This window comes from Macadamia integrifolia, chromosome 3 (genome assembly GCF_013358625.1).
Source record: "Macadamia integrifolia cultivar HAES 741 chromosome 3, SCU_Mint_v3, whole genome shotgun sequence".
Lineage (NCBI taxonomy): Eukaryota > Viridiplantae > Streptophyta > Magnoliopsida > Proteales > Proteaceae > Macadamia > Macadamia integrifolia.
Window position 1 is genome coordinate 29,685,152 of NC_056559.1, and position 62,885 is coordinate 29,748,036.

Below are 62,885 nucleotides of genomic sequence, written 5' to 3' on the forward strand. Positions count from 1 at the left end.
TGCATCGGTTTTCATGCAATTTTCTTACGACACGACAGAAGAAGTCTCACTCAAATAAAAGGTTCCATGTTAAAGGGTTATACACGAGCTATATACTCCAAAGCATGGTTTCTAAAACTCGGATTTGATTAGTCAATATCAGTTGAATTGGAACGGTATTGGTTTTGACCATCCCTGATGTTGACCTTTTTTATCTTGGTACTCATTTATGGTCCGAAAGGTAGATCTGTTCGGTATGGTTCAATCTAGATTGATATCATAATAGGTGTTGGCCTAGACGGATCCCATGACTGTTCTCCAAAGTTTTAGAAACTTAATCCATAGTCCATGGACTTAAAGAAAGCTCCATCATTTCTACTCCCAATGTATCCCTGTCTCACAAGTCTTTTTTTTTTTTTTTTTTTTTTAAGGAAAACTAATTATATATTGAAGTGTGTCTTGTCCTATGCAAGGTATCCAAATCACAAATATCAAACAACCAAAAAAGAGTGGAAAGTGACCAAGATGTCTCACACACACATGACAAGGCCTTCCTAGCCAAGAGAGTCGGTCACATTGTTAATTTCTTTAGATATATGATGGAAAGAATATGATCTAAAGAAAGTGGTCAAGTGTTTAATATCATGGATAATGTTGAGCCCCTCAAGAAGGGGAAGGGGGAGGGGAAGCATTAGTTGAGAGAAGAGCTATCAATTCCTTGCAGTCAAAATCAATCTCCAGGTCTTCAATACCCTCCAAGATGTTGTAGAGGAGGGTAGTTCCGAGGGCTTGAGCTTCCCCTTGAAGAATTGAAGAGAAGGAAGTTCGTATAGAGACAACAACTATGGGACACCAATTACCGTCTCTGATCACACCTTCACCCCCTTTGTCTCCTTAAATAGATGCATCAATGTTTAATTTGAACCCTTGAGATTTCGGTGGCATCCAACAACTACATTGATAAAAGGCACAACTATGTAACTGTAGCCGATCAAAGGGCAATAGAATGCGCTACCTAGCTGGTGTAAGTATGTGCCAGCATGCAGGGCAATGCAGTCTTTTTGCACCCACAACGTTTAGGTATATATACACACACTAGCGGGAGTGTATGCGAAAGCATCAACATGGTGAGAGTTCTGCCTTACATAAGGGGTGGGTAGTCATTTCATCCCTTTTGTGTTTAGGCACAAGGGCCAAGTTGCTTTTCACTGCTATTTTTTCCTAAATTAATATTAATTCAGCCTTCCAAGACCATAAGAGTTTTGAGTTTGATTTGTTAGTGTTTAAAACGCTGTATCATTTTTTTTCCGTTTTAAATGCCATTTACGAAATGGTCCACAAAAAGTCTATAAAAACACAGGAACGGCAACATTCGAAGTTCTAACACGATTATTAAATAAAAAAAAAAAAAAAAACCTTAAAATCATGATTAGTTTCACTTCACCGGTTCACCCCTCTCGCTTCCTCTCTTCTTCTCTCCCAATTGCCAGCGGAATACACCGGATGACCGGAGTCCAACTCAAAATGGTTCCCTTTTTGTTTCTCTCGGCGGAGTTGAAGTGATCCCACGCCCAACACACTCCACACTCTCCGTAAGTACTTCGATGTAGTGAGTTTAGATTCTCATATTCAAAGGCCCCAATGGTTGCAGAGTTAAAAATTTTCTAAGTATCATCTTTTCCTATCTACTTCGATCTCGGAACTTATTTAGTTCGTCTCTCGTCTGCAAGTCAAATACGACTTTGAAGCTTGCCCTTCAAGCCACCGAACCAATGCCATAACCATGCCCCCCTTTTTAAGTAGAGGACAATGGTGTTAATCGGTTCGGTTTAAATGGTTCAACTCACATATATTTTTGCTAAAACCAAAATCTCACCATTTACTAAAAGGTTGCACTTTCTAAAACTGCAACCATTGAGTAAACGGTTTCAGTTTCTACGATTTTTAAATAGTTTTGGTTTCACGATTTTAAACGGTTTTGATTTTGGGTTATTTCATACGGTTTCCAAATGGTTAGCAATCGATTTGCTAGTTTATTCACATGTTTACTAAAATTTGCTTTTGGTGATAAATGATTCAATCTCATGAATGTGAAATGCAAACCATTATGTTTTGTTAAAACAACCAAACAACTAAGAAAAAGAAAATATTTTGATAGAAAATAGTCCCAAACGCATTTACAAGTCAGTAGGTAATGTTTATAGCTGGGATTTTCTTCTTCTCCCCCCTCCAAAATAATGTGTTATAATATTAGAAAATATATATTTAATATGCCATGGTGTACGCAAAAATTACATTTTTATTAGTATACATTCTACTTAGTGCATTGGATTAATTTAATCGGCATTCCAAACAATGAGCAAGCTACCTCTAAAATTACTTACAGGCTTGCAATACTCAATCTTTGAATCAAATGAGATACTAATGATATTTTACAACCACAAACCACCTTATTTAATCTTTAAACAGGTTAATCGGATCAATTTTGACGGTTTAAATTATTCGGTTTTTCTGGTTTCAATTCGATTTGAAACCAACGGATTAAACTGCTCGGTTCGGTTTCAACCCATTTAGCTAATTGGCCTGAAACTTGAAACCATAACCGAACCATTTACTAAAAGGTTTTCCAATTTTGCTATAAAAGGCTCAGTTCGGTTCTAGTAAACAGTTTCGGTTTCAAATTCACATCCTTAGATCAGAGATGGGCAATTTTTTGTCCTGTTTAGTGTTGTTTAATTGTTGTTTAAAGAGCTTTTTGATCACGAATATATGAGTTTTGAAGTGGGTTTTGAGTTTTGAGAGGTATTTGTGTTTGGGTCTCTTCCCCTTGTTTAGAGATTTCAATTTAGGCAACATTTTGTAAATGATTTTGGCTTATAGCTTTTAAGAATTTCTATTTGATCTTCCTGGGTTTTATTCTTTTTTATCCCCTGGGCGAGTTTACTTCTATCTTTTTATTTGCTGAGAACTTCAACTTTTGCCCAAGTTCAAGAACCTTTTGGAGATTCTGGTCTTTCCAGTCGTAAGAAAAGTGAAAAATTAAATAAAATAAGGAAAAATGGTTGCGGTACGTGCAGAAAAATAGGAATGCCAAACTTTCGGAGCCCGATGAATGTTCATCTAAGTGATATGATTGACACATGTTAAATATGTTAATCCTGCTAACAGAGTTGTGAATAGTTACAACTCTGTTTAATATTATTAATATTTAAATAAATAAAAAATAAAAATCCCAATATAAGTGGACTCCTCATTTGATTCCGCTTAGAAATCTCGAGCCTCTCTCTCTCTCTCCTTGCTTCTTCTTCAAAGCCGTTCCTTATTTATTCTTCCTTTTTCAGTGCTCTCCAGTCTAGTTGAAGTTGTGTTTATCGATCTCACTGAAGATTTACATCTATGGTAAATTCTCATAGGTTATTAATAATATATACCCAATAAGTAATAATAAAATCCTAGATATTCAAGAGTTTTGTTTACTTTATAAATTCAAATTTGTCCTCTGCCATACATGCAAGCTTTACTGTCCAAATCCCTTTCCTGATGATTAATATGTAAACATGGTATTTGGATATGTGTGGCCAAGTCTCTCATATGCTCAGTGCTTTAAAATAGTTATGTTGATTTTTTTCTTACCTCATCCTATTTTGAGAGCAAAGCGAGAGAGAGAGAGAGAGAGAGAGAGAGAGAGAGAGAGAGAGAGAGAGAGAGAGAGAGAGAGATGATGATAGTGGCTGTGGAAAAAAGGAACAACGTTGAAGAAGAAGCAAGAAGAGAGAGAGAGAATTGAGATTTCCGAGCAGAATTGAAAGAGGAGTCTGCTTATATTGGATTTTTATTTTATATTTATTTATTTATATATAAAGAAATATTAGACAAGTAAGTAACCATGTCCGTCACTCTCCACCCTAAAAACTATGAATTAGTTACGATATAAAAAACTAATAGATGGTTTAGATTAATCTAATATTAAATGGACAATTAATATTAAAAGAAAGTGAAAATAATATTGCAATACGTATGTCTTGCTACCACTCGCCCATAAAATAAATTATCAAGAATTCGCATATGTACTCTTTATGTAATTACATAATTATTTAACAATTTATGCCTATAGGCTATGTTTGGTAGCCAACAAAAGGGAAGAAAAGAAAGAAAAAAAAAAAAAGAATAAAAATAAAAGAAGTAGAGGAAAAAGTAGAAATAAATGAAATGGTAGAAAAAAAATATATATATATATATATATACACATTCAGTTACCATAAAAAGAAAAGAAAATAAAATAAACTTTTTATATTTTATCACGTTTTCTTGTGCTTTTGGCCAGATATTTTTTTTGAGAGCAAAATAAAAATTCATAATTCCCAATGTAAATTTTGAAATAAAAAAATTGAATCTCCTCTTAATTTAGAACCTGCTACATGGATGAGCAATACGTGGTAAAACAATGATTCAATGATTTTTGACACCTCGTTCTCTAGGCCTTTGTCAATGTCTTGTTTTTTACGCTTTTTTCAAACCGTTGGATCTTCGCTTCAGGTGTTGTTCATCATTTAAATTTAAATGTTTAAAATGTGAGCCACTTGTTTTCAGTTTTTTTTTACCGTTTTTATTTTATTTGAACGTATTTTTGATCATTTCATCGACGTTTTGATCTGTTTTGAACACATCCGTACCGAACACCGTGAAAGACCGAGTCACCGACTTTCCTAAAGTGCTACAGAGAAGCAGCGCTGTTCCATCCGATCCTGTGACTCACTTTGCAGTATTACAAGAACTCGAACTCTCTTTTAACTTTCCCGCGGTAGGTTGATGTTGCAGGAACGGAAATTCTCTCCAGAATCCATCAATAAGAGTCAAAAGTGGTGAAGAAGAGAACAAAAGAAGGGGATTACTCTTCTGGGATTCCTGTTCTCTCCTTCTGAATAACTCTAGAGCTCGCAAATGCAGACAACAATGGAAGGCGGAGGCCAAGAAGAGATGACTAACAACGTGATGTGCCTCTTAACTGATCCTGAAGGCACACCTCTCGGAGCTCCCATGTATCTCCCGCAGAACGCTGGGCCACTTCAACTCCAGCAGATTGTCAATAAGCTCCTTAATAACGTAATCTACATGGCTTGATACTTCCCTGTCTTTGTGGACTCTGTTTTTCTGCTTTAATCTTTGGTTCTTCATTTACAATGACCTCAGTTGTTGTGAACGACCTCAAGTTCCTTCATGTGTGTGAATTTAGAGCTGCAAGCCAATTGTTTTGCTTTTGTATAAAGACAATTACTTTTCCCTATTTGATTTTCTCAATAATATTATGAGACCCGTAATTAAAATAGAAAGGAAGGCGCTTGTATGCAATTGTGCAAGTTGGATACGGAGAGGGAGTTGTGGTTGTACCTTTATTTTTTTCGCTCTCCCCCTTTTGGTGGCTGTTTTACAGAATGTAAATTCTTTGAATTGCAGGTTCAAGCCTTCCTGTGTGTTTTCTGTTTGTTCAGGAGGAAAAATTGCCTTATGCTTTTTACATATCAGACCAGGAGCTTGTTGTGCAACTTGTATCTTATCTGGAGAAAAACAAAGGTTTGAAATTTTATGATGAATCTTATTTAGTTACTGCTAAAATTTGTTTTGGTGAAAATAATAAAAACTGATCTCTATTTTCGATTCGTCCACCCAGTGTCTGTGGAGAAGGTATTACGCATAGTGTACCAGCCTCAAGCAGTTTTCCGAATTCGTCCTGTTAATCGGTGTTCTGCAACTATTGCTGGTACGAGTCTTATTTTCTTGCTTGATTTCTCACTCGAATATGGTGGTGTTAATCCATTTGATTTCTATTCTTGAAGGTCTATCTAATTGTATTTTACACATGGGGAACAAGGTCCTTTCCTAGTTATGTGAAAACTAATGTCACTCCTGGTTGTAGTTTTTTTTTGGGTTGTGGCCTTGTGGGTAACACACCATTATAGCGTGCAGGTTTAAGATTCTGTTAATTACAGTACTGCCACTGCTTGCTTATAATTTGATTGTAACTTGTTTAGGTGGGCCTATAGTGATCCCAAACGTGGTTTTGAACCCATGATTGCACCAATATAGTACAAGAATAGTAAGTCTTAGCTACCAAGCAGCTTACAATATGATTTCACCCGATGAGAAGGCCACAAGAACATGACGGAACCTATGGCTGTTATACCCAAGTAGCTTGTATCCTGCGCTGTAGAATAATGCCGGTACCCCACACCCCTTAAGCGTAATGAAACTCTTAATGAACGAAGTTCAGTTTACGGATTGTAACATGGGCATCCAAGCATGCTAAATCGGTTGACCTTATCATTTTAATGGTTACAAGGGGTTAACTCCTGCTCCAGAATTAGGGCGGCCATTAGGCACCCAAAGCCCCAGTATTAGATGTTAGTGTCTTAGCTAGGTGCATAATATTCCGATAAACCTTCACGATCTTATCATCTCCTATGACAATATCATCGCCTAGAAGAGCGTAACTACGAAAAATCTGACTGGGGTATACCTGTTCGTCACTATACCGTGTTTTCCATATGGTGGATGGTTGATTTGGTTTGGTAGTCAGATCTCTCTGCTCCCCTTTTCCAATTTGAGTTAATGAAAGAGCAACTCCCTAGAAGATCTAGTTGCTAATGAACCCAATTAAATGTATTACAAAAATAGACACTAACTACTTAATCCTGTATGGGACCTAAATCCCTAATACTGGGCTTATAGAATTGTCCTGTTACGATAGAAAACTCAAAATACTGAGCCCATGGCCATATAACCAATTGGGTACTCAAACTGAGCCTAACTTAAGCCAAACTTGATGCATAGGTTCACCTGGGCCCAATAAATTATACCAAATCCAAAACAAGAAGCCTATCTTCTCTTTTTCCTGAATTAATTCTGCATAATCTTTTTTTAAATTCCTTTTGACCTCTAGAAATTAACCTGCTTTAATAGTGTTGTCCAGTGGGTTTACTCTTTCATAAGGAGTGGTTCTCTTGAATCACCTACATTAGAGATCATCTTTATTCTTTTTGCTGGTCATATACGTTAACCTTTTATTCCAAACCATTGCTTACTTCTGCCTCTCTTATTATTGCATGTGTTATCAGGTGTTAGTATTCGGTTCTCCCCTTGAGCTCCTTTCTCTGAGGACTTACTTGTCCCTGTATCTCTGAAGTGTATGGATTTGTGTGCTGTCTTCATGTGCATCATATAGACCATACAAAGCTTGGTTTCTGTAAATATTAGAAGAAGAAAAAGAGGAGGAGAAAGAGAGAACCGATGGGTGTGTAACCTGTTGGGAGTTACAACTAATAAGTTATAACTCCCACTTCAGTAATACATATAATGACCTAAAGTCAAACAGGGACATAACTGGAATAAACGAGAAAATAAAAGGGAGAAACAAAACTGCCCCTACCCATCTACCAAGATCTATTGATGTGCATCATTTACAGTTCCAAAGCTGTCCAACTTGTTCTATCTATGTCATTAGTCATAACTATAATTTGTGTTGTATTCTCCAAATCAAAAGGGGTAGACGTGTTATCACACATGCTTAGTCAAAAGTTTCCATGTACATGACTGAACACTTTTTTTGAGTCTGATGACTCTGATAGTCTGATCCTTTCTTCTCCAACACGAAGATTTCTTTCCAAGGGATGCATAAGGGTGAAGTTATGTTCTCTTATTTTTCATATATTGTTCACGTTGGTGGTTACAATCATGTGGTTTTAGGGAGGTGAAACATTATTAGTGTCTTTGAGATGGAGGTAGCCTACCATCTCTCATGCGCCCTAATGTGCTATCTATGGTTTAATGCTATCTTCTCAGTCCTGGTTTGATATATTAAGTACAGCCTTAACTTCACTTGGCCTCTACCCAAGTAAAGTAGACCATTCAGTTTTTGTTGAACATAGTGAGCAAGGATCATCACATTGGTAGTTTATATGTTGATGATATTACAGATCTGTAGGTGCTTTTGAATTACTGCATTCCTTGTTTTACTGTATATTATCGCTGTAACATCTTCCGTCAGAGTATATTGTTAGCTTTTTACATGTCAAGTAATAAATAGGTGTTATCCATGGATGGTTGATTTTTATCAATGGTTTTGTCAAATTAGCCATTTGGATGTATATTGTTACTTCCTTCTAATACTAGTTGTGATTTGAACTCTTGATATTGCAGGTCATACAGAAGCTGTACTATCTGTTGCCTTTAGTCCTGATGGGCGACAATTGGCCAGTGGTTCTGGTGACACTACTGTCCGCTTATGGGACCTTAATACTCAGACTCCATTATACACATGCACAGGTTAAATATGGAGATTCACTCCTCTACCCCCATCTGTAATATTTTATAAGCACTGATTCACATGTTTTCAATTCATCTCACGATGTGTGTGTTCAATTTGATTAGATTTTTTGTTCTGTGCTTTCATTTTCATCGATTTGTACTTATATCTTACTTATTCAGTTCCATTATGTCAATTTTTCCAATGATGTGGGTGGAGACTACTTCCTCGCTTAGGTTCAGAAGGGGAAGTATCTTGCTTCTTGTTCCTTTTCAGTTTTTTTATAATTTTAGTTTTCCCTGTGGACATATACTGTTATTTCCTTCTAACTTAATAAATTAGCAGCAAACACATGTCCTGCAGAAAAAAAAGCGTGCAAAGCCTTTTATCGGTATTCCTTTTAGTAGTTCCTGGGGTTTTGCAATTTCTTGAAAGATTCACGTATCGGCATTTATTTCTTGTGTTTCACTTATAAATGAGCATCTAATATTGGGGTCTTACTCTTCTTCTCTTTGGTAGAGATTTTTCTTATAAGGGGGAAAGAAAGGGCATCTGAGATTTGTAATTTCTTTAGAGGAGACATTTTTTCAAATTTGTTTAATAAATTGTAAATATTTAAAAATTTCAAGTTATTTAATAACTTGCAACTCTTTAATCATATTAAGGGGTGCGCTTGGTCCGACGGTAAGGTATGAATGTTGCATCCTGGTGGTCAAGCGGTCGAAACAGCCTCTCGACATTCTCGGGGCCAGGCTGCGTAGTTCTCCACACCCCCCGGAACCTCGCACATGCAAGAGCCTTGTGCACCGGGTACGCCCAACTCTTTAATTATATTGCCTTTGCTTTCAAATTCTTCTTGGAAGATTAACTCTATGGGTATTGTAATAGGGGTATTAGGTAGATTTTTGTCATTGGGGGCATTATTGTACTTGTACTTTTTTCTCATCTGTTACAAATAAAGATGGATAGTGTCAATCTGACACATCAGTTTTCTCAAATCACGACGTGGTATCAAAGCGGTGATCCATCTAGGATCTTTGCCCTATTGCCCTAGCGTCTCCCTTCTCTCGCCTCTCTCTTTCTTCTCTCTCTCTCTCAGCCCCTTTTGGACTGAGATCTTTCCACCCTCAGTGTTGCTCTCTTCCACCAAGGGCTTTTTGCCATTAGGTCCTCTATGAACTAGATTAGATCTGATATGTGATTTTAGTTTCAGATCTGGTGTTCGTTTGGTTGTTGTTTGCTGCAGTTGATGTAGCATGTGTTCGTGATATTTTCTGAGATTGGTTTGTAGATTCTTTGTGATCAGCAGTCATGGTAGAGTTAGATGATAATCATGATACTGCTGCACCAACTGTTTTGGACGGAGTAAGTTGTGGAACTCATGGTGACTTCCCTTCGTTCCCTATTAGTTCCATCAAATTTGATGAGAGCAATTATTTGATGTGGTCAAGATTATGCTTTATGGAAATCGGTTCTTGTGGTTGTACTGGGTATCTCATAGGTGAAGCTAAAAATCCTACAATTGTTGGTTCATCTCAGGAAAAATGGAGTTCTTACAACTCTCTTGTTATGTATATTCCTGCTGAATTTGATGAACGTTAACTTGCACGGGGTTATTTTTTTATGAATATGGTTGCCAAGATCTAGAAGGGCGGTTAAGGATACTTATTCTTAGGTGGGGAATCATGCACATGTTTATGGATTGAGGAAGAAGATTTATGAAACGAAGCTGAAGGAGATGATACTTTCTCAATATTGTTCTGAGTTACGAGGCATGTGGCAGGAGCTGGATTTTTGTGAGGATTTTCGTTCAATTTGTTCTATTGATGCTACAACTTTTAAGAAGCAAAAGACAAACTTAAGGGTGTATGACTTCCTGGCTGGTCTGAACATTGAATTTGATCAGATTCGGACATTCTTTATCATGACCCCTTCCCATCATTATAACAAGCCTATACTATGGTTCAATTTGACGATAGTTGCCGTACTGCCATGCTTCAACTTGTAACACAGGAATGATCAGCCTTAGATTTTGGTACTGGAACTCAGTCTCATGGTGATTATACATAGTCAAGTGTCGGTCTACTGCAGAAAAGGACTTGTGATGTATGATTATTGTGGTAAGGAGCGTCATACTAGAGAATATTGTTGGAAACTCCATGGGCGGCCTAACAATTCTCGTGGATGTGGTTGATCAAATCAGTCCCATGCGCACCATACTGAGACTTCTGATGCTGCCGCGCCCATTGGTGCTTCTTTAACACAGGACGAATTATTGATTTACGTCGTCTAATGTCCAAGTTAGAGCCCTCATTGTCTTCTGCCAGTGCTGCCTCTATGCTGGTTACATCTGAGTCCCATTCTACTAATTCCGGTATTTTTGTTGGTAGTCATTGTGCCTCTGTTGTATCCATTCTTTGGATAATCGACTCAGGTGCAAGTGTAACTGATCAGTAGACGACTGGTTTCTTCCTGCCATTTTCTCCCCTAGTATTCTTAGTCTTCAGGTAAAGATAAGAGTTTTGGTAATTGATGGTTCCCTCTCCTCTATTTTAGGAATGGGTACTATTTAGTGTTCTTCTTTGTTGTCCTTGTCATCAATGTTACATGTTCCCAATTTCTCTACCGATCTTTTATCAATTAGTACTATTACTAGGGATTTGAATTGTGAAGTCTTTCCTTTCCATTGTGTTTTTTAGGAATTGGTGACAAGGGTAACGATTGGCAGTGGTAAAGTGCGTGGTGTCTCTACTTGCTTGACCGTTATTCCTCTATTGCTTCTACTCATGTGTATCACACTAATTCTTCTTCTGCATTGTCCAAGTTATATTAGTGGCATCAATGTTTCGGACATCCTCCACTCACTTTAGCTAGAGTTTTTCCTTATTGATGTAAATGATATAATCTAAACAATTTTTTATGTGATGCTTGTGTTTTTGTCAAGCAAACTAGAGGTGTTTATTCCAATTCAGATTCTAGCAGTTCAGTTCCTTTTTCGTTAATAAAATATGATGTCTAGGGAGTTCCTTTTTCGTTGATAAAATATGATGTTTGGGGCCTTGCACATTTTGTTTCTGTTTGGATATTGTTGGTTTGTTACATTTTTTTATTATCATACTTGGCTTACTTGGATCTATCTGCTATGATAGAAGAATGAGGGTTTTCACTATTTTCTATTGTTTCATCGTTTGGTTTAGACTCTGTATGATGCTTGGATCTGCATATGGTGTTCATCGACCTAGAAAAGGCCTATTATAAAGTCCCCCGAGAGATAATCTAGAATGAATTAGAGAAGAAAGGAGTGTCTAGAATGTACGTGGACATAATTAAAGACATGTATGGGGGGTGTTTTTTAGTGTGAGATCTGTGGGAGGTCACAGTAGTGAGTTCCGAATTACCATTGGGTTGCATCAAGGATCCACTCTAAGTCCCTATCTGTTTATGCTTATCATGGATGATTTAACCAAGAACATCAAAGGAGAAGTGGCTTTTGCTGATGATATCGTTTTAGAGGATGAGACAGTGGTAGGGTTAATGATAAGTTGGAGTTATGGAGATCTACCTTAGAGCTAAGAGGTTTTAAGATTAGTAGAACAAAGATAGAGTATATGGGGTGTAACTTTAATGGGTGCAGGATTGATTTTGAAGTGGTGAAACTTGAAGAGAGAGATATTTCACAAAACAAATTTTTTTTTAAAAAATATTTGGGGTCAATTATTAATATGGATGGTGAGATAGATGACGATGTCTCTCACAGAATTAAAACTGGACGGATGAAGTGGAGAAGTGCTTTTGGAGTGTTGTGCGATTGACAGATTCGTCTCAATCTTAGAGGAAAATTCTACAGGGCTGTCATAAGACCGACTATGTTATATGGGGCAGAATGTTGGGCAGTCAAGAAGCGTAACATAGATAAGTTGAGTGTAGTAGAGATGCGGATATTGAGATGGATGTGCAGCAAAACTAGGAGAGATAGAATGAGGAAAGACAAGGTTAGAGCTGAGTTGGGAGTGGCCCCGATTTAGGACAACCTGCGAGAATAGCGCTTAAGGTGGTATGGACATGTCCAGAGGAGGCCTTGGGATGCTCCAGTACGGAGGAGTGATCAGATCCAGTGGGAAGGACAAAAAAGAGCTAGGGGGAGACCTAAAATGACCATTGATGAGTTGGTAACGAATGACATGCAAAAGCTAAGTCTTGATAGTAGTATGACATCAAACAGAGCTGTTTGGTGGGCAGAGATCCATGTTGCCGAATGCATTTAGATGGGATGGCCTGGCGGTGTTACATTGTCTCTTCTTTCTTGTCCCCGTTTTTTGACAGATCCATGTGGGCAACCCCCATTCAATTGGGAAAAGGCTGAGTTGTTGTAATGATAATGATTATGTGGATGGTGCTTTCTAATCTTACCTTGCTGATCACGACATTATTCATCAAACCAGTTTTTTTAATTCTCCGCCATAGAATGATGTGGCCGAATGAAAGAAAGAATAGGCATTTGCTGGAAGCAGACCGGTCTCTTGTGTTTGAGATGAATGTACCAACCCAATATTGGATTGAGGCAATTCTTAGAGCAACATATCTCATCAATAGGATTCTGTGTTGTATTTAGAGTCTTGCTACCCTATTGAGGTACTCATTGTGTCCTTTTTTGTGGTTCCCCCCAAAGTATTTGGTTGTGTTTGTTTTGCTTGCAACCATCAACTTCAAGGGAAGCTTGACCCACATGGTCTTCGATGTCTTTTTATTGGATATTCAGTACGTAAAAAGACTACAAGGGATACCATCCACCCTCTCATCATGTGTTGGTAACGATGGATGTGTTTCATGAGATGAAAGCCTATTATCTTGTGTTGGCACCTCTCCAGGGGGAGTTTGCTACTCTAAGAAAAGATGTGCTTTTGGTGTTTTCTCTTGATAGCAGTCCGGTGTTTTAGGAGGAGAGTTTGGTTGGAACTGAGCCTACTGAGCCTTCTGTTCAGGGGGAAGCCGAAACCATTATAGGTGTATTTTTGGCAGCGACAACAAGTCGACCACCAAGTTGGCCCCATCACTACCGCTGCGCTTGACTAATCATCTACCTCTGATCTTAAGTTCAATACTCTGTCAGGTAATTTCCTCCTAGTGTCAATAATTCATCTCTTGATTTATCAGTTGCTGTTCGTAAGGGAAGTAGGATTTGTGCACAACATCCTATCTCCCATGTCGTGTCATACAATTCCCTACCTCCCTCCTATTAGTTCATTGTGACTTCCTTGTCCTCTGTTTCTATTCCTCCAAATTGGCAACAGGCTTTTGTAGATTCATGATGCAAAAATACCATGAATGGGAGATGAGGGCACTTGGGAGAATGTTACGTGGGATTTGGTACCTCTTCGAGCACATAAGAAACCTGTGGGGTGCGTTTACTATTAAACAGAAGGTTGGTGGAATAGTGGATAGGTGCAAAGCTAGATTGGATGCCAGAGGATTTGCTGAAACTTATGGTATAGATTATCAGGAGACTTTTTCCTTGGTTGTCAAGATGAATATTTCCTATATTGTTAATTTAGGATGGGAGTTGCAACAACTTGATGTCAAGAATGCCTTCCTCCATGGTGAGCTTGAGGAGAAAGTGTACATGGATATCCGTTTTATTTTTTCTTGCAAGACTCAAGGGAAAGTGTGTAACCTGAAGCGTGCATTTAATGGGCTGAAACAATCTCCCAGGGTTTTGTTTGGTCATTTTCATAGGGCTATGGTGTCAGTGGGATATAAACAATGTAATGCTGATCATACTTTATTTATCAAGCGAGTTTGTGATCACATTACTATCCTCATTATATTTGTTGACAACATTGTTGTCACTGGGAGTGATCCTATTGAAATATATAAATTGAAGGCCTACTTGGGCAAGGAGTTTGAGATTGAATATCTGGGCAAGTTGTGGTATTTCCTAGGCACTGAAGTGGCTCGATCTATTAGCGGTATATTTCTCTCTCAAAGGAAGTATACTCTGGATCTTCTTTCAGAGACTGGGACGCTAGGGCGCAAGCCTGTTGACACCCCTTTTGAGGCCAATGCTCATATCAAGAGTAAAGATAGTAAGCCGGTTGATATCAACGGTTTGTTAGACGACTTATTTATCTATCCCATACTCGACTAGACATATCGTATGCGGTTAGTTTGGTGAGCTAGTGCATGCATGATCCCTATTCTTCTCACATAGAGGTAGTGTTCCATATTCTTTGGTACTTGAAGTTAGCTCAAGGGAAAGATATTCTTTTTTCAACTCATGATCACATGTGTGGATGCATTTATAGATGTAGTCTGGGTTGGTTCACCAGATAATCGAAGGTCTACATTAGGTTACTGTACTTTTGTTGGTGGCAATCTCGTCTCCTAGCTTAGCAAGAAACGGGCTGTGGTTGCAAGGTCTAGCGCAGAATGTTGATTTTTCTCCATGGTCTAGGGGGTGTCTATTCAGGTTGCCAATGAAGCTATACTGTGATGGTAAAACGACTATTAGTATTGCTCATAATATGGTTCAGCATGATCGCACACAACATGTGGAAATTGATCAGCATTTTTTCAAGGAGAAGCTGGAGCAAGGTCTTATTTGTATTCTTTTCTTGAAGTCTGTTAATCAATTAGCATATATCTTTACAAAAGGTCTTAGTAGTAGGGTTTTTCATCCTATTCTGTGCAAGTTGGGCATGTGTGATATCCATGCACCAACTTGAGGGGAGTATTGTAATATGGATATAAGAGTAGATTTGTCCTTAGGGTTATTGTTGTACTTGTACTCTTTTCTGGTCTATTATAAATAAAGATGGCTAGTGTCAATTTGACACAAGTAAGTTTTCCCCAAATCACAACAATGGGCATCTCAATTCCTCATATCACGACAATGGGCATCTCAATCAAACAAGTATACAAAACTTACAGAGGGGAGTCACCCCTTTTCCAATATATACCTTTTCTCCATGTAATAGGCGTCAGTATCCTCGGTCAGTTTTCCCCAAATCACAACAATGAGTATCTCAATCAAACAACAAGTATAAGAAAATTACAGAGGGGAGTCGCTCCTTTTCCCTATTTAATAGGCATCAGTCTCCTTTCGTTTCCTAATGGGTCTCACGTCAGCATTGGAGAAAAATTTAGAAGTTTACTCACCCCCCAAAGGAAGAAAGTACTTAATTTCTTATTACTTGCTAAGCCATTTCAGATGCTTCTTCAGCCACCTTCATTGTTGGGGTTGTCATGTCATTTCCACCCTATCATCTCAGCTCTCTTAACAAGTCATAGCCCCTTTGTGGGTAGAAAGCACCTGAAAATTACATGTTGACGTCTCCGCTGATATTTGGTTACTGGTTTACATCTATTAGTAGCTGGAACCATATGATATGTGGAGAATAATACCTCTTGATGAAACACTGACCCACCTCTCAAGAGTTGTGGAGTTATCACCACAAAGAAAGATGTGAGGGACTCTTCCCTGGATAGTCTAGGGAATCACTAGCAAGGAGCCTCCTTGCAAGTGCTTTCCAGCTCTAATGGTTTCATTCCCAGATAGGTAATCAATTAAGAGCTTCTCTACTTGTATAATGCTGGGACATAAATGATGAAAGGTCATTTTTATCAGGGGTTGAATCTTTTCAAGCTTAATTTTTTGAGGAGTGTGGTTGCGGGCAGTGTTTTAAATTCATGCTAACAATTTTCCTTTCAATACCCAGATCTTTTACTATTTTGGTTTATTCACTGTCCTGATTCTCTCTGTCTGCATAGACCCTCTAGTCTGAGGCAGGAAAGCTATTAATTTACTGGGCCAAAATTGCCCCACGCAGGCCCATTTTCTTTATGCTTTTAGACTTCTTTAAATTCATTCATTTGGTCACAATTGAATTATTTGAAAGGTTGGATTCTTTGTGCATCATATTCTTTACTGAGTTGACATTCTTGTATTTTCTTGAAGTTAATAGTGGATAATTGTTAGGTTGCCGATGGAGTGCATAGCTAGGTGAAATACAACATTTTGGGAACTGTACCAACAATTTGACTTGCTTGAACATATGCAGGGCATAAAAATTGGGTTCTGTGTATGGCTTGGTCACCTGATTGTAAGCATCTTGTAAGTGGAGCAAGGCTGGAGAACTTCAATGCTGGGGTCCGCTGACCGGGAAGCCATCAGGTAATCAACTCATTGTAAAGTCCGCATATTTAATAAGTTTATCTTTAATGCTGTGTTCTTTGCTAGAATGGTAGTTTTCTTTAGAAAGCAACAATTATTCATGTGTTTTTGGACAGCTTTATTGATGTTGACAGATTGAATGTTAAAGGCTTGCTTGGCTTACCCTTATATCCTCTATATGCCAGCATAAATTAGTATTACGTTTTAACATATGGAAGCGAATGAAGACAGTGATAGGGAGGCTGTTGAGAAGAATTAGCTGTGGGAAGTGATCTTTTGGTGGCCTTTTTGCTGGGTATGACCCCAAATTGAGTTGCAGGAAAAAAAAAAACCAAAATCTTAACCCTCTTGAGTGCACCTAACAATTGATTTAATAATCAACTAACAACACAAAATTCATGAAACACATAGGGTGGTGAGAACAGTTTCAGCAATGCTTTCCAATTTGGTTCTCGCAAGTCACAACAGGGAAGGTTTTAGGTACAAGACTCTAGGGCTTTGATTTCCTAGGGAAGGGCAACTGATGGTCAGGTTTTGAGGCTGAAAAGGGAAGGGATGAAAGCATGGTTTTAAATTTCGGTCGAAACTCGAGACAACTTGGTTTCGAAATGGTCTGAGATTAAACCAAGGGTCAAAACTGGTTCGACGCTGCTCCTTGGGATTTTGCCAAAAACTTGCAATTTTTGGCCAAATCCCTTGATTTCTTCCCACTTTTTTGCATTCTTCTACTCATTCAACTGCTCTACAACTTGGATTTGCGTGATTGGAGGTTGAAGGTAATGATTTCCCTCCAATAGGGCTAGTGTGCAACAACATTCCACGTACAATACACTAGCAAACTTGGGTCCAAACCACAAGTTCCATTTGGGTGTTTTTATTTATTTATTTATTTTTGTGAAACTGATTCATGGAATAGGTGTAAAATGTAAAAAATAGGCAAGCATAAAAGAAGGGTCAAAATACCATTTTCTGGGCCTTGAAACCTAGGTTCGATTAGCACAGAAAAATCCCAGGTTTCGGTTTTGGTCGAAACCTGGTCGAAACCCGTATCCTGGAACCTTGGATGAAAGAGATCAAACTCAACCTATGGGAGGCAGTGGTTGTGTTAGAACAAAACAGGAAAGAAGAAAAAAAACAGGAAGAACAGCGAGAAGAACAGAAGAAAGAAGGAGAAGAAGTAACACGTAATGTAATGGGAATAAGAGAGAATCAGAGAAGAATAAGGAAGTCGGACTTGAGAAGAGAGTCAACTAGACGGTTGCACAGAGAAGGGAATCAATCATGCGCAGCACACCACCAACTAATTATCATCATTCAATTCATCCCCTTCACAGATGGTAGTAAACTAACAAAACCAAACAATTCCTACACATATCTAAAGCATAGTTGGAAAGTATATTGGAATCAATCTCCTACTCTACCAATGTTACCTAAGCTCCCATATAAAATGCAAAGTACCAAAATAACCCCAAGCAAATAACAAATTCCCTACTAACCCCTATTGGACCAGAATCCTGGTTTGGGCTGGGTTTCTAGAGCAGGTCATGCTGGTCCAGCCATGATAATGCTACTGCATCATCCCATTCTAGTCTAAGTTTTAGAAAATCCCTTTATTCCAAATTTATTTATTGTTCAGTCCCTGATTCTATCTGCTTTACCCAAAAGGGTCCTGAACTGTCCAGAAAATTATTAAATCGCTGCTGCACCTTTTAATTGGATTTTTATCTCTCGTAGTGACCCATAGCGACCTAACTAGGGTTTTGGACCTAGGGTTACATTACTGAACCTAAAGGTTGAGTCCATCAGTTGCTCATTTGCACCGACACATAATCCTCCAAGAAAAATTATCTAACATAAAATAATCACTCTATGTGAAATTAGATAACTGTCATGTTCATTTGATAGGGTAACTGTTTAGACTTCAAACATTTATTATGATAACCACCAATGTATTATTTATATACTGCATTGTTGATGTATTCCTTTCCTTTTACGTTTGCCCCTCCCAGACCTGTAGTAGCGGGAGCCTCGTGCACTCATACACTCAAAAAATTCTTGTTTTTTCTTTGCACGGATTCATGTACCCAATCCATTTCGTTGGGACAAGGCTGATTTGGAGTTGTTGTTGGTGGTAATGTAAAATGCGACTGTAGTGATTTGATCATTCGCACTTGGACTTTTGCATCTTGAGAACTGAAAACAGTATCATAGCTCCATTGCAACATCAAGGACCTGATGTTAAAATCTCTACACATCGGTGTGTCAAAATAAATGAAAATCCCTTTGTTTACTTGACTCCCTGAGTCTACTTGACAGGAGGGTCCCGAGGCAAGTAAAAAGTCCATGTCAGAAAGCTATATCCTTTACAGAATTGAAGACAAGGTTATCTAAATGGCCCTAAATATTTTCTCCTTGTGGCAGCTTAGTTGGAGTCCAAAGTTGTGTGTTTATGTTGTTAATGTCATCCTTGACTCATGTTGCAAGTTCCAGTCCGAAAGCATTACAAATGTGGCACAGTTGACAGGTAAATTCGTTTTTTAAGGGAAAAATTCACTACATGGTGGGAAGTTTGATTGAGTTTGGACTGAAATTGTGATAGATGGAAATATATATCGTCTCCTAGTTATTCATGATTAAAATGTACACATCAATGCTCCTCTGATTTGATGGCTGAAAATACATTGCAGAAAAATCATTAGATGGTGGCCATATGGTTGAGATGTGTATGAAAATGTGTAGGCAAACCAAGGAGTGCTGTATCTATTGTCCACCCAAAAGTCAGTTCAACTGGGTCAGCCCTCCATGTGGCTTATGTAATGAGCACACATGCGCATGTGTGTGTGTGTGTGTTAAAATATTTCTGGGTGTTTCAGCCTTCTGGAGCCTTATCAAATTTGGCAATCCTGTATTGTGTTCTCAAAATCTACACCATACTTTGGAAACCAAGGTTGGGCTTGTGTAATTAAGATGAGTTCTCCATCTTCTTTGTTATTTAATATATACTCAATCATGTGATGATTGTACTTCCATTGAAAAAAAATAAGAAAATAGTTCAGTATAGCTGAACCTCTTGTCATTGTCTGTATTCTTGTTTCATGCGGTACTCAGTTGTGGCATTTTGCTTATTGTACTTGTTCAGGAATCATGATAGACATAAATTACTTTCAGTTTTGATGTGAGAGAGATGTTCTGAAGAATTTTCAGGGATTAATGTCAGTGTTTACTCTTGACTACATCTCAGGGCCACAAGAAGTGGATTACTGGTATTTCTTGGGAGCCAATACATTTAAGAGCTCCATGCCGTCGCTTTGTAAGTTCTAGTAAAGATGGGGATGCACGCATATGGGATGTCTCATTAAGGAAATGCGTTATATGCCTAACCGGCCACACACTTGCAGTAACTTGTGTGAAGTGGGGTGGAGATGGAATGATATACACGGGGTAAGCATATGCTTTTCTATTTCAAAAGTTGTTTGTGGTAGGAAATTTTGAATTGCCAGATTTTTGTAGCATCCTGATGGACCTGATCTAACCATGTCTTGTTGCACAAAGGCTCTGTTTAATTTACTGTACATCAGATTTTCTGCTGTTTGTTTTATACTTCGTAAAATTTTCTTAAGAAGGGAAATTTTTTCCAAAATCTCTCCATTTACTGGAAAATTGCTTGAAAATTTTTATGCCAAAAATGGATTGTAAAATGGTTTTGAACATTCCAAAATGAGAAGAATAAAAAAAACGAGTCGAGACCGCTGAGCCTCTCTCCCATCATCTTCCCCAATAGTGTGTCACAGAGAATGAACAAGAGTGCAGAGATGCCAATGGCGAAAGAGAAAACAATGGTGAGGCCATCTTAGTTCTGGGAATTGTAGCCGGTGAGGACGAAGATTCTGGCGCCGATTCCAAACCGGTGGAGGTCCCATTCGGTGGGGCTTTTCTTCAAGGAGTCGCGGTTTTGAGATCAAATCTTAGGAAGTTGGGAAGGTCGCGGGATGGTGGGATGGAGGGAGCTGTGTTTACGGGGCAAGTTGTGTATTGCATATTGTGATCTCTTCCCTCCTTCTCGAATTGGATCACTCCTATCAGTTCGGATCCCTCCGTTCTCTTCTCTTCTTTCACCTCCTTTTTCTTTTCTATTTTTCTCTATTTTTTCTTTCCTGCTTGTTTCTGACGTTTCTATCAGCCCTGACCCAACTTGGATTTGGTCATTTCTTTCCTCTCCCCACTCTTATTGAAGAACGCTAGCTTTATCACTATGAAAAATGTATTAAGGTACTATGTAACCGCTGAATAAAAGCCAGGTTAGCTCTGAAGCACAAATAATGGGAAAAAAATCAATATAAATTCTGCAACTCCCAATTTTAACACGCTCATAGAAATGGAGCCATCAAACTAGGAAGGGGGGGGGAGAGAAAAATCAGCTAAAGAGTTGGCCATCCTTGCATGGTTTTTTAATTGAAGGTGCCAGGCTAAAACCATTGTCTTGAACGTACTTTCCCATTTCTCAAGAACAGGGTTGAGATCCTTTTTAAAACTCCAAAACCAGATGATGGGAAGGTTTTTTTTTGAAAAGTTAGTTAATTTCTGTTACGATTCCAGAATCCTACAACCAAACCAAGGAAAGAAAGAAAAGAGAAGAAGAAAGAAAGAAAGAAGACTAAAGAGAGAAGAGAGAAGAGAGGTGAGATGTGAGATGCGAGATCACAAATCACTCCCAAAAGAGGGAACTAACCTGCGATCAGACCAGAGTAGTCTACCGCAAGTTAGATCTTTGATATATATATATATATATGAGTTTAGAAATAAGACAGATACAAAACTACCCCTGTAACCTGCGCTAGTCAGCCCTAATACACAATAGAAACCGATAGGACCAAAGTAACCCCTACGCCTAAAGCTTAACACTACCCCTCAAGCTGGAGCATATACATCTCCCATGCTCAGCTTGGTACAACCATTGTGAAAACTAGGAGCAAATAGAGACTTAGTAAATATGTCTGCCAACTAATATGAGGAAGGAACAAAATGAGTCTCGACTAACTTTTTCAAAACAACATCATGAACAAAGTGGTAGTCCACTTCAATGTGTTTGGTCCTCTCGTGGAAAATTGGGTTATTAGGAATGTACACAATACATCTTGTTAAGTTTGTCTCGAATTCTTGACCCATTTTGAAGATTGACCCGATTCGACATATTTTGGTGGCAACCCGAGTGGGAATTTTTCTGAGATCTGTGATGGAAGCAGAGGGGTTGGGCCGATAGTTATGGCTTGTTTTGGATACTCCAGGTGTCAATATGACTGTTGTGTTTATTTCAGAAAGCTCTGTGATGGGTCATTCATATATTTGTTGCTTTATGTTGATGATATGTTGATTGCAGCAAAAGATAGGAATGAGGTCAATAGGTTGAAGGAACAATTAAGTTCTGAATTTGAGATGAAAGATTTGGGGGCAGCAAGGAAGATCCTTGGTATGGAGATCAAGAGGGATAGAAAAGCAGGGAAGTTGTGGCTATCTCAAAAAAAGTACACTGAGAAGGTATTGAATCGTTTTGGCATGAAAGATGCCAAACCTGTAACTACTCCTCTTGCATCTCATTTTAGACTTTCAACTGCTCTATCACCTAAGACAGATGAAGAGGTGGAGTACATGTCACGTATTCCATACTCTAGTGCAGTTGGCTCCGTTATGTATGCTATGGTTTGCACTCGTCCTGACATTTCACAAGCTGTCAGTGTGGTGAGCAGATATTTGTCATGTCCAGGTAAAGCTCATTGGGAAGCAGTGAAGTGGATACTTAGGTACTTGAAAGGGACCTCTGGTGTTTATTTGGAGTTTGGGAGGAATGGTGATTGTTTATCTGGTTATGTTGATTCAGATTATGCAGGTGATCTTGACAAGAGAAGGTCACTCACAGGCTATATATTTACTCTTGGAGGAAGTACGGTTAGTTGGAAAGCTACTTTACAAGCTACAGTTGCATTATCTACCACTGAAGCAGAGTATATGGCAATGACTGAAGCAATTAAAGAAGCTATTTGGCTTAGAGGTTTGTTGGGAGAACTCAGCATGGATCATGGGGTGACTGTTGTCCATTATGATAGCCAGAGTGCTAGTCACTTGACTAAAGATTCAATGTATCTGAAAGGACAAAGCACATTGATGTTCGGTATCATTTCATAAAAGAGATAATTGCTCAAGGTAATATTCAAGTGTTGAAGATTGGTACTGAAGACAATCCAGCTGATATGTTGACTAAGCCTTTATGTGTTGGTAAGTTCGAGCATTGCTTGAACTTACTTGGTGTTTGTTGTGTTTGAGTTCAGCCCTTTGGAGGGCTATTGGAGAAGATGAAGATATTAGCTATTTGTTTATCTATTGGAGGAGAATTCAAGGCAAGGTGGAGATTTGTTAAGTTTGTCTCGAATTCTTTACCCATTTTGAAGATTCACCCGATCCGACATATTTTGGTGGTGACCCGAATGAGAATTTTTCTGAGATCTGTGATGGAAGCAGAGGGGTTGGGCCGATAGGCCCAAGCCCGGAGCCCATCGGCCCAACCCCTCTGCTTCCATCACAGATCTCGTATGGGGGTACGCGGTATGGTTCGACAGCGACCTGATGGGTCAACCGTTACCCGATGGGTCAACCCACGATTTTGGAGTATATATAATGTACTGTTGCTTGTTGAGAAAGTCATTGTATTCTAAGGTTTTCACGCAGCTAGGGTTTCAGGGCGAGTTTTTCCTCGCCGCTGCTAGGGTGTAAATCTCTCTTGTGCATAGTGAATCTTCTTCTTCGTCCGAGGACATAGCACACCACCCTGGTGTGTGAACCTCGTTAAATCTCTGTGTCGTACGGATCTATTGTCTCTTTATTATTCGTGTTTCTTGGTGTTTGATCTAACACATCTTCATAGGTTTAGTTATCGGAAACCCCAACTCCAAAAGTAACGATCGTAACCACATCAACTTAGCAGTGGTGTGAGCCATAGTTTTGTATTCTGCTTCAGCACTAGACTTGGCAATGGTAGTCTGCTTCTTACTTCACCATGTAACCAGATTGCCTGCAACAAAAGTACAATAACCTGTGGTGGACCTTGATGCGGATCCGGGTTCCAAGAACAAGAATCGGATCGCTTAGGGCCCAAAATAAAGTAGTAAATTCAAAATATAAAGAGTAATGGCAGTTCTGTAATTAATTGAAACTCAAGGGAGGTGGCAGTTTAGTAATTACAAGAAATCTAGAAAGGAGTGGCAGACTTGTAAACAAAAGGGATCTTAAAAGGATGAAAAGAGGTTAAAGTAACTGATGGGATATGAAGGGGATTAGAATTATTATGGAGGGATAAATTAGGAAGCAAAAGTAAGGCAAAGGTTAGAGGGTAAAAAAGAAGAAAAGTAGGGGTATTTTGAAAACACAAAGGACAAAAGAATAATAGATAAGAGAAATCACCTTTTTGAATAAAGAAACCCATGATTGTGATATTAGGGGTTGTCTTCAACCTCTAGACAGCCAAAGCAGGAGGCGGTGGAACGCCCGAGAGGAAATCAGCTTCAGCCACAGGAATCTCCTTCAACAGCTCAGAAATTCCAGATTTACTGTCGCCTAGACTTGCTGGATCAACCCTAACCAGTATAATTCACAAATTCAAGCAATACATGGAGTATTGAGTCTGAAACTTGGAACAACGATAGTTGCAGCTATGATCTGCAACTCGTTGACCTGATTACTATGGAAGAGGGCTTTGAAGGAAAGAGCTCAAGGGTTTGGTTCGCATATGGCACCCAAACCTTCGATCCAAATCCCAGATGCACTTGATGGGATTTATTGATTCAGCAACACTTCTCGTAAGCCTGAGATGATCGCCCAGAACAGGGGAAGGGAAAGAAACCTGAATAATAAAAAGGAAGAAGAGAATGAAAAGAGAAAGAAGAGAAGAAACTGGAAAATTTTAAAGGGAGAAGAAGGGGGAATCAGCAGCCATGGTTTCAAATCCAACAACTCTTAATCAAACTTCTATTCGTCAAAATCTAAAACTGAACTTCTCCATCGTTTATATGTCCAATATAAAGGAAAAAAAATCAAACAATTAATGGAAACTACTTGAAAGGAAACTATTCTAAAATTAGAAGCTAGCTAATTTAAAAAGAAGTTATTTCTAAAACAAAAGAAAATCAAATCAAAAGATATATATTTTTTTTAAGTCCATCATGCATCTACATCAGACCTACGATCACTAGCAGAGCCATCCCAATCAGCATCGGAGTAGCCAATCAGATCCATATGCCGATTAGGGCGATAGATCATCCCTTTACCAAGAGCACCCTTTAGATATCGAAGAACACGAATAACTGCATCCCATTGTGCTTTCTGATGAGACTGCATGAACTGATGAAGGACTCCCACAACATAAGAAATGTTAGGTCATGTGACTGTGAGATATATCAACTTGCCAATTAAACTCCGATACTGATGCACATCCTGGAGAGGTTCACCATCACTAACACCAAATTTCTGGTTAGGGTCTATAGCGATATCCATAGGTCTGGATGCAAGCATACTAGTATCCGATAAAAGATCCAACACATACTCCCTTTGAGATAAACTGATCCCCTTCTTGCATCTGACCACTTCAATGTCGAGAAAATAGTGAAGTTGGCCTAAGTCTTTGGTCTGAAAGTGTTGCTGCAATTACTTCTTAACTTTAGAAATTCCTGCCTCATCATTACCAGTGAGGATAATATCATCCACATAAACCACTAAGACAATCAATTTATTACCTTTGCGACGAACAAAGACAGAGTGATCATAATAACATTGGGAAAACCCATAAGTTACCACAGTATTACTAAATTTGTCAGACCATACCTGAGGGGACTGTTTGAGTCCATAGAGGTTTCCTTCAAATCATCCTACACCCCTTTTGCAGTAGTGTGGAACATGACATTGGTCATAGTTGTCACGGCATCAAATCGATCCAAGGCAGTGGAGGGGTGGCTAATCGATTTGGCGATGAATCGCCTGTTATGGCTTTGCCATGGCAGTCAAATCGCCCATGTGCCATTTTTTATTTTTCCTATTTTGTAAAGTTATTTAGTATGCTACTTTTTTATTTTCCCTATTTTCTAAAGTTATTTAGCATGCTACAAGCCTACAATATATATCCTATAGCATATAAAACCAACATTAAGCAACATCAAATCATCAAAAATCAACATAGCCCTATTAAAATCACCCTGTATTTTGCAAAAAATCGACCGCCTAGTGAATCAGGTGTGACTTGGCTTCAATAGCGGAGCCATGACGATGCCTATCAGCCAATGGCGACTGTTATTTGTGAGTCACGTAAATCGTAGCATTGCCATGAACTTCTTTTTCCGCCAGGAAGCCAAATCGCCGCCTTGGCGACGCCTAGGTGACGCCATGACAACTATGACATTGGTAGCGACATTTGGTTCCATACTATTCCACAACTTGATCAAAATTAATGCATTATCTTTCATCCAGTCATTATATCCCTTATCAGACGACTAAGGATGATCGGAGGTAGTATATTGAAGTTTGTCTTTAGCCATGAGATAAACCTTCATAGATTGAGCCGAAAGGAGGTAGCTCGAACTCCTTTTGAGCTTGATATAGGTAATCTGGACATTCACATTGTCCGAAGAAGATGTAATAGCCGTGGTAGTTTTGGTCTCAACCATGAGGAACCAAAAAAGTAGAAAAAAGGATTGCAAATCTAATAGCCGGATGTAGAGACAAACAAACAATCACCTGTATGCAGATCTATATAGTACCATAGAATGGGGATCCTATAACAGAGCAGTATTATCCATACCTGATCCCACCATAGTCATCACTAAAACAGTTACCAGAGCCATGGGTAAAAAATCGATGGGTATAAAAAACCATACTAAAAATCGATTAGACCAAAACCCTGCTAAAAAAAATCGATTAGGGCAGTATTACTATATCACGATCCAAGTACAATCACTCCATGTGATTTAATCCATAGTAAACGCAGCAATAGGTGGCTGCACACCAGAGAGGTTCAGTGGAAGAAGAAAGTCAGCAGAGAGGAATGTATAAACCCTAGATTTGATCACAGAGGCTCTGATACCATGTTATGATTCCAGAATCTTGCGACTAAACCAAGGAAAGAAAGAAAAGAGAAGAAGAAAAAAAGAAAGAAGACTGACGAGAGAAGAGAGGTGAGAGGCGAGATCACAGATCACTCCCAAAAGAGGGGAACTAACCTGCGATCAGACCAGAATAGTCTACCGCAGGTTAGATCTCTGATATATATTCCAGAAATAAGACAGTTACAAAACTACCCCTGTAACCTGTGCTAGTCAGCCCTAATACACAATAGAAACCGATAGGACCAAAGTTAACCCTTACGCCTAAAACTTAACAATTTCATTAACTGCTCTGATGTGCGAGTTGAAGGCGCTGATTGATGGTTTCAATTTTCCTGGCATTGCCTTTTTCTGCTGACAAAGGAGGTTGTTTATTGGAAAGTTAGAAGTGGTTTATTTAGCGATCCTGTCCCTGGCAAGAGAAGGGACTCAGCATGTAGAAGTGAAGGGGGGGGGGAAATAAAAAAGAAAAGGAAGAGTTTGTCAGAAGTATTGCAATTCTTGCTAGATTGTATAGTATATTATTGGTTAACTTTTGCAACCGTGGAGTGAGATTCTTAGCAAAGATGCATCTCTAGCCTAAATTTGGTTGATATAGCTGAAGAGCTGAAAGAGCTTGAATGTTGTTAAGACAGGTAACATTCTGATCCTAAAATGATGTGTAGAGAAAGAAGTGAACTCCAAATTTTGGAATTAATTGAACTTCCTGTCTATTCTGGTTATTAAGAGAACATATATCTTTGACATAAATTTACATGTAAACTTGGTGTCCTTTTTCTGAGTTTTTAACATTTTGCTTTATACTAGTGTCATAACTAGGTTCTTTGGCTGAATTTTTTTGCAGCTCTCAAGATTGCACAATCAAAGTATGGGAAACTTCACAGGGGAAGCTGATCCGTGAATTGAAGGTAGATGCTTTTCTTTCTTGTTATTCATGAAGATCTCATGTTCAGTACTTGTATTCACTTAACTTGTATCCTATACTAGGCTCATTGGTTCAGTTTCCGATTAGGTCTTTTTCCCTTTTTATCTTGGGTATAAATAAGGTTTTATACATAAAAAGTAACGTGTGGATTGGTTCTTTCAGTTCTGTGCAACTGTAACTACTAAAACAACACTACTAGGTTTATAAATTGCATTCACCTTTAGTATTGGTTTTGATTTCAGGGTCATGGGCATTGGGTGAACTCTCTTGCATTGAGCACTGAGTATGTTCTTCGTACTGGGGCATTCGATAATACTGGAAAACAGTATTTATCTCCGTAGGAAATGAAAGAGGTAATCATATTTCTTGCTTATAGAAGTTAAGACAAATCTGATACTCTCCTTGGAGCATTATACTATGAATTTTCTTTGAGTAGCAGAAGGTACACAAATAAAAGCATTAGAATAAGAATGGCTATATGGGAAGCACAACTCTCCCATGTACTCCCTGACACCCCCCCCCCCTAAAAAAAAAAAAAGAAACATTTTCCATTGAGAAATTTAGTGCTTTTGTACCTATACTTGCCTCCATTCAAATGAGATATTGATCCTCGAACCTGAGATCATAATTCTTGATGGATAAGTTTGAAGCCGAATATTCATGGTATCTACCTTTTCTTGTTGATTTTTTGTTGGAGTTTTTTTTAACTAAACGTAATTTTTTGCTGTTGATCGTATTATGTGGTTGCTAGCATGGGTATCAAGTATCATTACGTATTGAATTATGGGTCTTGCTCAAGTGACTGTTTGATTTTCTGGTCAAACAAAGGTTGCAAACTGATTTGATGCTGTTTCTCTTTCTTCCTTTCTCTCTCTCTCTGGCTAACTATTTTTTTATTTATTTCTCGGTTGGTTATGTTTAACCTGTAGTGTTAGTATCAAAACTTTCAAATGTTGCATCATTGCAGCATATCAGTCTTGCTTATTAGGGAAATGCCAAGGAGTTTGAATGCATCTTTGTCAAGTCAAGTAACTAGAGATTGGGTTAATTTACTTGCCTCTAGCATACTCCTTGTGTTTTTATATCTTTTGTGAAAACTTTCTTAAAGACTCCCCTCTTCTAACCCAAAAGGAAGGAAAGCAAAACTACCATTGCATTATGGTCTACCTGGCGCCACCAACTCCATCCTGCTTCTTTTCTTCTTCTTTTTAACACCAATGAATGTCCTCCGCTTCCATGTTTTATAGGTAGCTCAACAACGGTATGACAAACATAAAGGATTTGGATTTTTGGGGAAGGAGATTGGCGATCATTCTATCCTTTGAAAGGATTGACAGGTACACTACAGTAGCATGCCAACAGAAAGGATGCCTCCTTCCATGATAGGTTTGATGTGAAGCGAGTGCGGGACTGAAATTGTCGATTTACCACTAAGCACTAATGTCAGAAAGTTCAGATGATAGGCTTCAATTTGTGAAGAATGGAAATTACTGGTAACTTATGGTCCAATGTCTGAGACTCTTACCAAAAAAGAAAAAAAATGTCCCTCTGTTTTGTAGAATTTTGAATGTTTAAAATGATATATTATTTTTTTATTCTTTCAATGATGTTGGAGATATGCTCCAATATAATTTAAAACATTGTTGACTTATTCTTGTCGATACCATTTAATTGGGATAAGGTTGAGTTGTTGTAAACTACATGGAGATTCCAAACAAGGACGAACACAAGAATCCAAGTAAAATGTGACTGATTATGGCTGATTATAATAAAATGTTGTTTGTCTACCTGATGCACTATTATAAATCACAAGGAGATTTATTAAAATTGACTATAATCTATTTGACTATCAATATAGATCGACTGAGACAAAGCATTTTACATGCATTAAGTCCACCATCAAGACAATGCATCACCCAATCTATTTCCATTTCTATTAAAGGAGGAATGAACAAATGAATTTATGACGGCTCCACAAAGCACAAAAGTAACGATCTGAATACACAAAGCATTGAAAACAAAACTATGTAAAAAACACAACTCTTAGAGCACATACACAATGCACATGCAACACTAATCTTAGAGCCCGATATTGTTATTTGTTATCACTACCTCTTCTGCACCCTGTGTCAAGATTAGGTATAACAACTGATTCATCTATGTTATCCTTATGGGATCGATGTGATACAGATGCTGCACTCATCTAATAGTCATATTTGAACTTGAATAAAATGAGTTAATTGGAATGACATTTCTATAATTTTGTTGGGAGATTCGTTTCTTACGCACTTCCCAATTCCCATACTTCTTTGGAGATGAAATTTTCTGTCGTTCATATTGAATTTTTTCTTTTGTCGTGAACCAAATCCTGTCTTCGCCTTTGTGCTTTTGAGACGAAAATTTTCCTTCACCCATGAGTTATGATCTTTGATGGGACTCTTGCAATAATGATGCAGTGTGATCTATCATTAGCTCCCCAATGTCAAAGATCGAAATACGAGTCTCATGACTCTCATCCAATCAAATGAACCTCTTTCTATCCTAGATTTAAAATAAAAATAAAAACCGGTCAAAAAGAATATATCCCATTTTTGAGTTTTGTCCCACATGGTCGTACAAGTGAGCATTTAACATCTGTCACATTTTTTGCCATTACACGGTTAGAGGGGTATATTAGGAAGAAAAATGGACAGGTGTTAGATGCTACGAATAGGTGATCGTATGAGCAGTGAATCCAACTTCATCTGTTCACGACCCCTGAGCCCAAACATAAAAGGGAGGGGGGGAAATGAGGCTCTATCTTTGTCAAATACAAAAGACCCACCCCCTGTACGGCCCCACCCTTGTGAAATACAAAAGACCCATCCTTTGTGATGCCCTTGTGCATGTCCTCATTGGCTATATGTTAGTGCAAGGGCCACACGATTAGATAATGTTGTTTTTTTTTTCCCTTGGAAAGACGAGTATGAGGACTATTTTCTATGATAAAAAAACATGACCATTTTCTTGGAAAGACGTGTATGACTGAAAATCGGACCACATCGGACTGGATGATTGACACCCTTATGCTAGTGAGAGTGTCATCTCACATCCTCTATTTTTTTTGCAACATGAGTTCTTGTATAACTATGTCATTAATGTGTGTGACATCTTGGCCACAATCCACTCCATGGCTAGTCGATATTTGTAATTCGGACTCCGTGAGCTTTACAGTTGACAAAGCAATAAAATTCTACTTACCCAAAAAAAAAAAAGTCCCTGTATGCAAAAGCTAATCCTTCGTATCTCTAGATTCTTTCAGCATTTAATGTTCATTACATCTCATCACTCGCCAAAGAGATCCGCTCGGGACTCTCCCCATGTATATATGGGATTTTACCCAAAAAATAAAATAAAAATTAGGTCCCTAGTGGCCATATTTTTCTTTTACCGAAAAAAAAAAAAAAATTGGAGTGAGATCCCATCCCACACCGCAACGATCCATTGCCCTATTTTGTACCTCTTGAGTTGGTTATGGTTCTAGTTGTAGTGGCTTGCACTCTGTACTAGCGGGTCTGTCAGCAACGCTCATCGTCTCGTCTCTCCGGTTGGTTTCAATTTCTAAGCAGCAAAGCTCGAGACTACTCGGATTGGCACGGTTAGAATACCCTAAAAACCTCCCCGGTGTGTACTCTCTTCTATCTCATCTTCTCCAACAGTTCCTTATGATGCTCTTTGTATCTGTGCTTTAAACTGTTCTGTATATTCTATTTGCATTCTTTCATTCTTGCTTGTTATTATTGAGAAGCTTCTCTTTCCTTTGTATATCAGCATGAGTTTGAGCTGGGGTCGTTACAGAAAGCGTTGAACCGTGTCCTCCAAAACCCATGTTTGAAATCCATTCATCACTCATCGTCTTTAGTGAATAGCTCACCCAGTTCTTTTTTGGTATGATATATGGATCATCGTACCGAAACCCATGTTTGAAATCCATTCATCACTCATCTTCTTTAGTGAATAGCTCACCGAGTTCTTTTTTAGTTTGAGATATGGATTATGATCACTACTGCCACTGCAATTTGGTTCTGCGACACCAATCATGTCCTACGTTTCCATTATGTTTAGGGTTTATATCTCCCGGGTAAAAAACGAAAAAGTGCATAATCATATTTTTATCACTGGACAAAATCCACCTCAGTTTTTTATTTGTACTGTTGTTATTGATCCATCTACCTTGATTAGAGCACTTCTCAATTTTCAAACTAATGTCAGGCTGTCTTTGGAAGGAGAATATCAGGACTGATCAGATTTCTATTGGTGCTTTTCACAGGAGAATATGCATGCCTTTGCTTCACTTTTTTTTTCCTTTTGGGAATTAGAATTATTTCCTATGTTTACCTTTAAAAATATTATTTGATATGCAATTATGCATGTTATTTCAAGCAGCTAGTGAAAACAATTGTAATGAGAATGATCCCTTGTGCTACAATGGGTTTTTTTTTTCTCCCAGCTTTTATACTGCTAAGATTAAGGCTTCTCTTAGAGATGATTGGATTTGGAGTATTATTGTGACTTGGATTTGTCTTTTTGTAGGTGATTATTGGTTTTTAAGGGATTACTTTTCAAAAAGATGGTTGAGCTTCTTTTCGAAGATATTTTTACTGTGACTCGGTTGGATCCAGATGGTAAAAAGTTTGACAAAGGTACCAGCCTTCCTTTATTGAATTTTGGTATTGGTTTACTTTTTTTTCTAATCCAACCAATCCCATTGGGTTATGGGTCCCAAATGATATCTACAGGGCACTAGGTATTAATTAAGAATTCGTCTAATACTTGTAAATATCAATTAGGGCATCATATGGTGCATCAATAGGGGAATGAAAAGAGGTATTAAGTAGAAGATAGAAGTACAAGGGAGAAAGTTAATGAATTGAGATTAATGGTCACAACTTATAAATAAAAAAATATTTAACCAAATGGATTTGGATTTCAAGGTATATAAGCATGAATACAAGAGCAGGTTGGGAGAAATCAAATGTGTTTGAATATAGCAAGGGAGATTTAAATGGTACAGTTTTCCAGAGAAGAAACTAAATTATTGATACTAGATCCAGTTGCCTGCTTGGAAACCATAAAGTCATTAGTTGATGGGACTTGATAAAGATTGATAAATTTGACTAATAAAGAACCATAATAGATTGTATAAGTAGTGGAAGAAACCAGATGGAATTGTGAAAACTCATGACTGGGAACCAAGGTAATAGCAATAAGATAGCAGTAGACAACCTAGTCAACAGCTAATAGTTACATGTAATTAGCAGCATCTTAGAAGAATAGGTGTGCCACTGTAATCCCAATCCAGAACATCATCTGACCAAAATCTGTCTTTACAAACCCCTTTTATGTATCTTAAATCATACTCCTACTGGGACATCAATGCAAATCATTTACTTCTGCCAAAGATAATTAAGTATTTTGAATTTCTTAACTGTAATAGGATTGAAACAAAGTAAAAACACAACTCTTTTAACTAATCCTAATTCCTAATTCAAAAAATAAACTAATAAGATGTGGAGCAATTCCTCATTCTTAAAACCACTAGGTCTTCATCCTAGAGACCATTTGTTTCTCAATGTAAACTACTTCTGACCACACATGATCAGACAATTAGGTAAAAAGGGGAGGGGAGATTACTGTTCAACCCGTAAATAACCCACTAACTCATAATAATGATTCTGGACAACAGAATTTACAAAGCTAACTCCCTTGAACTAAACAGCATTTCTGGGCAGTCATGTTTCTTATGTGCGGTATGATAGCCCATGGTACCTGTGAATTAGCTGCAAATGTGGCCATGAGTGGACTCGAATAAATGAAAGGAATTCATGTATAGTTGTCACGACGTTGAGGCAACCCAAGGCTGATGGGAATTTACTCTAACAGCACCACAGAGATCAGAATCCCGTTAACAGATCGGAGGGCTCACGAACCAGCAAGTAAACACCACTAGTAACTCCTAACCAAGGACTCCGATTAACTCCTAAATATTTTCACATGTAGGCAACTAGTAGTACTTCAATGTCCCAAAACAATTTAACAATCCAGTGGTTGGATCTCAGTTATCAGCAAAGGACTGAAAATAAAAACTTGTTCCAGATTTAGAAACACTGCTATAAATCATCATCAGGCCATCAAAACAATATGAAAATCTAGCCTCTAGCTACTTAAACAAAATTAGGAACTAAATAAAGGAGCACCAACTAATCAGGAAGTACAAAATAGAAAGTAGGAAGATTGTCCCCCAAGCAAGTTAATATTCTAGAGTCTAAAATATCTCCACACAAGCAGTATCTTGGCCTCCTAATATGTCTCCATGCGAGGTGGCTATGGAGCCCACTAAAGCTATCAAGTATCTCTTCAAACTCTTCTCCATGCAGGGATTATTTTAAAGACCAAATAATGGGCTAAAGGCTGGCCCATTAAGTGGACCAAAGGCTGGTGGGTTGGGCTGGTTCTTCTCCATCAATCTACATCAAAGGCGTTGGAGGGGCCTTGGATGCGAGGTGGCACCAACAATGCGTCCAAGGCGCCCGCCAAGTCGACCAAGGCGTCTGGACGTCTAGGCCCAAATTGATGGGAATAAATTTGATGATTTGAGTTGGGTTTGTGGGCTCCAGGTGCATATGAGCTCCTAACTCTCTTGTAAGGCGGCATATAGTGGGCTTTTAGAGGACTCCCCTGCGTTGGAAAGCTTATGATAAAAAGTGGCTTTTGAGTCCTCAAGCATGCTATGATTCTCACTTACTCTATTTTGCCGGTGCTTGGATGATCTGTAGTTGTCATATGAGGTCCAGGGTTGAACCATTCCCTATTGTGGTCTGATTTTTTATGTTTCAGAGACTGTGCCCAGGCGTATTATAATTCTTAATGCTAAATCTTTAGTATATATCTGTCAAGGCAGAAGCTGCGAGTGGGATCTAATTCCCAGTGGGGATCTTTATTTCTTTTTATTTTATTTTTTATTTCACATTTCTTATTGAATAAATACAGGAATTTCAGTGAGGAATGATATGGGTAGCCGCTGTCTGCCCTTTGAAAAAGAAAAGAGAGGACTGAGTGGGATTTTGGCTTGCTATTTTCTGTAGTTTCTCGCATTGAAGCACGGAGTGAGCAGTTCAATATGTACATGCAGTTCGTTATGTACATGCATGCTGTATTTTTGTTCCGGAATTTTATAGCAATTGTATTAAACACATCTGTATCATTGCCATACATGTTCTATTACGTCAGATATTTTAAAAGTATTACTGCCGTTGAACTATCTGTTTCTGAACTTACTAACTATGCTAATGACTGCTATTTTTGCTCAAGTTCAACCTTCTTTACATTCAAGAAACCAGTTTTGCACTAATGCACCACTGAATGATATTTGTTTGATAATGTTATAAATTGATCATCTCTTTCATGTACTCTCCTGGTTGTCAATCTTGTTAATTAATCATTGGGTTGGCTTGGGGATTCATTATATTTTGTTTGCCTTCTCTTCTTCCTCAGGTGATCACTGATCAGATTTGGGAAGGTGAGGACTGGTGCAAGTTCTTGTCAAAGAGCGAATCAAATTGATGGAGCCCTAATTGTTTCATTCATTATTTACAAAAGAAACGATGCCACTCCTAAAGCCACCGCTCCCAAGGCTCCTCCTCAACAATGTCTCCTGCATGCGAAACGCCCAGATGGTCCTTAAAAACATAAACGTCTCCGTCCACGATGGCACGGCCTTAGTTCTAACAGGCGCAAATGGCGCTGGCAAATCCACATTCCTTCGCATGCTTGCAGGTTTCTCAAAACCTTCAGCAGGTGAGATCCTCTGGAACGGCCATGACATCACTGACTCAGGTGTGTTCCAACAGTACAAGCTCCAGCTCAATTGGGTTTCCCTCAAGGATGCCATCAAAGAAAGGCTCACTGTCCTTGAAAATGTCCAGTGGTTTGAAGTCCTCGAAGGGAAGTCTGGCAAGGCCTTGCCTTCTCTTGAGTTCATGGGTCTTGGGAGGCTTGCTAATGAGAAATCAAGGATGCTTTCAATGGGGCAGCGTAAGCGGCTTCAGCTTGCGAGGTTGCTTGCAATTGATCGACCCATTTGGTTGCTGGATGAGCCCTCAGTCGCTTTGGATGTTGAAGGGGTGAAGCTTCTTGAATACATTATAGCTGAGCATCGAAAGAAGGGAGGTATTGTGTTTGTGGCTACTCATTTGCCGATCGAGATTGAGGATGCGATGATTTTGAGGTTGCCGCAGAGATTCCCACGACGGAAAACCATGGTTGATCTGCTCGATTGAGGGGAGATATCTGTTCGACACTTCGACATTGATGCTAGGTTAGGAAGTCGAGAAAATAAACCCTGAAAAATAGTAGTAGAAGAAGAAGAATAGGATCGGGCTCAACCTTAGCCCGACCGCTCTAACTCAGAGCCTGAGATATTTCAGCCTATGTTCTATTTGGGCTCAAGGTAGGCTAGAGTGAGCTTGGGCTGATAGGGCCAAATTTGCACCCTTACTATAGATTTAGTAAGGCTTTCTTGGCTCTTCACATTTTTCTGGTGTTTGGTAGTCTTGGTACCCGACTAAAGATAGACTTTTAAAATTTTGAACTTTGCATTGGTTTTCATGCAATTTTCTTAGGACACAACATAAGAAGTCTCACTCAAAACAGAAGGTTCCATGTTAAAGGGTTGTACACGAGCTATATACTCCATAGCATGGTTTCTAAAACTCAGATTGGATTAGTCGATATCAGTTGAATTGGAACGGTATTGATTTTGACCATCCCTGATCTTGACCTTTTCAATTCCGATACGTATTTATGGTCCAAAGGGTAGATCTGTCCGGTATGGTTCAATCTGGATTGATATCATAATGGATGTTGGTCGGGATGGATCCCATGACTGTTCTCAAGTTTAAGAAACTTGATCCATAGTCCATAGACTTAAAAAAGCTCCATCATCTCTACTCCCAATGTATGCCTATGTCTCACAAGTCCTTTTTTTTTTTGTAGGAAAACTAATTATATATTGAAGCGTGCCCTGTCCTGTGCAAGGTATCTGAATTACAAATATCAAACAACCAAAAAAGAGCGGAAAGTGACCAAGATGTCTCAGACACATATGACAAGGCTTTCCTAGCCAAAAGAGTAGGTCACGTTGTTAATTTCTTTAGATATATGTTGGAAAGAATACGTTCTAAAGAAAGTGGTCAAATGTTTAATATCATGGATAATGTTGAGTCCCTAAAGAAGGGGAGGGGGGAGGGGGGAGGGGGGAGGGGAGGCACTAGTTGAGAGAATAGCTATCAATTCCTTGTAGTCATAATCAATCTGCAGGTCTTCAATACCCTTCAAGATGTTGTAGAGGAGGGTAGCTCAGAGGGCTTGAGCTTCCCCTTGAAGAATTGAAGAGAAGGAAGTTCGTATTGAGACAACAACTATGGGACACCATTACCGTCTCCGATCGCACCTTCACCCCCTTTGTCTCCTTAAATAGATGCATCAATGTTTAATTTGAACCCTTGAGATTTCGGTGGCATCCAACAACTACATTGAGAAAAGTTACAACTATGTAACTGTAGCTGATCAAAGGGCAATAGATCGCGCTACCTAGCTGGTGTAGGTACATGCCAGCATGCAGGACAATGCAGTCTTTTGCTCCCACAATGTTTAGGCGTAGACACACACTAGCGGGAGTGTATGCGAAAGCGTCAACATGGTGAGAGTTCTACCTTACATAAGGGGTGGGTAGTCATTTCATCCCTTTTGTGTTTAGGCACAAGGGCCAAGTTGCCTTTTCGCACTTATTTTTTCCTAAATTAATATTAATTCAGCCTTCCAAGACCAGAAGAGTTTGAGTTTGATTTGTTAGTGTTTAAAACGTTGTATCGTTTGTTTCCCCTTTTAAAAGCCCTGCCATTTACGGAATGGTCCACAGAAAGTCTATAAAAACTCAGGAACTACAACATTTGAAGTTCTAAACGCGATTAAAAAAAAAAAAAAAAAAAAAAAAAAACCACTATTAGTTTCACTTCAACTGGTTCACCGCTCTCGCTTCCTCTCTTCTCTCCCAACTGCTAGCGGAATACACAGGTGACCGGAGTCCAACTCAAAATGGTTTCCTTTTTGTCTCACTCAGCGGAGTTGAAGTGATCCCACGCCCAACACACTCCACACTCTCCGTAAGTACTCCGATGTAGTGAGTTTAGATACTCAGATTCGAAGGCCCCAATGGTTGCAGAGTTGAAAGATTTCTAAGTATCATCTTTTCCTTTCTACTTCGATCCTCTAAACTTGTTTAGTTCTTCTCTCGTCCTCTGCAAGTCAAATACAATTTTGAAGCTTGCCCTTCAAGCCACCGAACCAATGCCATAACCATGCCACCCTCTCTAAATAGAGGATTAGAGTAAGGGTGTTAATCAATTCGGTTTCGGTTTAAACGGTTCGATTTACATATATTTTGGCTGAAACCAAAATTGTACCATTTACTAAAAGGTTGCACTTTTTAAAACCGCAACCATTTAGTAAATGGTTTCGGTTTCACGATTTTAAATGGTTTTGGTTTTGGGTTATGTCATACGGTTTCTAAACAATTAGCAATCGGTTTGCTAGTTTATTCGCATGTTTACTAAAATTTGCGTTTGATGATAAACGATTCAATCTTGTGAATGTGAAATGCAAGCCATTATGTTTTGTTAAAACAACCAAACAACTAAGCAAAATAAAATATTTTGATAGAAAATAGTATTATAGCCGGGATTTTCTTCTTATCCCCCCTCCAAAATAACGTGTTATAATGTTGGAAAATATATATATATTTAATATGCCATGGTATGAGCAAAAATTACATTTTTATCAGTATACATTTTATTTAGTGCGTTGGATTAATTTAATCGGCATTCCAAACAATAAACAAGCTACCTCTATAATTACTTACAGGCTTGCAACATTCCATTTTTTAATCAAATGAGATACTAATGATATTTTATAACCCACCTTATTTAATCTTTAAACGAGATAATCGGATCGGTTTTGACGGTTTAAATGGTTTGATTTTCACGGTTTCAATTCGGGTTGAAACCAACGGGTTAAACGGCTTGGTTTGGTTTCAACCCATTTAGCTACTCGACCTAAAACTTGAAACCATAACATAACCATTTACTAAAAGGTTTTGCAGTTTCACTGTGAACGGCTCAATTCGATTTTGGTAAATGGTTTCAATTTCAAATTCACATCCTTAGATCAGAGATGGGCAATTTTTCGTCCTGTTTAGTATTGTTTAATTGTTGTTTAGTGAGCCTAAGTTCTGAAGTGGCTTTTGAGTTTTGGGAGGTATTTGTGTTTGGGTCTCTTCCCCTTGTTTAGAGGTTTCAGTTCAGACAACATTTTGTAAATGATTTTGGCTTATATATTTTAAGAATTTCTATTGGATCTTCATGGGTTTATTCCTTTTTGATCCCCTAAGCGAGTTTACTTCTATCTTTTTATCTGTTGTGAACTTCAACTTTTGCTCGGGTTCAAGAACCTTTCGGGGATTCTGGTCTTTTCAGTCGTAAGAAAAGCAAAAAATTAAATAAAATAAATTATCAAGAATTCTCATATGTACTCTTCATGTAATTACATAATTATTTAACAATTTATGCATATAGGATATGTTTGGTAGCTAAGGAAAGAAAAGTTAAAAAAATCTAGAAAAAATTAGAAAAGAGAAGAGAAAAGAGAAATGATATGGTGAGAAAATAAAAAAAAGTATGTATGCTTGGTTACCATTATGGCCATGTTTTGTAGTCATCAGAAGAAAAGAAAAGAAAAGAATAAAAATCTAGAAAAGAAAGAAAAATAAAAAGTAAAAAGAAATGAAATGGTGAATATATATATATTTGGTTAGCATCAGAAGAGAAGAAAAGAAAATAAGATTTTTTTTATATTTTCTCATGTTTTCTTGTGATTTTGGCAAGTTATTTTCTCTAGGAGTAAAATAAAAATTTATAATTCCTAATGTGAACTTTGAAATTAAAAAATTGAATCTTCTCTTGATTTAGAACTTGCTATATGGATGAGCATTATGTGGCGAAACAATGATCCAATGATTTTTGACATCTCGTTCTCTGAGCCTTTGTCAACTTCTTATTTTTTATGTTTTTCTCAAAGGTGTTGTTCATCATTTAAATTTAAATGTTTAAAATATGTACCAATTGTTTTCAGATTTTTTTTTTTTTTACCGTTTTTATTATATTTGAACGTATTTTTGATCATTTCATTCACGTTTTGATCTGTTTTGAACACATCCGTACCGAACACCGTCAAAGACCGAATCACCGACTTTCCTAAAGTGGTACAGAGAAGCAGTGCTGTTCCATCCGATCCTGTGACTCATATAAACCCTAAACTAAACCTTCCTGGATCCGGACTCACTTTGCAGTATTACTAGAACTCGAACTCGAACTCGAACTCGAACTCTCTTTTAACTTTCCCGCGGTAGGTTGATGTTGCAGGAAGGGAAATTCTCTCCAGAATCCATCAATAAGAGTCAAAAGTGGTGAAGAAGAGAACCAAAGAAGGGGATTACTCTTCTGGGATTCCTGTTCTCTGCTTCTGAATAACTCTAGAGCTCGTAAATGCAGACAACAATGGAAGGCGGAGGCCAAGAAGAGATTACTAACAACGTGATGTGCCTCTTAACTGATCCTGAAGGCACACCTCTCGGAGCTCCCATGTATCTCCCGCAGAACGCTGGGCCACTTCAACTCCAGCAGATCGTCAATAAGCTCCTCAATAACGTAATCTCCATGGCTTGATACTTCCCTGTCTTTGTGGACTCTGTTTTTCTGCTTTAATCTTTGGTTCTTCATTTACAATGACCTCAGTTGTTGTGAACGACCTCAAGTTCCTTCATGTGTGTGAATTTAGAGCTGCAAGCCAATTGTTTTGCTTTTGTATAAAGACAATTACTTTTCCCTATTTGATTTTTCTCAATAATATTATGAGACCCGAAATAAAAATAGAAAAGAAGGCGCTTGTATGAAATTGTGCAAGTTGGATACGGAGAGGGAGTTGTGGTTGTACCTTTATTTTTTTCACTCCCCCCCTTTTGGTGGCTGTTTTACAGAATGTAAATTCTTTGAATTGCAGGTTCAAACCTTACTGTGTGTTTTCTGTTTGTCCAGGAGGAAAAATTGCCTTATGCTTTTTACATATCAGACCAGGAGCTTGTTGTGCAACTTGGATCTTATCTGGAGAAAAACAAAGGTTTGAAATTTTACGATGAATCTTATTTAGTTACTGCTAAAATTTGTCTTGGTGAAAATAATAAAAGCTGATCTCTATTTTCGATTTGTCCGCCCAGTTTCTGTGGAGAAGGTATTACGCATAGTTTACCAGCCTCAAGCAGTTTTCCGAATTCGTCCTGTTAATCGGTGTTCTGCAACTATTGCTGGTACGAGTCTTATTTTCTTGCTTGATTTCTCACTCGAATATGGTGGTGTTAATCCATTTGATTTCTATTCTTGAAGGTCTATCTAATTGTATTTTACACATGGGGAACAAGGTCCTTTCCTAGTTATGTGAAAACTATATGTCACTCCTGGTTGTAGTTTTTTTTTGGGTTGTGGGTAACACACCATTATAGCATGCAGGTTTAAGATTCTGTTTAATTACAGTACTGCCACTGCTTGCTTATAATTTGATTGTAACTTGTTTAGGTGGGCCTATAGTGATCCCAAACATGGTTTTGAACCCGTGATCGCACCAATATAGTACAAGAATAGTAAGTCTTAGCTACCAAGCAGCTTACAATATGATTTCACCCGATGAGAAGGCCACAAGAACATGACGGAACCTATGGCGGTTATACCCAAGTAGCTTGTATCCTGCGCTGTAGAATAATGCCGGTACCCCACACCCCTTAAGCGTAATGAAACTCTTAATGAACGAAGTTCAGTTTACGGATTGTAACATAGGCATCCAAGCATGCTAAATCGGTTGACCTTATCATTTTAACAGATACAAGGGGTTAAGTCCTACTCCAGAATTAGGGCGGCCATTAGGCTGCCAAAGCCCCAGTATTAGATGTTAGCGTCTTGGCTAGGTCCATAATATTCCTATAAACCTTCGCAACCTTATCATCTCCTATGACAATATCACCGCCTAGAAGAGTAATTACGAAAAATCTGACCGGGGTATACCTGTTCGTCACTATACCATGTTTTCCATCTGGTGGATGGTTGATTTGGTTTGGTAGTCAGATCTCTCTGCTCCCCTTTTCCAATTTGAGTTAATGAAAGAGCAACTCCCTAGAAGATCTAGTTGCTAATGAACCCAATTAAATCTATTACAAAAATAGACACTAACTACTTAATCCTGTATAGGACCTAAATCCCTAATACTGGGCTTATAGAATTGGCCTGTTACGATAGAAAACTCAAAATACTGAGCCCATGGCCCATATAACCAATTGGGTACTCAAACTGAGCCTAACTTAAGCCAAACTTGACGCATAGGTTCACCTGGGCCCAATAAATTATACCAAATCCAAAACAAGAAGCCTATCTTCTCTTTTTCCTGAATTAATTCTGCATAATCTTTTTTTTAAATTCCTTTTGACCTCTAGAAATTAACCTGCTTTAATAGTGTTGTCCAGTGGGTTTACTCTTTGATAAGGAGTGGTTCTCTTGAATCACCTACATTAGAGATCATCTTTATTCTTTTTACTGGTCATATACGTTAACCTTTTATTCCAAACCATTGCTTACTTCTGCCTCTCTTATTATTGCATGTGTTATCAGGTGTTAGTATTCGGTTCTCCGCTTTAATGTAGGACTAGGTTTGACAGGTCAAACTAGACCCAAACAACAGGATCTTGTAAACCAAAGAACAACCAAGAACCCAATATACCAGCAATAATAAATCAGCAAAAACAATAATAAATCAGTAGTCCAGTCCATCGATCTCAGTCCAACAGTATTGATTAGGACAGAACAATAGTAATTAAATAAACATAACCAGGAGCTTCATATGACTCTTAGAGGTCCGAATCAACAAGAATAATGATCCACAGTCCTAAGACAACAATATATTAATAAATTTGAGACTGCAGGTTCTGGAGACTTGCAGTCGATCCCAATAGCTTTAGAAAAGTCTATAGCAGAATATTAGATAGCATATTATAAACTCAGATCACCAGTTAAAAGGTCCAATCCATTGGAGAGTAAGGGCAGCATTCGACCTCCACATCCGACACAGATCAGACAGCAGTTCTAGGCAAAAACTCCAATCGGCCAGAATAGGAGACTTTCCAGATTTCACAATCGGCTGGTCTGATTATGCTCAGATTAGTATTGAGCCTCCTTCTAGATGAGACTATCACTCGATCCAAAATTCAAGGCCATCAGATGGCTACAACTCTCAGAACAGAGAAGGGCGACAGGATGGAAATCTGAAATTCTAAACCCAGAATTTGGAAAAAAAACCAACAGATCTCTTACCTGAATCGAAGGGCCTTGTAGATAAACTTGAGAATAAGAAGAAGAAAACTTGAAGAAGAAAACGAACACTTGAAGAGACCTCTTGGACTTCACGCCGCAAAGAGTCAATTGGATCAAACACCAATTTCTTCAGCCTTGATCAAACACAAGACAACTCTTCATGAAGAAGACAATAGCAACAACCATTAGCTTTTTTATCAAAATCATTCTAGGCTTTTAGGAGCCTCCTCTTCTTTATTTATAATGTTAATGGGGGGAGGGAATTACAAAATAGAAGGTTCCTTAAAAAGGAAAACAAATATTCTCCTAATGCAATAGTTACTAAAAACTGAAATTAGAAACTAACTGAAATTAGAAACAAGTTGAAAAAGGAAACTAACTACTAATGACTTGATTCAATTAATAACTTGACTCCTAAGGAAACTAATATAAATCAAATCAAGCCCAACTAAAAAGGAAACTAATGAAAATGGAAATTAACTAGTAATCCCGTACTCAATCTTAGAGCCCCCATTTTAGACCCATGAAAGTGGTCTATTACACTCAAAACACATGGGATCAAAGGCCTAACATGTATGGAACCCAACCTTGGGCTTATTCATAATAAAACAAGCCTATTTAGTTAATTAATCTGCATCACCCTTGAGCTCCTTTCTCTGAGGACTTACATGTCCCTGTATCTCTGAAGTGTATGGATTTGTGTGCTGTCTTCATGTGCATCATATAGACCATACAAAGCTTTGTTTCTGTAAATATTAGAAGAAGAAAAAGAGGAGGAGAAAGAGAGAACCGATGGGTGTGTAACCTGTTGGGAGTTACAACTAATAAGTTATAACTCCCACTTCAGTAATACATATAATGACCTAAAGTCAACCAGGGACATAACTGGAATAAACAACGAGAAAATAAAAGGGAGAAACGAAACTGCCCCTACCCATCTACCGAGATCTATTGATCTCGACTTACAGTTCCAAAGCTGTCCAACTTGTTCTATCTTTGTCATAAGTCATAACTATAATTTGTGTTGTATTCTCCAAATCAAAAGGGGTAGACGTGTTATCACACATGCTTAGTCAAAAGTTTCCATGTACATGACTGAACACTTTTTTTGAGTCTGATGACTCTGATAGTCTGATCCTTTCTTCTCCAACACGAAGATTTCTTTCCAAGGGATGCATAAGGGTGAAGTTATGTTCTCTTATTTTCATATATTGTTCACGTTGGTGGTTACAATCATGTGGTTTTAGGGAGGTGAAACATTATTAGTGTCTTTGAGATGGAGGTAGCCTACCATCTCTCATGCCCCCTAATGTGCTATCTATGGTTTAATGCTATCTTCTCAGTCCTGGTTTGATATATTAAGTACAGCCTTAACTTCACTTGGCCTCTACCCAAGTAAAGTAGACCATTCAGTTTTTGTTGAACATAGTGAGCAAGGATCATCACATTGGTAGTTTATATGTTGATGATATTACAGATCTGTAGGTGCTTTTGAATTACTGCATTCCTTGTTTTACTGTATATTATCGCTGTAACATCTTCCGTCAGAGTATATTGTTAGCTTTTTACATGTCAAATAATAAATAGGTGTTATCCATGGATGGTTGATTTTTATCAATGGTTTTGTCCAATTAACCATTTGGATGTATATTGTTACTTCCTTCTAAAAAAACTTCTTGTGATTTGAACTCTTGATATTGCAGGTCATACAGAAGCTGTACTATCTGTTGCCTTTAGTCCTGATGGGCGACAATTGGCCAGTGGTTCTGGTGACACTACTGTCCGCTTATGGGACCTTAATACTCAGACTCCATTATACACATGCACAGGTTAAATATGGAGATTCACTCCTCTACCCCCATCTGTAATATTTTATAAGCACTGATTCACATGTTTTCAATTCATCTCACGATGTGTGTGTTCAATTTGATTAGATTTGTTGTTCTGTGCTTTCATTTTCATCGATTTGTACTTATATCTTACTTATTCAGTTCCATTATGTCAATTTTTCCAATGATGTGGGTAGAGACTACTTCCTCGCTTAGGTTCAGAAGGGGAAGTATCTTGCTTCTTATTCCTTTTCGGTTTTTTATAATGCCAACAATATTGAGAGTTTCAGGTTTGTGGCCCTATTTAGTTTTCCCTGTGGACATATACTGTTATTTCCTTCTAACTTAATAAATTAGCAGCAAACACATGTCCTGCAGAAAAAAAAGTGTGCAAAGCCTTTTATCGGTATTCCTTTTAGTAGTTCCTGGGGTTTTGCAATTTCTTGAAAGATCCACGTATCGGCATTTATTTCTTGTGTTTCACTTATAAATGAGCATCTAATATTGGGGTCTTACTCTTCTTCTCTTTGGTAGAGATTTTTCTTATAAGGGGGAAAGAAAGGGCATCTGAGATTTGTAATTTCTTTAGAGGAGATATTTTTTCAAATTTATTTAATAAATTGTAAATATTTAAAAATTTCAGGTTATTTAATAAATTGCAACTCTTTAATCATATTAAGGGGTGCGTTTGGTCTGACGGTAAGGTATGAATGTTGCATCCTGGTGGTCAAGCGGTCGAAACAGCCTCTCGACATTCTCGGGGTAAGGCTGCGTAGTTCTCCCCACCCCCCGGAACCTCGCACATGCAGGAGCCTTGTGCACTGGGTACGCTCAACTCTTGAATTATATTGCCTTTGCTTTCAAATTCTTCTTGGAAGATTAACTCTATGGGTATTGTAATAGGGGTATTAGGTAGATTTTTGTTGTTGGGGGCATTATTATGCTTGTACTCTGTTCTCATCTATTACAAATAAAGATGGATAGTGTCAATCTGACTCATCAGTTTTCTCAAATCACAACGTGGTATCAGAGCGGTGATCCATCTGGGATCTTTGCCCTAATGCCCTAGCGTCTCCCTTCTCTTGCCTCTCTCTTTCTCCTCTCTCTCTCTCTCTCTCTCTCAGCCCCTTTTGGACTGAGATCTTTCCACCCTCGGTGTTGCTCTCTTCCGCCGAGGGCTTTTTGCCATTAACTCCTCTATGAACTAGATTAGATCTGATATGTGATTTTAGTTTCCGATCTGGTGTTCGTTTGGTTGTTGTTTGCTGCGGTTGATGTAGCATGTGTTCGTGATATTTTCTAAGATTGGTTTGTGGATTCTTTGTGATCAGCAGTCATGGCAGAGTTAGATGATAATCATGATACTGTTGCACCAACTGTTTTGGACGGAGTAAGTTGTGGAACTCATGGTGAATTCCCTTTGTTCCCTATTAGTTCCATCAAATTTGATGAGAGCAATTATTTGATGTGGTCAAGATTATGCTTTCTGGCAATCGGTTCTTGTGGTTGTACTGGGTATCTCATAGGTGAAGCTAAAAATCCTATAGTTGCTGGTTCATCTCAGGAAAAATGGAGTTCCTACAACACTCTTGTTTTGTTTATTCCTGCAGAATTTGATGAACGTTAACTTGCACGGGGTTATTTTTTGATGAATACGGCTGCCGAGATCTAGAAGGGCGGTTAAGTATACTTATTCTCAGGTGGGGAATCATGCACATGTTTATGGATGGAGGAAGATGATTTATGAAACGAAGCAGAAGGAGATGATACTTTCTCAATATTGTTATGAGTTACGAGGCATGTGGCAGGAGCTGGATTTTTGTGAGGATTTTCGTTCTATTTGTTCTATTGATGCTACAACTTTTAAGAAGCAAAAGACAAACTTAAGGGTGTATAACTTCCTGGCTGGTCTGAACATTAAATTTTATCAGATTCGGACACATGTGCTTTATCATGACCCCTTCCCATCATTATAACAAGCCTATACTATGGTTCAATTTGAAGATAGTCGCCGTACTGCCATGCTACAACTTGTAACGCAGGAACGATCAGCCTTATATTTTCGTACTGGAACTCAGTCTCATGGTGATTATACATGTCTGGTGTCAGTCTACTGTAGAAAAGGACTTGTGATGTATGATTATTGTGGTAAGGAGCGTCATACTAGAGAATATTGTTGGAAACTCCATGGGCGGCCTAACAATTCTCGTGGACGTGGTCGATCAAATCAGTCCCATGCGCACCATATTGAGACTTCTGATGTTGCCGCGCCCATTGGTGCTTCTTTAACACTGGACGAATTATTGATTTACGTCGGCTAATGTCCAAGTTTGAGCCCTCATTGTCTTCTGCCACTGCTGCCTCTATGCTGGTTACATCTGAGTCCCATTCTACTAATTCCGGTATTTTTGTTGGTAGTCCTTGTGCCTCTGTTGTATCCATTCTTTGGATAATCGACTCAGGTGCAAGTGTAACTGATCAGTAGACGACTGGTTTCTTCCTGCCATTTTCTCCCCCAGTATTCTTAGTTTTCAGGTAAAGATAAGAGTTTTGGTAACTGTTGGTTCCCTCTCCTCTATTTAGGAAAGGGTACTATTTAGTGTTCTTCCTTGTTGTCCTTGTCATCAATGTTACATGTTCCCAATTTCTCTACCGATCTTTTATCAATTAGTACTATTACTAGGGATTTGAACTGTGAAGTCTTTCCTTTCCATTGTGTTTTTTAGGACTTGGTGACAGGGGTAACGATTGGCAGTGGTAAAGTGCGTGGTGTCTTTACTTGCTTGACCGTTATTCCTCTATTGTTTCTACTCATGTGCATCACATTGATTCTTCTTCTGCATTGTCCAAGTTATATTAGTGGCATCAATGTTTCGGACATCCTCCACTCACTTTAGCTAGAGTTTTTCCTTATTGATATAAACGATATAATCTAAACAATTTTTTATGTGATGCTTGTGTTTTTGTCAAGCAAACTAGAGGTGTTTATTCCAATTCAGATGATAGAAGTTCAATTCCTTTTTCGTTAATAAAATATGATGTCTAGGGAGTTCCTTTTTCGTTGATAAAATATGATGTTTGGGGCCTTGCACATTTTGTTTGTGTCTGGATATTGTTGGTTTGTTACATTTTTTGATTATAATACTTGGCTTACTTGGATCTATCTGCTGTGATAGAAGAATGAGGGTTTTCACTATTTTCTATTGTTTCATCGTTTGGTTTAGACTCTGTATGATGCTCGGATCTGCATATGGTGTTCATCGACCTAGAAAAGACCTATTATAGAGTCCCCTGAGAGATAATCTAGAATGAATTAGAGAAGAAAGGAGTGTCTAGAATGTACGTGGACATAATTAAAGGCATGTATGGGGGGTTTTTTTAGTGTGAGATCTGTGGGAGGTCACAGTAGTGAGTTCCCAATTACCATTGGGTTGCATCAAGGATCCACTCTAAGTTTCTATCTGTTTATGCTTATCATGGATGATTTAACCAAGAACATCAAAGGAGAAGTGGTTTTTGCTGATGATATCGTTTTAGTGGATGAGACAGTGGCAGGGTTAATGATAAGTTGGAGTTATGGAGATCTACCTTAGAACTAAGAGGTTTTAAGATAAGTAGAACAAAGATAGAGTATATGGGGTGTAACTTTAATGGGTGCAGGATTGATACTGAAGTGGTGAAACTTGAAGAGAGAGAGAGATTCCACAAAGCATTTTTTTTTTAAAAAAATATTTGGGGTTAATTATTAATAAGGATGGTGAGATAGATGATGATGTCTCTCACAGAATTAAAACTGGGTGGATGAAGTGGAGAAGTGCTTTTGGAGTGTTGTGCGATTGACAGATTCCTCTCAAGCTTAGAGGAGAATTCTACAGGGCTGTCATAAGACCGACTATGTTATATGGGGCAGAATGTTGGGCAGTCAAGAAGCGTAACATAGATAAGTTGAGTGTAGTAGAGATGCGGATGTTGAAATGGATGTGCAGCAAAACTAGGAGAGATAGAGTGAGGAAAGACAAGGTTAGAGCTGAGTTGGGAGTGGCCCCGATTTAGGACAACCTGCGAGAATAGCGCTTAAGGTGGTATGGACATGTCCAGAGGAGGCCTTGGGATTCTCCTGTACGGAGGAGTGATCAGATCCAGTGGGAGGGACAAAAAAGAGCTAGGGGGAGACCTAAAATGACCATTGATGAGTTGGTAACGAATGACATGCAAAAGCTAAGTCTTGATAGTAGTATGACATCAAACAGAGCTGTTTGGTGGGCAGAGATCCATGTTGCCGAATGCATTTAGATGGGATGGCCTGGCGGTGTTACATCGCCTCTTCTTTCTTGTCCCCGTTTTTGACAGATCCATGTGGGCAACCCCCATTCGGTTGGGAAAAAGGCTGAGTTATTGTAATGATAATTATTATGTGGATGGTGCTTTCTAATCTTACCTTGCTGATTACGACATTATTCATCAAACCAGTTTTTTTAATTCTCCGCCATAGAATGATGTGGCCGAATGAAAGAAAGAATCGGCATTTGCTGGAAGCTGACCGGTCTCTTGTGTTTGAGATGAATGTACCAACCCAATATTGGATTGAGGCAGTTCTTAGAGCAACATATCTCATCAACAGGATTCCGTGTTGGATTTAGAGTCTTGCTACCCTATTGAGATACTCATTGTGTCCTTTTTTGTGGTTCCCCCCAAAGTATTTGGTTGTGTTTGTTTTGCTTGCAACCATCAACTTCAAGGGAAGCTTGACCCACATGGTCTTTGATGTATTTTTATTGGATATTCAGTACCTAAAAAGACTACAAGGGATACCATCAACCCTCTCGTCATGTGTTGGTAACGATGGATGTGTTTCATGTGTTGATATCCATGCACTAACTTGAGGGGAGTATTGTAATATGGATATAAGAGTAGATTTGTCCTTAGGGTTATTGTTGTACTTGTACTCTTTTCTCATATTTTATAAATAAAGATGGTTAGTGTCAATTTGACACAAGTAAGTTTTCCCCAAATCACAACAATTGGCATCTCAATTCCCCAAATCAAGACAATGGGCATTTCAATCAAACAAGTATACAAAAGTTACGGAGGGGAGTCGCCCCTTTTCCAATATATATCTTTTCTCCATGTAATAGGCATCAGTGTCCTCGGTCAGTTTTCCCCAAATCACGACAATGAGTATCTCAATCAAACGACAATTATAAGAAAATTACGGAGGGGAGTCGCCCCTTTTCCCTATTTAATTGGCATCAGTCTCCTTTCGTTTCCTAATGGGTCTCACGTCAGCATTGGAGAAAAATTTAGAAGTTTACTCACCCCCCAAAGGAAGAAAGTATTGTAGACTAGGATAGAGGGTCTAACCAAGTCTCAACTTCAGGATCTTTTTATCAGAAGAACAACCATAACCAACCCAAACCTTAATATAGCAAATCAGATTACAATAAATAGCAGGACAAACCAGAACACTAATCGATTCCAAGCCAGTAGAATATTAGGACAGAAGTAGAACAATTCAAGCAAATAAAAAAATACTTCAGATCTGGAACAGTGATGTATTGACCTCAACAAGACAGTGCTACTGGTCAGCTCAGCATAACAGATCACAGGGATTAGCAAGGGTATCAAATATGTTCACCCCACCTTAGAAACATGAACCACATGTCAAAAGATCAACAGAAAATAGACCAGACCAGTCGACCACCATTATGGTCACTACAGTGCACTAGAAGACAGAATTAGGGAGATTTCTTTATCTCCCAATTGGCTGGTCAGAATCGGACCAGGTTTGGATAGAAGGTAGTACTAGGTGGGAGGGAGGTTCGATCCATTTTTCAGCCACAAAGGATGGCTGAAAGTGTTTCTGGCAGCAAGGGATCAAATATGAGAAATATGAGGATTTTCTGGACGGAATTGAGAGAAAATTGATTTAATTAAATACCTATAACAGTAGATCAGATCTGGAACACCTTGAGTATGGAAGAAAAGAGGGAGATAACTAGAAGAGAACCTCTTGTGCTTCACACCGCAGAGAGTTAATTGGATCAAACACCAATTCCATCAGCCTTGATCACACAAGACAAATCTCCATGTAGAAGACAATAGCAACAACCATTAATTTGTTTATTAAAATCATCTAGGCCTTTAGGAGCCTCCTCTTCTTTATTTATAATGTTAATGGGAGAGGGAATTACAAAATAGAAGGTTCCTCAAAAAGGAAACCAAATATTCTACTAATACAATATAGCTACTAAAAACTGAAATTAGAAACTAGTTGAAAAAGGAAACTAGCTACTAAAGACTTGACTCAATTAATAACTTGACTCCTAAGGAAACAAATATAACTCAAATCAAGCCCAACTAGAAAGGAAACTAATGAAAATGGAAACTAACTAGTAATCCCGTACTCAATCTTAGAGCCCCATTTTTAGACCCATAAAAGTGGCCTATTACACTCAAAACACATGGGATCAAAGGCCTAACATGTATGGAACCCAACCCTAGGCTTATTCCTAATAAAACAAGCCTATTTTGGTAATTAATCTGCATCAGAAAGTACTTAATTTCTTATTCACTTGCTAAGCCATTTCAGATGCTTCTTCAGCCACCTTCATTGTTGGGGTTGTCATGTCATTTCCACCCTATCGTCTCAGCTCTCTTAACAAGTCATAGCCCCTTCGTGGGTAGAAAGCACCTGAAAATTACATGTTGACGTCTCCGCTGATATTTTGTTACTGGTTTACATCTATTAGTAGCTGGAACCATATGATATGTGGAGAATAATACCTCTTGATGAAACACTGACCCACCTCTCAAGAGTTGTGGAGTTATCACCACAAAGAAAGATGTGAGGGACTCTTCCCTGGATGGTCTAGGGAATCACTAGCAAGGAGCCTCCTTGCAAATGCTTTCCAGCTCTAATGGTTTCATTCCCAGATAGGTAATCAAATAAGAGCTCCTCTACTTGTGTAAGGCTGGGACATAAATGATGAAAGGTCATTTTTATCAGGGGTTGAATCTTTTCAAGCTTAATTTTTTGAGGAGTGTGGTTGCGTGCAGTGTTTTAAATTCATGTTAACAATTTTCCTTTCAATACCCAGATCTTTTATTATTTTGGTTTATTCACTGTCCTGATTCTCTCTGCCTCCATAGACCCTCTAGTCTGGGGCAGGAAAGCTATTAATTTACTGGGCCGAAATTGCCCCACGCAGGCCCATTTTCTTTATGCTTTTAGACTTCTTTAACTTCATTCATTTTGTCACAATTGAATTATTTGAAAGGTTGGATTCTTTGTGCATCATATTCTTTACTGAGTTGACATTCTTGTATTGTTCTTGAAGTTAATAGTGGATTATTGTTAGGTTGCTGATGGAGTGAATAGCTAGGTGAAATACAACATTTTGGGAACTGTACCAACAATTTGACTTGCTTGAACATATGCAGGGCATAAAAATTGGGTTCTGTGTATTGCTTGGTCACCTGATTGTAAGCATCTTGTAAGTGGGAGCAAGGCTGGAGAACTTCAATGCTGGGATCCGCTGACCGGGAAGCCATCAGGCAATCAACTCATTGTAAAGTCTGCATATTTGATAAGTTTATCTTTAATGCTGTGTTCTTTGCTAGAATGGTAGTTTTCTTTAGAAAGCAACAATTATTCATGTGTTTTTGGACAGCTTTATTGATGTTGACAGATTGAATGTTAAAGGCTTGCTTGGCTTACCCTTATATCCTCTTTATGCCAGCATAAATTAGTATTAAGTTTTAACATATGGAAGCGAATGAAGACAGTGATAGGGAGGCTGTTGAGAAGAATTAGCTGTGGGAAGTGATCTTTTGGTGGCCTTTTTGCTGGGTATGACCCCAAATTGAGTTACAGGAAAAAAAAAAACCAAAATCTTAACCCTCTTGAGTGCACCTAACAATTGATTTAATAATCAACTAACAACACAAAATTCATGAAACACATAGGGTGGTGAGAACAGTTTCAGCAATGCTTTCCAATTTGGTTCTCGCAAGTCACAACAGGGAAGGTTTTAGGTACAAGACTCTAGGGCTTTGATTTCCTAGGGAAGGGCAACTGATGGTCAGGTTTTGAGGCTGAAAAGGGAAGGGATGAAAGCATGGTTTTAAATTTCAGTCGAAACTCGAGACAACTTGGTTTCGAAATGGTCTGAGATTAAACCAAGGGTCAAAACTGGTTCGACGCTGCTCCTTGGGATTTTGCCAAAAACTTGCAATTTTTGGCCAAATCCCTTGATTTCTTCCCACTTTTTTGCATTCTTCTACTCATTCAACTGCTCTACAACTTGGATTTGCGTGATTGGAGGTTGAAGGTAATGATTTCCCTCCAATAGGGCTAGTGTGCAACAACATTCCGCGTACAATACACTAGCAAACTTGGGTCCAAACCACAAGTTCCATTTGGGTGTTTTTATTTATTTATTTATTTTTGTGAAACTAATTCATGGAATAGGTGGAAAATGGTAAAATAGATAGGCAAGCATAAAAGAAGGGTCAAAAAACCATTTTCTGGGCCTTGAAACCTAGGCTCGATTAGCACAGAAAAATCCCAGGTTTCGGTTTGGGTCGAAACCTGGTCAAAACCCATATCCTGGAACCTTGGATGAAAGAGATCAACCTCAACCTATGGGAGGCAGTGGTTGTGTTAGAACAAAACAGGAAAGAAGAAAAAAAACAGGAAGAACAGCGAGAAGAACAGAAGAAAGAAGGAGAAGAAGTAACACGTAATGTAATGGGAATAAGAGAGAGAATCAGAGAAGAATAAGGAAGTCGGACTTGAGAAGAGAGTCAACTAGGTGGTTGCACAGAGAAGGGAATCAATCATGCGCGGCACACCACCAACTAATTATCATCATTCAATTCATCCCCTTCACAGATGGTAGTAAACTAACAAAACCAAACAATTCCTACACATATCTAAAGCATAGTTGGAAAGTATATTGGAATCAATCTCCTACTCTACCACTGTTACCTAAGCTCCCATATAAAATGCAAAGTACCAAAATAACCCCAAGCAAATAACAAATTCCCTACTAACCCCTATTGGACCAGAATCCTGGTTTGGGCTGGGTTTCTAGAGCAGGTCATGCCGGTCCAGCCATGATAATGCTACTGCATCATCCCATTCTAGTCTAAGTTTTAGAAAATCCCTTTATTCCAAATTTATTTATTGTTCAGTCCCTGATTCTATCTGCTTTACCCAAAAGGGTCCTGAACTGTCCAGAAAATTACTAAATCGCCGCTGCACCTTTTAATTGGATTTTTATCTCTCGTAGTGACCCATAGTGACCTAATTAGGGTTTTGGACCTAGGGTTACATTACTGAACCTAAAGGTTGAGTCCATCAGTTGCTCATTTGCACCGACACATAATCCTCTAAGAAAAATTATCTAACATAAAATAATCACTCTATGTGAAATTAGATAACTGTCATGTTCATTTTATAGGGTAACTGTTTAGACTTCAATCATTTATTATGATAACCACCAATGTATTATTTATATACTGCTTGAGTTTCCTTGACCATAGCTTGTTGGTTGGGAGTCTACCTGGTGACTTGGCTGAGTTGCCGAGTCACTCGGTCAACTTAGTTGACTAGGAGCAAGTCCTTCGAAGGCTCACGATTCAAAATACATGGATTTGATTTGGCTTTCTTAAAAAAATTCAAGTAATGAGATATGAATCCTGGCATCTCACCTAATAAATGGAGAACTTAACCACCACACCATGGCGCTTTCATTGTTATTTATTGAAGAAATTTATTATTTAGCTAAGCTAGATGGAAATTAGTATGGAGTATGGAGAATGGAGTTGATAGATGTTATGCGGAGGAGAAGGATTAATATTGCATGTATTTAAGAGATCAGATGGAAGGGTGAAAAAGCTATGGTGTTGGATGACTTCAGACTTTGGTATTTAGGAGATCAAAGTAACGAAGTGGAGTGGGCATAATAGTGGACAAAGATCTAAAGAATGATGTCGATTTTAAAAAATTTGGAGAAAGGATTATATCCTTCAAGCTTGTGTTGGAGAAAGAGGTTGTTGTAGAAACGCAACCCTAAAACGATGCAGAAGGTAATGGAAAAACAAAACAAACAATGCACACGGATTTTACAAAGTTCGACAAGGTTGCCTACGTCCCCGGTGAGATGAGATCCTGCTTCACTATCAATGGAGAATAGGGTTACAGCGCTCGTCTTCACACCTCTCAGTATTGCTTGCATTTCAAAGAAAGAAACCCTCGCTACAAATATATAGCGAAAAAAACCCTAATCCGGATTAAACTACAATTGCCACCATAATCCGGATTAAACTACAATTGCCCTCAAATAAAAAATTCGAGTGGGGGGTTGCACCCCCCTACACCCCCTGCAATGCAGGGGGGGCTCCTGCCCCCCTTGCAACACCCACGGCCCGCTAACCTGTCTAGGTGCTGCACCAGTACTCCCTGGGTTAAACTGCGACGGAATACAAGACATCATACACCAACAATCTCCACCTTGGCTTGAATTATGTCGAGCCTCCTGTAAAGATAACTTGTAGATGTCTTCATCATTGTACCTCATTAGAGGCATAAACCCGCACCTGTTTGGTGCGTCCCTCATCTTCAATAATGAGTAATATTAATAAAGTCCAAACAGGACTCGAACTTCTCTATAGTAACTGGCTTTGTAAACATATCTGCAGGATTGAGATCTGTATGAATTTTTCTCAAGTGAATACTGCCTTCTGACACAAGCTCCTTGATTTTGTGAAATCTCACATCAATATGCTTTGTCCTTGCATGAAACACCTGATTCTTTGCAAGGTGTATGGCATTCTGACTGTTACAGTGTAACACTGTACTTCCTTACTCCAGCCCCAACTCACGAACTAGTCCAGCCAACCAGACTCCTTCCTTGGCAGCCTCAACTGCTGCCATGTACTCTGCCTCTGTAGTGGACAATGCAATTGTAGACTGAAGCATCGCCCTCCATGATATAGGTCCACCAGCTAATGTAAACACATACCCTGTAGTAGACCTCCTCTTGTCTAAATCACTAGCATAGTCAGAATCAACATAACCTGCCAATTCTGTAGAACTTCCCTTGCCACTGAACATAACACCTATATCTTTAGTCTTGCTCAAATATCTGAAGATCCACTTAATTGCATTCCAATGCTCCTTTCCTGGATTACTCATGTATCTGCTAACAACACTGACTGCATGAGACAAATCCGGCCTGCTACAAACCATAGCATACATGAGACTCCCAACTGCGCTAGCGTAAGGGACTTGAGACATCTGCTCCACCTCCTCATGTGTTGTAGGGCATTCCCTTTCAAATAACTTGAAGTGGCTAGCTCACTGAGTGCTAACCGGCTTAGCCTTTTCCATATTGAAGCGCTCTAGCACCTTTTCAATATATCTCTTCTGAGTTACCCAAAGTTTTCCTGCATTTCTATCTCTAAGGATTTCCATGCCAAGGATCTTCTTAGCGGCACCAAGATCCTTCATCTCAAATTCAGCACTCAACAAAAACTTCAAAGAGATTATATCATGTTTGTTCTTTGCAGCAATGAGCATGTCATCAACATAAAGCATCAACAAAATAATGGAATTATCACTTGACACTTTATAATAAACACAACTATCATACTCACTTCTTGTGTAGCCAATCTTCATCATGTGGGAATCAAAGCGCTTGTACCACTGCCTAGGAGATTGCTTAAGACCATAAAGCGACCTCTTAAGCAGACAAACATGGTCTTCCTTTCCCTGCACCTTGAAACCTTCAGGCTGTTCCATGAAAATCTGTTCCTCCAAGTCACCATGAAGAAATGCAGTTTTCACATCAAGTTGTTCAAGCTCTAAATCATACATGGCCACCAAAGCAAGTAGTACCCTAATCGAAGTGTGTTTCACCACTGGAGAGAATATTTCATTGTAGTCTGTCCCCTCCTTCTGTGCATAGCCCTTTGCTACAAGTCTAGCCTTATACCTTTCACGCTCCTTCTCAGATGCTGCCTCTTTCTTACGAAAGACCCATTTACACCCAATTATTTTTCTTCCCTTTGGTTTTTCCACAATCTCCCAAGTCTTGTTCTTCTGTAGAGATTCCATTTCCTCCATCATAGCTGTCATCCATTTATCATGCTGTGCATCACTCAAAGCATCATGGTAGGAAGATGGATCACCAGTACCTACAGTGAGGGCATAGGCAACCATGTCCTCAAACCCGTATCTCATAGGTGCTTTGTGAGTACGCTTCCCTTTACCCTTTGCCACAATATAGGGAACTTCTACTGCTTCCTGTTGTCCGGGTAAGTCACTTGATGACTCATTCTCTCTTGTTGTTTCTAACTCACCTAACTCCACCTGCACAGTAGAATCTTCTTTATTTTCATCAACTGCTTGTGAATTGTAATTTGACTTCACTATATGAGACTCATCAAACACAACGTCTCTACTAACCACAACTTTCTGTGAACTTGGATCCCACAACTTGAATCCCTTTACGCCTTTCTTAAAACCAAGAAAGATACATTGCTTAGACTTTGAGTCTAACTTGGAACGCTGCTCACTCTCAACATGCGCATAGGCTGGACAACCAAATATTTTTAGAAAAGAATAATCTACTAGTTTTTCTGTCCATACCTCTTCAGGAATTTTACAATCAATTGCCTTTGATGGAGACCTATTGATGAGGAAACATGCCATGTTCACTGCTTCTGCCCAAAATCTCTTGCTCAACCCTGCATCCAGCCTCATACTCCGAGCTCTTTCTAAAAGTGTTATGTTCATCCTTTCAGCTACACCATTTTGCTGTGGTGTCTTTGGAACCGTGAAGTGACGTGTAATCCCTTCAGCTTTGCACAATTCTAGAAACGGCTTGTATGTGTACTCTCCTCCATTATCTGTTCTCAAGTATTTAATTTTCTTTCCTGTCTTCCTTTCTACCTCAGCCTTCCATTCCTTAAATTTAGTGAACACCTCACTTTTATGCTTCATGAAGTAGATCCAAACTTTCCTTGAGTAATCATCAACAAAGGTCACGAAGTATGCTGCCCCACCTTTAGATTTTGTTGTTGAAAGACCCCATACATCGTTGTGTACATAATCAAGCACCCCTTTACTCTTATGTTTTGCAGTTTTGAAACTAACCTTGCACTATTTTCCGAACACACAATATTTGCAGAAGTTCAGTTTACAAGTTTTTACTCCCTTCAACATGTTCCTTTTATGAAGCTCCATCAATCCTCTTTCTCCTATATGCCCTAACCGCATATGCCATAGATAGGTATCATCTGTATCAAATACTGTATCTGTAGTCACAGATGCTCCACCTATAACTGTGCTCCCTATGAGTCTGTATAGGTTTCCTGCTAGCTGTCCCTTCATGACAACCATTACACCCTTAATAACTTTGAGAACTCCACCTTCTGCTATGTACTTGCAGCCATTTGAGTCAAGTGCCCCCAAAGATATTAAGTTTTTCCTTAATTCTGGTACATGTCACATCTGCTAAGGTTCTTACTATCCCATCAAACATCTTGATTTTGATAGTGCCTATCCCAATGGTCTTGCATATAGCATCATTCCCCATTAGGACAGACCCACCATTATATGGTTGATATGTATCAAACCAATCCTTATGTGGACACATGTGATATGAACATCCAGAATCTAAAATCCAAGAATCAGAAGGTTGATTCTTACCTGATGATATAGAGAGTACATCTCCATCATCTCCATCTGAACTGTCAGCCACGCTAGCTTCCTCAGATGCCTTATCTACACCTTTCTTCTTTAAGTCCGCCTTCCTCTTCAAGCACTCTCTCTTCAGATGACCTTCCTTCTTGCAATAGTAACAAGAGACCTTTGTCTTTGCCCCTTTTGATTTCGATCGACTCTTCCCAGATCCCTTCTGATTTGATCTCCCTCTTTCCTGCTCCTTGTCACCTCCGAAAAAACCTTCTCCTTGAGATTTTGTACTACTGGCCTTCTTCCTTGTATCATTGGACATGAGGGCAGCTGCGACTTCATCCATCTCAAGGGTCTCCTTCCCGTACAAGAGAGTTGTTACTAGGTGATCATATGATTCTGGGAGCAACGACAGCAATAGTAATGCCTTGTCTTCGTCCTCGATCTTAACCTCCAGGTTTGCAAGTTTACTTACGATCTGATTGAACATGTTAAGATGCTCTAATAGATCCGTACCTTCCTCCATCTGTAGAGAATACAATTGCTTCTTCACGAACAATTTGTTCGTTAAGGACTTCGTCATGTAGATGCTTTCAAGTTTCGCTCATAACTGCGGTGCAGATTCGATACCCACAACATATTGTAGGGCATCATCAGAAAGATTTAATCGGATAGCACTTACCGCCTTTTCCTCCATCTCTTCCCAATCTTCGTCAGTAATTTTTGCAGGTTTCTTCGACTTTCCCAACAACGTTTTTGCCAAACCCTGTTGTATCAGAAGATCCTTCATCCTTTGATGCCAGAGGGTGAAATTGTTCTTCCCATTAAACCTCTCGATGTCATACTTGACATTCGATCCCTTCCCTGTCATCGTGATAGTAAACCCTAGAAAATGGAAACCTAGAGCTCTGATACCAATTTATAGAAACGCAACCCTAAAACGATGCAGAAGATAATGGAAAAACAAAACAAACAATGCACACGAATTTTACGAGGTTCAGCAAGGTTGCCTACGTCCCCGGTGAGATGAGATCCTGCTTCACTATCAATGGAGAATAGGGTTACAGTGCTCGTCCTCACGCCTCTCAGTATTGCTTGCATTACAGAGAAAGAAGCCCTCGCTACAAATATATAGCGAAAAAAACCCTAATCCGAATTAAACTACAATTGCCACCCTAATCCAGATTAAACTACAATTGCCCTCAAATAAAAAATTCGAGCAGGGGGCTACGCCCCCCTACACCCCCTGCTATGCAGGGGGGCCTCCTACCCCCCTTGCAACCCCCACGGCCCGCTAACCGGCTAGCGAGACCGTCGTCCTGACTGTCTATGTGCTGCACCAGTACTCCCTGTATTAAACTGCGACGGAATACAAGACATCATACACCAACAAACCCCAATTAATTAAGAGGCCAGGAAGTGGAACCAAATCCAAAAGGAGCTTCCAAATAAATATATGAATCTTGGGGCGATGGGAATATGCCAGACAATCTGTAATAATGGATTAACCTCTGAACAGCTTTCAACATGGCTATTGCTTAGTTCTAACCTGTAAGCTGAAGCAACTGTAATAAAACCCAAAGGAAGTAGCTGCCCATACATTCTCATAATTTTGCTCAGACATTTTTTTTTTCTTTTGATAGAAAGAGAAAATCCTAGAAAATTAACGATTAGCAGGTGTTACAAGGCCAGCAGAGATATGTCCACCGTTTGCCAGCGTTTCCTCCGCAATGGAGGCAAAAAAGGATACCCGTTCAGATTGTGGTGCTACCCTACATATTACATCAGTTATAGTTTTATGTACATTAAAAAACATAGGGGCCAATGGGCCATATTTAGAGGCCACAAGAAATTCCCCAGGTCAAAAGAGAGCTGCTAGACAGTGTTAGAATTTGTCCATATTTCTTTCACGCCGTTCCTCTTCTCTCAGCAAGCTGTGCTCCAAGTAGAAGAGCTCTCGTGCCTCCTTTAAAAGGGTTTCCTGTCATTAAATACCTGTTACATTGTGAGGCGACCAATAAAGTATTAGATCAACATTCCAAGTGAATGAAGACTGTTTTAACACCATACGCCCTGCTTTAAACTTCCTATGAGCACTCTCACAGCAACAGACAGTGCTTGCAGATCTTTTTTTTGGTCCAATGGAGATCGAACCTTGTTTTGAAAAAATCTGGTTAACTTAATAACAAGCCTAGTGCAGCAATGAATCTTGGTCTTCTCTACAAGAAAGCTTGGGAGCTTCTATCTGAAGAAACCTCTCTTTGGGGTTGGCTGATGAAATCTATGTACTTTCTGTGGGAGAACTTACATGCTTCGTGCCCTCCAACAGCTTCTTGTGTTGAAAATCCATTTACAGAACTAAAAATCTACTCTGGAAAGGGTTATTTATTCAGATTGGCCATGTGCATTCTGTTTTCGTACATAGGTCCACTTGAGAAAAATCACTAGGCTTTACAACCTTTTAAAAAAACCTGCCATAATATACAACTTAAACCATAAATGCGGGAAACAAATCACCACCACACCAGACTACCAGATTACAATTTTCTCTCACCTACTCCGACCATGTGAGTGATACCGTTCCCCGCACCACCATCGATGTGGGGTGCAGGACACCCACTGGGTTGTGGCAATTCTTTTCCCAAAAAAATTAAAGATTTATCCACTCCCTCATCTTCCGCCAGATAATTCAGTTGCAGACGGGTTGTAAATCGAGTCTTCTCCCCAGTCAAATCTCATCTGTAACCTCTCGTTTTCTTGTCTACGATTAACTTCAACTTGCTGCCACTCTTCCCACCTCTCAGTTAAACCTTCCCCTTCCAGCATCCTTACCACCTCTGACATTGTTGGTCGATTCTCCGGTGATGCTTGAGTACAAAGTAAGGCAACTTGAATCATCATCTTTACTTCTTGGCTATCAGAGTTCCTGTTCAAGTTGCGGTCTACAATAGCATCTAATTGTTTCTCCCGTTCCAGCTTCTTAACCTTCACCAGCAGTAAACACATAATTAAGCAATCAAAGAATAAATGAATTATATTAAGTTATAATAAAAAGAATTCAAATACGCACAAGTTCAGAGTGGGGAAAAGTCATTTCTATGAGAGAGTAAGTAGAGACTGTATTTGCAGATGAAAAGCTAGAGCATGGAGGTGTAGCAACAAGCCATATTTAAAATGAAAACACCAATATAAAAACCTTAGACAGTAGTATGCGGGGTGCACACTTACACATATAAATGTTTTATCTGCATGCATGTCTCAAGAGAGGAAGCAAACAATGAACTCTAAATCTAGCAAAACAGATGGTAAGGCTGTTTTGCCTCATCAAAACAATAAAACTTCAACACCCAAATTCCTACTTAGGCACACCAACATGCATACCTAGTCAGACCATACTACCAATCCTAGCTATGGAAATTATTAATGTGCATAACATAGAAAAGCAACTTGTCAGGTCAAGTAATCTCACATAGTCGAGCAATAAGACATCATCTTCTTCTAATCGGGAAAAATCAATTGCACGCTGTCCTGTTACAAGTTCTAGAAGCATAATCCCATAACCAAAAACATCGGTCCTCTCAGATGACTTTCCAGTAGATAAGTATTCAGGTGCTATGTGGCCCATGGTCCCACGAACTTGAGTTGTCACATTAGTCTTTCTTACATCCACCAACTTCGCCAGGCCAAAGTCCCCAACCACGGCTTCAAAATCTTCATCTAATAATACATTAGCAGCCTTAACGTCACGATGAATAATTTTGGGATTGCAGTGTTCATGGAGGTACTCTAACCCACGAGCTGTGCCTAAAGCCACTTTCTTTCTTGTGGGCCAATCTAACACCGGCTCCCCAGGCTTAAGCTCTGCATTGGCTTCAGCTAAGTTAGTAATACTGGAAAAAAAAAATTGAAACTCATAAGCAACAGAGAAATTATTCTAATAACTATTAAGAGCTTTGCTAATAATTATCAAGGAGACAGACTAATTTTTGAAAAGGTCAATATGATCCATACAACAACTCAAATAAATAATGTCCCCATCTTTACTCTTAGAGAGAACAAATCAAGAATTGGAACAATAAAAGTGCTCAGATTTCAGACCTATTCAACTTGACATGGTTTGTAAGTAATCATAGGCAAGATGTTTCATTAACTGAGATCACAAATCACATATGGAAGCTAACTAACGCTATGTTTGGTTGCCGAAAAATGAAATGAAAAGAAAAGAAACTTTTCAAAAAAAGTTGAATGAGGAGAGAGCGTCACACATAAACAATCATTGCATCATCATGATTTTTTTCATCATGATGCAATGATTGACGTGTCTCTCTCTCCTCAAATT

At 38.8% G+C, this 62,885-nt stretch overlaps 3 protein-coding genes and 1 pseudogene across 7 annotated transcripts in view; 3 read left to right on the plus strand and 1 right to left on the minus strand.

Annotated features, from left to right (window-relative positions):
• Nucleotides 1–4,707: 4,707 nt before the first annotated feature.
• LOC122073020 lies at nt 4,708–29,171 on the plus strand (annotated as a pseudogene).
• Nucleotides 29,172–30,852: 1,681 nt separating this feature from the next.
• On the plus strand, nt 30,853–36,510 carry LOC122073021 (ABC transporter I family member 1). Of its 4 annotated transcripts, none has more exons than XR_006138627.1 (4): nt 30,854–31,175; nt 32,085–32,194; nt 35,046–35,891; nt 36,303–36,510. XR_006138627.1 is itself a non-coding variant. In XM_042637500.1 (3 exons), the coding sequence occupies exon 3, from the start codon at nt 35,156–35,158 to the stop codon at nt 35,828–35,830; it is 675 nt and encodes a 224-aa protein (XP_042493434.1). In that variant the 5' UTR covers nt 30,853–31,175; nt 32,085–32,194; nt 35,046–35,155; the 3' UTR covers nt 35,831–36,163. The 4 variants fall into 4 exon arrangements, 2 of the variants coding, with proteins under 2 accessions (XP_042493434.1, XP_042493435.1); XR_006138628.1 differs by lacking the exons at nt 35,046–35,891; nt 36,303–36,510 and adding exons at nt 34,637–34,682; nt 36,005–36,100 and having other exon boundaries at nt 30,864–31,149; XM_042637500.1 differs by lacking the exon at nt 36,303–36,510 and having other exon boundaries at nt 30,853–31,175; nt 35,046–36,163.
• Nucleotides 36,511–39,925: 3,415 nt separating this feature from the next.
• LOC122073022 (notchless protein homolog) lies at nt 39,926–52,487 on the plus strand. Its single transcript, XM_042637502.1, has 5 exons — nt 39,926–40,312; nt 40,700–40,781; nt 40,879–40,968; nt 44,719–44,844; nt 52,285–52,487. Exons 1-5 carry the CDS (start codon nt 40,151–40,153, stop codon nt 52,470–52,472), a joined length of 648 nt encoding a protein of 215 aa, XP_042493436.1. The 5' UTR covers nt 39,926–40,150; the 3' UTR covers nt 52,473–52,487.
• Nucleotides 52,488–60,913: 8,426 nt separating this feature from the next.
• Nucleotides 60,914–62,885, minus strand: part of LOC122073560 (probable LRR receptor-like serine/threonine-protein kinase At5g10290) — a 25,703-nt gene continuing 23,731 nt past the window's right edge. For both annotated transcript variants that reach the window (XM_042638149.1, XM_042638151.1), the window contains exons 11-12: nt 62,016–62,407; nt 60,914–61,531 (exon numbers count right to left, since the gene is read on the minus strand). In XM_042638149.1, the coding sequence (XP_042494083.1) occupies nt 61,217–61,531; nt 62,016–62,407 (707 nt within the window). In that variant the 3' untranslated portion in view covers nt 60,914–61,216. The remainder of the gene's footprint in view (nt 61,532–62,015; nt 62,408–62,885) is intronic.

Coding starts and splice junctions, on each gene's coding strand:
- LOC122073021 (XM_042637500.1), top strand. CDS start 35,156: ATGCCACTCCTAAAGCCACCGCTCCCAAGGCTCCTCCTCAACAATGTC.
- LOC122073022 (XM_042637502.1), top strand. CDS start 40,151: ATGCAGACAACAATGGAAGGCGGAGGCCAAGAAGAGATTACTAACAAC. Junction 40,313..40,699: donor TCAATAAGCTCCTCAATAAC/GTAATCTCCATG, acceptor CTGTTTGTCCAG/GAGGAAAAATTGCCTTATGC. Junction 44,845..52,284: donor TCCATTATACACATGCACAG/GTTAAATATGGA, acceptor GAACATATGCAG/GGCATAAAAATTGGGTTCTG.